This window comes from Artibeus jamaicensis, unplaced genomic scaffold (assembly GCF_021234435.1).
Source record: "Artibeus jamaicensis isolate MK-2021 breed Jamaican fruit bat unplaced genomic scaffold, CSHL_Jam_final contig_519, whole genome shotgun sequence".
NCBI classification, from domain to species: domain Eukaryota; kingdom Metazoa; phylum Chordata; class Mammalia; order Chiroptera; family Phyllostomidae; genus Artibeus; species Artibeus jamaicensis.
In genome coordinates, this window is record NW_026521871.1 from 52,922,465 (window position 1) to 52,978,341 (window position 55,877).

A 55,877-nucleotide genomic window follows, 5' to 3' on the forward strand; every position below is an offset into this window, starting at 1 on the left:
CCAGGCTTTGCAGTGGGTGCCAGCCACCCCTACAACAGCGGTGGGCCCTGTCCACACCCCCAGAGCCCTTCTCACGGCGGGAAGGCTCCAGAGGGAGGTGAATTCGGAGCCCCCTCCAGCCTGCCCCCGGCCTGGGAGCTGTGCTCTCCACTGTCCCCTAGAAAAGGAGGGGAGTAGTGGTGTCCCTGCTGGGAAGTGCTCATCCCCACTGAGAAGGCAGTGCCCAGAAGGACCTGTAATGTTCTGCCCCAGAATGTTCTGCCAACGTCCCGCCCCCTCCCACACTGGCAGCCAGCCCTTATGACCTGGGGCCCTATCACATTGCTGCCAATCAAAATTAGCTGCGGTTGAAGCAGGGACATCAAAGGAGCCCAGGGGAGGAACAAGGAAACAAAGGAAAAACAGAGTCCAATGTCTTCAGCCAGTGCTGATTAATGAAGTAGTACTACCGCATATCATACCCCCACCCCAACCCACCTCCAGTCAGGCAGGGCAAGAACCTGCCACTTTGGGGCAGAGAGGCCAGCTCTCCCACCCCCTGGGCTCTGCAGAGGGAGCTCTGGACTGGGAAGAGTCAGCATGCCCTGAGGCTGGCTTCCTCCTGGCCCCGCCTCCTGCTCTCCTGAGCCCCTGCCAGCTCCAGAGGAGTGAGCCTTCTTCCTTCTCTTTTGTTGATTAGATTCTGGGTCAGGTCCAACTTCAGCCCAGGGTGCAGCTGGAGTTTCAGGGACCGGGGAAGCTGGTCTCAGAAGGCTTGGGGTGCAGCCTGGCTCAGCCGGAGGCAGGTGCCTGGAAGGGGGGATAAGCCCTGCTGGCTGGGCTCCAGCCTTGCTATTCTGGGTTCTGGCTGTGCTCTGGGCCCAGACCAGCCAGGAGGGTGACAAGATGCTGTTCCCTGGGAGGGGGAGCAGAGCTCCCTGCTGGGGAACAGGAGTGAACAGGAATGATGAGTGAGGAGGTTCTGGGACAAGGAAGCAAATGGCGGTACAGGTCACCCACCCACAGGTCCCAAGACAGCTGCTGGCAAAGGAGGACCATCTACTTGCTTAATGTCCACCCTGGGGATGCTGGGTCACAGGCCGAGGCTGGTGGAGGTCGGGGTTCTGAGGACTTGACTCCCAGAGAGAGTAGGGGCCCCTTGGAGGAAAGAGTCTGCCGGAGGCCCTGTCACGTAGAAGGCTCTCAGCCCTTCGCAGAACCCTCTCGAGCTGACTAGTCCCTCTGCTTCCCACAGGTATTGGCCGTCACACAAACAGCGGCCACCATTTGTTAGACATAGAAACCAAATCGTCGGCAGCACACCCATCATCACTGGGACCAAGGCCTCCCGATGGGGTCCAGGTATGCGCTGAGGCCACAGCATAAGGAGCTTTCCCTTTGTGCCAATGTGTGAGGGGGGCTCCTGTCCATGTCCTGGGCTCACATCACCCAGGAGGCAGTAGGAGGGGGGCAGCGGATGGCATCAGACCTGGAGGACTCTAGAAATACAGACCAGGGCTGCCACCCTCCATGCAAAGGACTCAGGAAGGAACTCAGAAGAAAAAACCTCCTGGGGAACATCCCTCTGAGTCTTTGTGGGCCTGCCACAGCCCCGGAAGAGGCCCAGAAAGGCGAGGGGAGAAGGAAGGAGTGGACACAGGCACTCCAGAGGCCATTGTCCTTTGCTGAGCCCTCCCCCCCAGCAGTAGGCTGGTGCCATACCTGGACTCTGTCAACCTGGGTAACCCTGTGTGACCTACCTTGGAGATCTACAGAGGCTCTGCCCCACCCGACTTACAGGCCCACCCAAGCTGCTTTTCTGTAAGAATGGCTCATTTGGGCTTCTAAAGCCTATTGAACAAGGAACAGAGGGCTTCAGTGACCCCTAGTGGCAGCCACATTAGAATCACAGCTTGGCTTCGCCTGGGAATTTCCAAGCCCAGCACAAGTAGCAGCCATCTCAGATTGCTTTATAGCTCAGGCAGCGTGGCCTGGGAAAAACACAGGTGGGGGCTGACCTTGGTGTGCACACCCAGTGGACAGCTACAGACCACGGCAGAGCCCCACCACCCTGCCCCTGCACAGCTGATCCTCCATGGAGGGCGGAGATTGGTGGTGAGTGATCACAGTTAGTCCTTGCAGCTGACTGGCCTGGGTAAATCCTCCCATTGACCTTCCAACAGCAACCAAGGCTCAACTACAAGAGGAGGGTGTACTCAGCCCACACAAATGGTGCATCCCAAGTACCCAGCTTGGGTGACAGGGAAGCTGTGCCTGGACCCTACAGGGACACCTACTACGTTAGGCCACATGACCAAGATACGGAGTCAGAGCAGCTCTACCTAATGCATAGAAGCAAACACAGGGAGGCAGCCAAAACAAGGGAACAAAGAAACACGGCTCAAATGAAAGAACAGATCCAAACTCCAGAAAAAGAGCTAAACAAAATGGAGGTAAGCAATCCATCAGATGCAGAGTTCAAATCACTGGTTAGAAGGATGCTTGGTGAACTCAGTGAGGACCTCGGCAGCATAAAAAATACCCAGTCAGAAACGAAGGGTACCCTAATTGAAATAAAGAACAATTGACAGGGAAACAACAGTAGAGTGGATGAAGCTGAGAATCAAATCCATGATTTGGAACATAAGCAAGCAAAAAACAACCATGCAGAGCAACGAAAAGAAAAAAAAATTTTTTTATTTTAATGAGGATAGTATAAACAGCCTCTGGGACAGCTTTAAGGGGTCCAACATTTGCCTCATAGGGATGCCAGAAGGAGAAGAGAAAGAGCAAGAAATTGGAAATCTGTTTGGAAAAATAATGAAAGAAAACTTCTCTAATTTGGTGAAGCAAATAGACATGCAAGTCCAGGAAGCACAGAGAGTCCCAGTTATGATGGATGCAAAGAGGCCCACTCCATGACACGTCAGTATTAAAAGGCCAAAGGTTAAAGATAGAGAATCTTAAAAAAAGAGAGAGGTCACTTCTGCCAAGATGGAGGCGTAGGTGGAAACACCTTCCATCTGCGCACAACCAAATCTAAAAACAAAGTTTTAACAACAATAAACGCAACCAAACCACACAGAAAATCTACAATATGGAGTCCGAAAACGAAATGCTCAGCTAAACCGGTAAGAGGGGTGAAGCCAGCAGCGGAGCGGGTTGGCCAAAAAGATCCCCCACCGGGTGGTGCGCAAGCTGCTGAAGGCGCGGATCCCAGGTGCCGGCTAGCTACAGGCAGACACAGGGAAGAGGCGCAGCTGGCTGTCTGTAGTCGGTCGAGCATTTGCGTGCAGATAAACCAGTGAAGAGGCGAGCATTGAGACCGCCACAAGGCTCAGGGCGGCGGGCTCGCACATTTCCGAGGCCGGGGCAAGTGGTAGGTTGAACTGGGCGAGCCGAGAGGAGAGGACCGCCATTGCTTCCTCTCTGACCCCGCCCCCACATACAGCCTCACGAACCAGAGACCTGGGTGGCCCTGCCCTGGTAAACAAGTAAGGCTCCGCTCCTCATACTTAACAGGCGCGAACAGACAAAAAAATGGCTCAAGAACAACTCAGGGCCCCAGAGCCGATAAATCTAAGTGATAAAGAAATAGCCAAACTTTCAGATGCACAGTTCAAAACACTGGTGATCAGAATCCTCACAGAACTGGTTGATTTTAGTCACAAATTAGAGAAACATATGAAAGATAACTAATTGAAATGAATGGAAATGCATGGGAAACCAACAGTAATGGAAAGGAGACTGGGACTCAAATCAAGGGAGTGGACCAGAAGGAAGGAAAAAATGACCAAACAGAAAAGAATGAAGAAACAAGAATTCAAAAAAATGAGGAGAGGCTGAGGAACCTCCAGGACATCTTTAAACGTTCCAACATTCGAATTATAGGGGTACCAGAAGGGGAAGAGGAACAGTCACGAGTGGAAAACTTATTTGAACAAATAATAAAAGAGAACTTCCCCATTCTGGCAAAGGCAATAGACTTCCAGGAAATCCAGGAAGCTCAGAGAGTCCCAAAGAAGTTGGACCCAAGAAGGAACACACCAAGGCACATCATCATTACATTAGCCAAGATTAAAATGAAGGAGAGAATCCTAGAAGCAGCAAGAGATAAGTGGACAGTCACCTACAAAGGAGTTCCCATCAGACTGTCAGTGGATTTCTCAAAAGAGACCTTACAGGCAAGAAGGGGCTGGAAAGAGGTATTCCAAGTCATGAAAACCAAAGACCTACAACCAAGATTGCTCTATCCAGCAAAGTTTTCATTTAGAATGGAAGGACAGATAAAGTGCTTCTCAGAGAAGACCAAATTCAAGGAGTTCATCATCACCAAGCCCTTATTATATGAAATGTTAAAGGGACTTACCTAGGAAAAAGAAGATAAAAAAGATGAACAGTGAAAGGACAGCACACTCACAGTTATCAACAACCACACCTAAAACAAAAGCAAATTAAGAGGACAGCTAGATCAGGAGTGAACCATAGAAATGAAGATCACGTGGAGGATTAGCAACAGGGGAATGGGAGAAGGAGAAGGGGGGAGAAGGTACAGAAAATAAGTAGCATAGACAGCAGATAGAAAATAGATAGGGGGGAGGGTAAGAATAGTAGGGGAAATACAGAATCTAAAGAACTTGAGACACATGTTCATGAACTAAAGGGGGGATGGTGGGGAAGGGGTGTACAGGGTGGAGGGGAACAGAGGGGGGAAATAGAACAAATGTAATGGCATAATCAATAAAAAAATGTTTAAAAAAAAAAAGAAGTCAGTTACCAGAAAGTTGCCACATGGAAAATGGGAGGGGGAGAATAGGTGGAGAGGTGAGGGAATTGAGAAGTACCCATAGGTAGTTACAGAATAGCCATGGGGATGTAAAGTACAGTACGGGAAATGGAGAAGCCAAAGAACTTGTACTCATGACCCATGGACATGAACAGTAGTGGGGGGATTGCCTGAGGGAGTGGGGAGCACTGGGTGGGGGGGCAAAGGGGGGAAAATCAGGATAACTGTAATTGCATAATCAAAATATAATTTAAAAAATAAAATGGGGGTAATAATCTCTCAGGGTTGTAGTGAGGATTAGATCATTTATGTAAAAAAAGTTGGGGCACAGATAATTCACAGTGTCTGACCTGAAGAATTGTTGGTTCCAGTCTTCCTTTCTGCTCTGCCTGCCATCCCCCAAAAGCTGCACATGGGTGCACACAGCTGCACACAGCTGCTGTGACGAAGCCCCTCGATACATGATAGATGATTGAGTGAAGGAACGGTGGGAGAAAGGAGGCAGGAAGGCGGAGAGGCCCTGGGACAGAGGGGGCATAAGGAGGCAGGGTGGGAGGGCGTAGGAGGGAGGAACGCTGGTCAGTGAGGTTCCTCAGAGCCCCCCGGGGGGTTCCAAGGGACCCAGGACTCCAGGTGCAGGGCTCTCCCCCAACGTCCCTGCACCCTTCCTCGCCCCACCCCACCCCACCGCCTCTGTCAAAGGACTGCAGACTTCACCGAACTTGCCAAGGGGTCGTGGAGGTCTCCAGGGAGAGCCAGGGCCACCTCACCCACAGGGCAGGAAAGTGCTTGGAGTTCCCAGATGCCTCTGCGACTGCCGGGACGCACGTGTCTCCTCCGTAGTGGCCTCACTACACCCCAGAAGGGACTGGGCTTGAGTGAATGGGTGCTGGGAAGTTTTGTGGAAATGATCAATAACCATGTTGTTCTCTGTCTCTCTCGCAAATCAATCAGACCCTTTTCTAAAAGGCAGAGAGCCGTAGGCCAGGAAGGCTGGATACCCCTGGGAAGAGCAAGTAAGCAGAAGTTCTATTTCCAATGCCCTCCATGGGGTCAAGGGTTGGGGGCTGAGGCAGCCAGGGTTCAGGCCTGGTGGGCACATTGAGGCCTCTACTCCTGAAGGCTTTAACCCCTGAAAATAAAAATCTGAGGGGTCTCTCCCGCTCAGCCAGGCCCTGGAGGTGGGGGGTGGGGGAAGTGCACAGCAGCAGGCCCCCGCTCTCCTTCCCTGAGACTCAGACACAGCCCAAGGAGCTGCTGGCACCTGTTCACCCAGCTGACTTTTGACGGCTGGGCTCAGCCAAGGAAATACCAGAGAACACAGGTCCCTTCCTTCCTGGAACTGACTTCAGGGGCAGTGAGAGGCAAGCAGACAGATCACATGAACATCCTCGGCCACTCAGAAACATGACTACAACTGTTGAAAAGTAAACTGAGGCCTATTACAATTTTTAAGAGTTTATTTGAGCAAAAATAGATTGCAATTGGGCAACACCAAGCTGGAAGTGGTGCGGAGTGCTCCCCCTACAGGAGGCGGGGGGCGAGGGGACAGACACAGACAAGTGTGGAAGCGAAGAAGGATGTTCTTGACTGGCTGTAGCTTACAGCCTAGTTAGCTGTTGTGATCGGTGGTCCTTAGCAATTTGATTCCCTGGATTGGAGGCATTTACAGGCTTAGGTTGAGGTTTGCTTATGTAGGCCACGAAAACATTACAGCCGCCTCCGTCTAGGGGCCTCCCTTTCTCACTCACTCAACACAGCCTCCTCCGGCAGCCGTGTCCAGAGCTTTTACGATCACCGCGCCTCCTTCCGCACCCGCCACAGCCCGGAGGGGGGGTGGATCCTTGGCTCACAGCTGGCAGCGGGGCACGACCCCTGTCCCACTCACACTCTGGGTGTTTGTCCCTAGAACATCTTCTTGAGCTCTCCTTGCGGGGGGTGGGGAGCACTTTGGGACGAAGCCAGTGGCCCCTCACCCAGGCAGGGACCCTGTAGCCACATCTGGGCACAGGGACTGCCCCAGCTTCTGTCTCTGACGGGAGGAAGATTGGGCTTGGGAGTCACCACGGGCAGCTCAGCGTGTGTGAAATACCACCCTACAGAGACCGGACCCAAGAGAGAGGAGAGAGGAAGTAAGAAGCAGGGACACAGGACACGGGACTCAGGGGAGGGCCCCCAGCGACTGCCCTGCTTTGCGTGTCTCCTCCCAGCTGATGACCACAGCCGCCCAGTGGGTGAGGATTTCAAATGTGAGGACTGGAAAGAGCGACCGCGGCTGTCACCACCACGCACGGGCCTCGGGGGTAAGAAGTGTGTCCCGGGCTGAGGGTGAGGGGAGGCAGCAGCAGAGCCAGACTGAGGTCCATTCCCCTGACATGGGGTCTGGAGGGCTCCTGGGGTGACATTTTGGTGAATAAAGGCATGCCTTCCATGTCGTTCCCGTGAAACGCCCTGCTGCTCTCTGAACGTGGAGCCAGACTCGGCCGAACTTTGTCCTTCGGGCAACGGCTTGGTCCACAGGCCCCATCCAGGTACATGAAGGGGAGGAGGTGAGAGCCCGTGCTCTACAGGGGGAGCCCTCATGCACTGCTAGAGATCCGCCAGAGCCCGGGGGGACCCTGATGCCCCCTGATGCCCCCAGCTCACCATGCCAGCAGCCACAGGTCAGGACATAAAGGTGTGGCAGAAATTGTTTCAGGAATTAATTCAGGAGGTGAAGCCGAGGCACCAGTGGACGCTGACGCTCGACAAAGGCCTCGTTCCCAACACCCTGCAGCCAGGGTGGACACAGTACCAGCAGTGGGCCTTTGCCAGGTGAGTGGGGGATGGATGGTACATGTTCCAGAAAATTCTCCTTGATTTCTTGCTGTGTACACTGCTTATTTTTCTTATTCCATTCCTGCTTACTTGCAAACTGAAGAGTACAGGAGGGAAGGTGCCCATCACCCAAGAAGTTTTAGCATCGTTAGAGATTGTTTTCTTATTGCAGGAACCCCAAAACAATAGCAGGACTGGGCACTGGTATGGACGAATGCCTTAGACACAGAGAAATCAGCTGCGAGGGGTGAGGGCAAAGAGCAGAGAGGCCCAGGAGACCTGGAAGAGGAGGGCTTGGTGCATATGCGCCCTGCGTCTGGAGACCTGGGCCCACCTCGGGGCCCATGAGGCGCGGCCTCTTGCACTGAGGAGACCCGAGAGGGAGGAGGGGGGGAGGCAGACAGGAGGAGCTGAGCCACTCGCAAACATCTTGATCCTCTCTGCTCTGAGCTAACGGAATTGTTAAAAAAATAGGACCCTTAGAAGATATCCCAAGTCTCAGCCTCTCTTTCCCAGGTGGTAAGTCAGAATGGGGGTCACCCACCTACACCGAGGATGGGGGCACAGGACTGAGACGGGGCTTGTTGCCTGCCCACCGTCCCCTTCCTGGAAGTGGGTCTGAAAAGAGGAAACAGCTCTTCTCTCCTCATAACCCGTGGTTTTCCCGGGCCAGCTGCTGGCATCAGAAGCAGCTGAGCAAAGTCTCGGTTCTCGTTTTGTTTGTTCTGTTCTGTTTTTTGAAAACTTTGAACTCTGAGCTTACACACCAGCACAGCAGCACAGACCAGAGGGGGGAAGGGGGCTGCAGCCCAGAAGAACAGGGCCCAGGTCCCTTTGCCCCAGCAAGGTCCTCTGGCCCACAGGGGTCAGAGCTGCTGGGCGTCTTCCCTTCATTTCATCCTCGCATTCATCCCAGGAGGTGAGACTAGAATCAAGATACAGAAGGGAGCCACGACCAGCACGGCTCAGTGGGTTGGGCGTCATCCCCAAAACCAAAAGGTCGATGGTTTGATTCCCAGTCAGGGCACATGCCTGGGTTATGGGCCAGGTCCCCAGTTGGGAGTGTGCCAGAGGCAACCGATCAATGTTTCCCTGTCTTTCTTCCACCCTTCCCCTCTCTCTAAAAGTAAATAAATATTTTTTAAAGTACAGAAGGTAAACCTTGACCGAGTCTTACCCAGCCCCCTCTGATTCACTCTCCCAGGCTCCAGGGGCCCCTGCATCGAGCCAGCCCAAGGTTAGGCTTGGCCGCTGTGACCAATAAGCCCTGCGGTACCAGTGCTTTAACCTGACACATGACCCCAGGTTCACCGAGGTGCAGGACGGGAGAGCCGGGAGGCCTTTCAAGGGTTTCAGTGCCAGATCTGGGAGCGGCATCTAACACTTTGGCCCACATCCCATCAGCCACATGCTCACGTTGCCCCAATCCCACGGCCAGGGGACTGGGAACAGGGAGGGAGGGCGAGGATAACACGGGGAGCACTAAAGCCCCCGCCACACAGCAGCCCCCCGCTGTCCCATGATTCCTGTCCTCTTTCCTCCCTCCATCTGTCCTCACAGGTATTTGTCCAGCTGCCTTCACTCAGAAAGTTGCCCTTCTCCCTGTTGTGATGAAGGGTCATTCTTTTGTACCTATCTGAGGCCAGGGCATGAGGAATATGCAGTGTTTCAGGCCACTTTGACCAACAAATTGGGTTGGAGGGGGCAAAAGAGAGCGAGCTGGACACGGTGCCCGCCCGGTAGTACTGGCGGTTTGGGGCAGAGAGCAAAGCAACGCCCAACCCTAGGACACTGGAGCTTTGAGGGTCCGTCCCTGCCCCCGGAGGCCTGTGAGTTACTGTCTTAGTCTTTTTGAAGCAGCTATGAAAATGTAAAAATAAATTAATAAGTAAAAATTTAAAAACATGGGCCTGGCAGCTTATAAACAACAGAAGTGTCTTTCTTGCTCGGAGTTCTGGAGGCCGGGAGGCCAACATCAGGGCACCGGCTGGTCAGGGGAGGGCCATCTTCTGGGTTGCATGCCGACTTCTCGTTGTGTCCTCACATGGCAGAAAGATCTGGGGAGTTCGCTGGAGTCTCGTTTATAAGGGCGCTGATGCCATTCGTGGGGGCTCCACCCTAATGACCTCATCACCTCCCAAAGGCCCCACCCACCTCCTCACACCGTCCCCTTGGGTGTTAGGATTCCAACTTGTGACTTCAAGGGGAAACATGCATTCAGCCTGTAGCACTTACCACCACCCATGATGGTCCGTGTGCAGATCCCATGCAGGCTTCCTGGGGGCTGACTGCGCAGCTCCTGGTGCACTTGCAGCTTCTGACGCACTTCAGGCTGCATTTGAAGAAGCCTGGCTTTGGAGCCAGGACATGGGGTTCTTGTCCCGCTGAGTCTCTGGGCCTGACAAGTTCCAGTATGTGCCTCACGTCTAAATTGATCCCATTGGACTTCGGAGGTGCCCAAGATCCCTTTCAGCCCTGACAGCTTGTGACCTGCTATCTTCACAACAGACACCTGTGTGTCACGGAGCACGTTGGTGGCACAGTGGAGAGAGTAACATGTGACTCGGTAGTTCCTTCCCCCTCTTATCCACGACCCTAGTCCAGCCACATCTCTGTGATTTGGGGGCCCTCTTCTTTCCTCTGGTACCGCCCACAGTTTAGCCACACTGAGCCAAGCTGAGGGTCTTGTTTTCTGTCTCCACAGGTTCAAGTGCTCCTTGTGCTTTCGCAGCTGGGCCTCTGCCCAGGTGTGTGTGCTTTCCCACATGCACTGGAGCAAGATAGAATCCAGGGGCCAGGTGAAGATGAGGATCTTCACCCAGAGATGTAAGAAGTGCTCTCAGCCTCCATTTGAGGTTCCTGAGTTCACTGAAGAGAACATGTCGAGGATCCTGAACAACCTGGTGCTCCGAATTCTCAAGAACTGTTACAGAGAAGGATCCAAGTCAGTGGAGATCCCTACAATCAAGGACACCACTCTGCAAGGGCCGCACGACATGAACAACTGTGAGGCGTGTCTGCAGGGCTCATGTGCTCAGAGCAGGTTAGGTCTGGCCAAACAGTCCCCCGTGTCCCCGTCACTTCCCTCAATAAGCTCACCTAGTGGCGGGATACCCGCCTACCAGCCTTCTCCCGCAAGGAGCAGCTCCACAGGGGACGGAGCAACCAGGGGCTCCAGGGTGAAGAGAGGAACAGGGTCTCCCAGCCCCTGGTTTCCTGAGCCCCCACTGGCCAGGACCCCCAGAGCGAACACCACCTACAGAACAGAGAGTGTAATCCACGTGCCCTCAATTCAGAATTCATATCCCCACGTGGTCCGGAATCGCACGCCCTGGTATGCAAGTTCTGGTTGCAAGATTTCAAGTGTTTGCTGCTGTAATTCAATCTTTTGTTGCTGTTTAATCATTCTAATCTTAGCTGTGGTCCTGTGGTGGTCATTTTCTTAAAAACCACTATACGAACTTCAAAGACGTTGTGCCAAGTTTAAAAAGTCAGACGCACAAGGACACATATTGTATGACCCCATCGATGCGAAATGTTTGCAACAGGTAAATCCGGAGACGGGAAGTAGACCGGTGGCTACCAGCGGCTGGAGGAGCGGGAGGCAGAAGCCACTGCTTCATGTGCCCGGGGTTTTTTTTTTTTGGGGGGGGGCAATGGCAAAAATGTCTGGGAACGAGAAAGAGTGGGCAGCTGTACAACATGTGAAGGCACGAAATGCCACTGCACTGTCCACTCTAAAATGATTAATTTAATGTGAATTTTAAGGGTTAATTTAATGTGAATTTCGCCTCTTTAAAAAAAGTGCTGAAATGTCATTCATTCTCTGGAGGACGGAGAACTGGGTTTCTACGTTCACAGAAGCATTAGGAAATCTCACAGGAAACCTGGGGACCTTCTCACCGGCCCTCGGCCGTGGGGCCTTTCCGGGCAGGACCTCGGGCTGGGTTCTGAGCAGTTCCCTCCACAGCGGGGTGCGCGCAGCTGGGGCTGACGCAGGACCAGTCGTGCGTTGGTGGAGAAAGCCTTAAAACCCCATCTAACTCTCCCTTATACTTTGCTGTTTCTTGCCGCATATTTTATAATGTATGCGGATACATTAGTCGGACAGTATTATACCGTATAAAGAAACAAACCCACACACATTTGGAGTGTGTGCTCGGTCGTCACTGACAGGCCGCACAATTAAAAGCCCGGGGACCCCAGGTCTGCAGGGCCGAGGGCAGGCCTCTGTGCCTGGATTCTCGCCAGGTTTCCGGAGCCAAGTGGCTTTTGTAAAAGATTTCTGTTTGGATTCATGGGGATAATTTTCGGACTCATTCTCACATCTTTTTTACCTGGAAATATGACACCTTCAGTTTAGGTCACTAAAATTAAAGCAATGGTCGTTCACTGCAAATACTTCTTTTCTCTCCCCCCCCCCCCACCCCTTCAACTCCAGTAACTCCCACACACACAGTGTGGCCATACCCAGCCCCTGACTGCACCATGGCCGTGCCCTCTGGAACCATCTCTAGAACTTTTCATTTCTCACAACTGAAAGCTGGTACCCACTAGCCAACTCCCCTAATCCCTCCCCCCAGGACCTGCTGACCACCATTCTTCCTTGTCTCTAGACCTCCGACTACTTCAGATGCCTCATACACTTGAATTACTACACAGCACTAATCTCCCTGTGTCTGGCCAACTTCACCTAGCCTGATGTTCTCAAGGCTCATCCATGCTGTAGCAGGCATCAGAATTCCCTTCCTTTTTTAAGGGTGAATAATATTCCATCGTATGGATGTACCGCATGTTGCTTATCTGTTCATCCACCAGTTGATACTTGGGCTGCTTCCCCATCTCAGCTCGTGAGCGGTGCGGCTGTGAACACAGTGTAGGGACATGTCTTTGCGACCCTGCCTCCAACCTTGGGACACGCAGGGTGGAGCACGAGCAGGTTCACTGTTGTCCATGTGGAAAATAACACAATAACAAGTAAATAACCATACAAGATTAAACTCCGTGTTTCGCGTACTCACAACTGTCGACTCACTTTTGCCCAGCCTGTGCACTCAGCAGTGACAGTGCCGAATCCCATGGCAGCTGCATGTTTAGTTTTTTGAGGAACCACCACACTGTTTCCCACACCGGACGCAGCATTTTGCAATCCCACCGACAGGGCACAAGGGTTCCAATTCTCCACATCCTTGCCACACACTTATTTGCTGTTACTTTTTAATATATATAACAGCAATACCAGTGAGTGTGAGGTGATATCTCACGATCTTAAACTTGCATTTTTTTAAAATGTAATTTTTAAGGTGCAAGGTTACCCTCCAAAGCAAATACCAGAAATAGCACCTGTACATCTCAGCAGAGAGATAATTATTGGGAACCCGACAGGCCTGTGCAGGCAGTGTCTTCAGACCTGCTATGTGTCCTCAAACACTCGAGCACCGTCCACACACCCGCTCACTGCAGGCACTTCGACTGCAGTAGTGGGACTGGAGACACAAGCACGTGCCTGAGAAACCAGCACGTATGGAATTACATGTGTCCCAGCAGCCCGCAAACCACCGGACTCGGAGTGACCTGTGAGGCGGGAAGATGTGCTGGGTCGTTAATACATGCATCGCGCAAAATGTTCAGATCTCTATGTTTTCATTAAGATGCATATTCTACTTTAGAATCTGTATTTTTATTGATATGAATAAATTAAATAGTATCTCTACAAGCATTGTATTCAATGATGTATTCGTTTGGGGTGCTATGTAGTGTGAAATAATTATATATATATATATATATATATATATATATATATATATATATATCAATGTATATATATATCAATTATATATATCAATATAATATATATATATATATAAATGCAATATTTTCAATTCATTTTTTACAAGATTTTATTCATTTATTTTTAGAGAGCGAAAGGAAGAGAGGGAGAGAAACATCAGTGCGTGGTCGCCTCTTGCACGCCCCCTGCTGGGGAGCCTGGCCCGAAACTGAGGCACATGCCCTGACTGGGAATCGCACCAGTGAACCTTTGGTTCACAGGCCAGCACTCAATCCACTGAGCCACACCAGCCAGGGCTTATTTATTTATATGAACACCAAGACAAGATTTTTGCACAAAAGACTGGTTTTACTGAAGTGAAATTTACATAAGTTCTGGACAGTCAATTGGTACGAAAGCCCCCATTTCCCTCCCCCGGTTCAGACATATTTCCATTTGACTACAGATAGCATAAACTTGCCATGAAATAAAACACCAAAATCATTCAAGAGGTATAACTAATAAATTTGAATTACATTGTTAAGCAGTGAAAAAGAAAAATACAATTGTTAGAGGGTCAATTACAGTGGTTTCTCATTTTCCTATTCTTCTCATCTTAAACCTACTTTCCGAGTTTGTCTTTAAGACGAAGCAACCCCCGACAGTGGTTTCAGATTTCTCTGCCTGTTCTGCAGATGCTGAGGATAAAATATTTGGAATTACGATTAGGCCCCTCAAGACAAGACACTGGCGTGTCAGGAGTAACCCATGTTAAATGCATGCCTCAGGGACAGACGGATTCTTCAGATAAGAGAAAATAAAAGTCACCCTTCATTTTTAGCCCAGATTAACTTCCAAAGAACCACCTGGCTAGACCCAAGCTGTCCAATAGGGTAGCCCCCTCTGGCTATTTAAATTTAAATTAAATTAAATATTTAGCTTCGTTGGCACCAGTCGCTGTTCAAGTGCTCAAGGCGCGCCTGGCCTGGCGGTCCCGCCGTGGGACACACATTCACAGGTGTTGCCATCCCCACAGAAAGTTTCGTTGGACAGTACTGGGCAGACCACGGAGGAGTCGATTCGTGTGTAAACTGCTTGTTCAAGCTTATCTTCCACACCCAGTCCTGCTTAGTTGAGCCCAGACAGTGGTACAATGGTGGACAGGGTACGATCTCTCCAAACCACGTGACGTGATATGAGGGTCCAAAGTCCCATAAGGAACCCCATCTTTAACCATGCAAAACAGTCTGCCGAGCGCACTCTGGGCCACAGCATCTCGGCCGTGGGCAGCCTCTCCTTTGGCACCCTTGAGGAAGGCTTGCCAGGGACCCCTCACCAACTCGGATTAGTCCTGCCCGCCACACCGCATGGCCACCTTAGCAGGGGGTCCCTGAGAACACTGCCTCTGCTCCCCGCTCTCAGGTGGGTCCCAGGACCCCGAGGTGCCCACTCAGGGCAAGATGACCATCCTGCAGGCCACGCAAGGCTTTCGTGACCAGCCCGAACCCCCCACAAGGGCTGCTAGCACATCACCCGACCGTCCTGTGCCCGATGCAAAGGCAGACACCCTGCCCTTCTTCCTGCCTTCAAGGCCCAGTTCTACCCAAAGTCTCTCCTGAGAGCCCACACTTGCAAGACTTAATTTAAAACATATGGAAATAGCAGTTTGTATACACCTCAGGACAATTATTCTCAGTAAAAGAAATAATGCATTAAAACTCCTTTAAAAAAAACAGCCCTGGCTGGTGTGGCTCAATGGATTGAGCGCTGGCTGCGAGCCAGGGAGTTGCTGGTTCGATTCCCAGTCAGGACACATGCTTGGGTTGCAGGCCAGGTCCCCAATGGGGGCCACATGAGAGGCAACCACACTGATGTTTCCCTCTCTTTCTCCCTCCTTTCCCCTATCTCTAAAAATAAATAAATAAAATCTTTTAAAAAAACTCCTTAAAAAAAACAACAAATAAACTCTCATCTGACTAGTCCAATAGAAACACTCTTCACAAGCCCTTTATTCCTTGATTCCTAAAAACTGTGCAATCAACTCCAGAATTTGGTCTAAGTTATCATCTTAAAAAAATAATACATGTCCTAAAATATTAAATGTGCATCACTTGGAACCAAGTATACGCAAATGAACCTTTAAATATCAACATATAAACCCACCGATCAATTCCCCAGTCCACAGAGAGACGTATTCATCCATCTGAACTTGGAAAATCATTTTTCCAAACACTTGTGACCGCCGTTTCTGGCCCTCCTGCCTAAGTACAAGCCATTACCCCTCTGCGACCTGACCCACAACACAAAGAGGTACAGCCCCACGGACAGGGAGGTGCGCAGGCGTCCGAGGGCGGTGTCAGAGCTGAAGGCTGAAAGACACTTTGGTGGTATAGCTGGGAACCGATTCTGTAATGAAAGGAAAACATATACTCAACCGCTCTCCTTTCATCATGCACGATCTGAAGAATGAAGACGGATTTGCACCTTTTTCCTGTTTACACATCCTTGTGACGGGAGGCACTTGGGAAACAGCCGTCCGGAGGAACACTTCTGCCCGTTCCTGTGGCCGCCTTGCCCCCCTGCAGTACCAGCGCCCGGTGGAAAACCCCAACTAAAGGGGTCGACTGCCGAACCTGCCGCCTCGTGTCTGTGCTCTCGTGGTGTTGACATAGGTGCACCCTCATTTATATGAGATGAGTTTCTCGGACATGGAATTTAAATGCATTTTGAAATGGAATTTTATTGTCCCATTAACTAGGATACTCTTTTGTCAATGTCATTTAGTTTAAAACTCATGTATAATTAGTAATGCGACCCTTCCATTGTAAGTATGTGTTTCTCTGTCAAATAGTTGACAGCATAGCAAGCATTCGAGCGCATGAGGCAAATGGAAAATCTTAAGGAAAAGGATCTCTCTTTCTTGGTAAATGGAAAAATAACTTACAAAGTAAACTGCCCCTCCCCAGTAAACTTTTTGTCAATTTGCCTTATAGCAATACATGTGTTGCCTGAGTTCATGGCATTCTGTATGTTCATCTGAAATATTTTAAATATGAGTAACCTACCTCTTTCTCTAAGATCTTCAATATAGGCTTTCATAAATTCTTTATCGAAGTGTTGACGATCTTGTTCACTTTCCACCATTTCGTCACCATCTTGACACTGGGTCTTATCAATAGGATTGTCCATAAGGTTTACAAATCTATTCGAGAAAAGATGGACAATGTCACACTTTTTAACTGCAAAAATCCCTCCCATTGGAAGTTGACCTTTGTGGTCCTAAATCCTAAATTCCTACTTATTCTTGAAAGTCACAGTTGACCACATACGGTCAGCATCACCAGTGGAGTTCCACTGCGGGACAGTCCATCGAGATGATAAAATAGGTCTGAAGGCAGACGCTGTTCAGAGGCCTGACGGGAGAAAGGAGAGCTACTCGGCCCCAGACAGAGGGCAATGGGCGGAGGCCGAGAGGCGGGCAATGACGCTTTCTCTCAGTCAGGTCTGGAAAACAGGATGTCTCACTATGCTAGATATAACTCCCAATTAGTGACACCAGTGCTGAAACGGGGTGGCTTAATGAAGAAGGACTCAGGTAAAACCCACACAAAAGAGGAGGAGCAGTAGGAGGAGGAGGAGGAGGAGGAAAGGGGGAAGAGGAAGAAGGAGAAAAGTAGCTAAAGGAGAAAAACTAAAATGGCATTTGGTTTTCCGTCTTCACAATTTTAAAAGATGTTACGAAGTAAAGATGACGTAATTAATTCAATTCAAAATAGGAAATTCCTCAAATAGCCTTCAGTTGCAATGGTAGTAGGTCCCTGTTGTCTTGGGTATTAGCCTCACTCTAACTGGTTTTAGAAGGTTATATATATATACATACATACATACATACATATATATATAAAATACCTTCCATATGCATATATATGGCATATCCACACACATCTGTCAGATTTTTAGCATATATACTTCCCAGTTCATTTTTTCTTTTTAATTTTATTTAATGTCTAAATATGGAGAAAGCAACAAGTTTTCATTCTCATGCAGAAAGAGCGCTTCGACTTTCCTTTGCAATCTCTTCCACTGAATTGTCATTGTCCTTCCCGGCCCCCCCAAAAGAAGTCTGCCTACATCTGCCCATCCTTCAATTTTTTATTAAAGGAATCTCTGTACACACGTATGTCTTTTCATCCGAACTGTGCAAGGGCACTTTTTATGTAAAGCGTCCGTCTCTCTCCCCGCCCGTGGTGACTCACAGTCACTATTTCAGCTCATTCCACAGCAGTATCTTTCACCGCAGGACAGAAAGTTTCGTGTCGTTCAGTCAAGTGGAGGTGCCCCCTCCCTCCTCTTCAGTCCCCCAGCCTCCCACCTCCCAATTTTCGTCATCTATACCTTCACTTTTGCAAAATTTTATTATGATAGTTTTCGGACATTCAGAAAAGTTGAAAATTCTATCGCTCTTGTTTTTCAAGATTATCACTACTGTTTTTAGCTTTTTTACCTGTCACATAGACTTTCAAATTCCATTTTCAAGTTCCATAAAAGAAATCACAGTAAAGTAATGATTAGAATCATATTCTACTTGAGCATAATTTGGGGAAGAAATCACATCTTTAGAGTCTTTTTGTCCGGAAAGACAGTATGTCTCTCCAAATATTCAAGATCTCTCTGATATTCTTTGGGGACACTTCCTAGTTCCCTTCACATAAGAGACCTTTTTCCTCCTAGGGTTTTGCCTAGATATTTTATATTTTGGGATCATTGCTATGAATGCCATCATTCTTCCACTCTTTTTCTACAGATTGTTTCTAAGAGATCAGTAAGCTAGTGACTTTTTTAAGACTTATGTCTAGTCTTTTTATTGAACTGTTTATTAATGCAAAGGGCTTTCCTCTGGTTCTCTGAGACCTCCAAGCCCCGCAGTTACGGTGTTGGAATTGACTTCAGTTACCTGCGCACAGGTTACAGTTTTACCCCACCAGAAGTTTCCCCTCCTGCCCTTGAAGTAAGTAAGCTCTGCCTGCTGCCAGTTGCCCCCTGAATGTGGGAGGAGCCCTAGGGGTGGCTCCTGCTACCCCTCCCACCAGTGGGCCACTATCACTCAGACGGCATTCCCAGCCACGGACAGTGGGAGTCCCATTCCAGTGGAAGCAGTTGGGTGAGGTGGAGGGGGGGGAGATGTCTCACACCCGTTACACTTGTGCTTATGCAAGAACAAATTTAGTCTTTCTCTTTGCAATAGCTAACCTCTTTATTTCCATTTGCTATGCATCTTACTGCAGGACCGGAAGTAAAAAAGATTCATGCTGATATGAGCATTTGCCACTAAGGGAACTGGGAATCTAGGGGAAATACCTTCTACACCAAAGGGAAATATCTCCTTGGGTGGTGGCTGGAACAAGCAGATGGGTCTCCGGACACAGCGGGGAAGGGGCTCTCACTGGAGCAGCCTGGTGGGAAGGTTCCTGGGGAGGCTTCGAGTGACTGGGAATGGGCTACGGTGGTCTCAGGGTGGAAGTGATAGGGAATCTCCAAAGCTCCAAATTCTGGCAGGACGCTCTAGTGGGGAGCCAAGGGGAAGTGCCATGGAATCAGCTTCAGGGGAGCGACAGGCCCAAGGGGCCCAGGCATCTACCCCGCTGTGCCCTCAACCAGCACACAGCATCGTCTAGAAATCCTCTGAGCTCCCCCTCCCCATGTTACGTCCCAAAACTTCAAAGTCCTGTAACAGGGCATCGGAACTCCCAGAGTCTCAGGGTACCACGACAGCGTCTGAGCCACCTCCTGAGACAGGTGCCCAGGCTCCCCTCCTCGCTGCTTTCCCCGTGTCCGAACGTGTCTCTGCGGGGATCGGGGCTCTACTCACTTTAAAGGGGTGGAGGCGTCGCAGAGGGCGGTGGGCAGCTCCACCAGACGGTCCCCGCTGACGACCAACAGGGTGAGCTTCTTCAGATTAAGCAGGGCGTAGGGCAGATAGGTCAGCTTGTTCTTGTACAGGAGAAACGTCTGCAGTTCTTCCAGCCTACGGAGCCGGGAAAGGGATGAGCGCAAGGACTTAGCTTCTCAGCGAAGAAAACCAGAGTGAATCACAAATAAACCCCAGCAGGAAACCCCACTTAGTTTACTTTTCATATGTGACCCTTATGAGAAAGATCTAACTTTTAAAATTAAATAAATGAAGTTGTGTCAGCTGATACCACGTTCTGTTTTTTAGTTTTTTACTCAATTGCCAATCGAGGACACAGATCCTGCGGCAGCAATAGCAGAGCGCGCACGCGCAGTAGACCGTTTCGGAGCGTGCAGACACTCCGAACAAAGTGTCTGTGTCCTCCGCACTCTACACCTGAAACCAACACCAAACGATGCAGAATGCAAACTGTCGTCGAAAAGCTTTTTTAAAACATCGGTCTCTCCCACCCCAGCTTGTGTGGCTCAGTTGGCTGCAACCCGAAAGTCTCTGGTTTGATTCCCAGAAGGGCACGTGCCTGAGTGGCAGGTTAGGTCCCCAGTCATGGTGTGTACAGAAGGCAGCCAATCAATGTTTCTCTCTCACATCGGTGTTTCTCTCCCTCTCTCTATCCCTCCCTCCCCCCTCTCTCTAAAACCAAAAATAAAAATTTAAAAAAATAAATATATCCCTCTAAGTGCCTGTCTCATTCCAAGGGTGAACAGGGCATGGGAAAGAAGTCGTACTAGAGTTGCAGTGAAAATAAACTTCAGCCACTGTTTCCTGTTGTATATCTGGACAGCACAGTTATTCCTCTCTCATCCTATTTGCTAACTTTAAAGTAGGAAGAAACCTGCAGAGAAAAAAGGAGATGAGCCAGCTCTGCTCCAAAGGCCTTTTACTCTGTTCAGCTCAGAGACCCCCCCACCCCCACTCCAGTTTTTTCCTTCATTCATTTGCAAAATCTTGAGCGATCCCATAAATATGTCACAAAGCTCCCCTGTGTTTCAAATGAAAACAATTTCCCTCGAGTCTCGCAAACCGAGAAAGCATGGGTACACACATCAGATGTACCAGAAGTAGGGAACAGAGATAGGAGATGGCCTGGAGGATGAGGCCGCTGGCGGCGTCCGCGTCCTGACAGTCCACTTACTTATGCTGCTTTGTGAAGAAGGTCGTGGACTCCAGGAGGCCGGAGATTTTGTTTCCTTGACCACTTTAAACCCGGCTGGCTCATCAGACCTGCCATACAGGGGCCCGATAATATTGGCAGGATGAATGAATGAGTGAATGAATGAATCTTATGTGATTCAGTGTAGTAATTATATTTAAATATGGAGGCTACAAGGACATAATTTGAAACCCTTACTCAGCATACCAATTTCATTTGAAAAATTAGGTATAGTAAATCCACAGATAAAATTAAAAATTATTCTCACTGATATCCTAAACATAGGGTAATATGTTTCTATCCCACATGTAATCATTTTACTTTTCTACTTCTATGGAGTGAAGAAAAGTTAATGATGCCATTCTGCCAGGGACCAAAGGAAATTAAAGTTCACCAAGGCAATGAAGATTTATTCAAATGAACATTAACAGTGGGCAAAACTAGGTTTACAGTGGCCCTGGCTGGCGTAGCTCAGTGGATTGAGCACGGGCCTGTGAACCAAAGGATCGTGGTTCAATTCCCAGTCAGGGCACATGCCTGGGTTGCGAGCCAGTTCCCAGCAGGCGATGCACGAGAGGCAACCATACATTGATGATTCTCTCCCTCTGTCCTTCCCTTCCCCTCTAAAGATAAATACATAAAATCTTTTTAAAAAAGCCTAGGTTTACAGTTGTCCATATGGAATATAATACAATAATTAATAAATGCTAATACAAAAATAAACTGTGTTTTGTGTACTCACAGCTGTAAACCTACTTTTGCTCACCCCTATATATACATGAGGTCTGTCCAGAAAGTATCCAGCCATGTACTATGAAAAAATAGACACATTTATTGAAGAAACAAGATACAAGAAACATGGTCCACAGGACAATGACACCTCAGTCCCCTTCAACACAGGCACCTTGGGACCTCACAAAGTTCTCCCTGTTGCCATCAGCTGCCTAGATGTATTTTCCTGAATCTCACCAATGGTCTGAAATCTCTTCCCTTTCACAGGTGCTTTTAGTTTGGGGAAAAGCCAGAAGTTGCAGGGCACCAAATCTGGGCTGCAGGGGGACTGAATCACCTGAATGACTTGATGGTTTGCCAAAAAACTCTGCACAAGACACAATGTATGAGCAGACATGTTGTCGTGATGAAGCCGCCAATCACCAGTTCACTATAGCTGCAGCCTTCAGAATCATCCGAATAGTTTCCACAGAGGAATGTTTAAGCTTAATGCAAAATTTAATGCAGACTCATTGCTCTACTTGCTCACTCATTTTGAATGTGATGGCCACACAGTACACATGCTCACTCAACAGTGTCTACTGCCCCCACTGACCAGTACAGTGAAGTCGTCATTGTTCACACATGCTCATTCCAGTCCACTCTCCTTGGCTGCCAGGTTACATCGATGTTGAGCAAACCATTCTGGTTATATTAACAATAGCTGGGCTTTTTCTGGCCAGACCTCATCATATACAAGTACATGTATGATGCAGACTAGAAACTGTCTTATTACATAAAGAACCAAACTCATTTCCTGGAAACAAAGGACTCTGGAAAATTCACCGATTTCAAAGAACATTCATATGTCATAAAAGTTGAAAATGTTGCCCTGGCTGGTGTGGCTCAGTGGATTGAGTGCCAGCCTGCAAACCAAAGGGTCACTGTTTCGATTCCCAGTCAGGGCACATGCCTTGGTTGCAGTCCAGGTCCCCAGTTGGGGATGAACAAGAGGCCACCACACAGGGATGTTTCTCTCCCTCTCTCCAACCCTTCCCCTCCCTCCTAAAATAAATAAAATCTTTTAAAAAAAAGTTTAAAATGTTAACAGTGTGTAAGATGTTAGTAACTATTCATATACCTCACCTTCAAAGCGCAAGTAGCTACCTGTCTATGTCTTGCGGCAGGTCGTTCAGGTTATTGTTGCTGATATCCAACCACCGCAGGTTAGACATCCTCAGGACACAGATGGGGACACTGGAAAACTTGTTTGCCGAGATATCTACAAATGTCACTTGCTTCAAATTACTTAACTAGAAAGGAACAACAAAATATTCTAATTGCTTTTGTAAGAGAAAGCATTATGTTCCACTGATAATTTTTCACTTGCTATCCCTTCTCAAAGACATTTTTATGAACATATGCAAAAGAGATCAAACCACATGCATTCTGGAGCACCATGCAACATGCCAGGTGTGCTAAGGTGAACAGCTCACAGTGGCTGCCTGTGAGAAGCTGGTGATGTCATAAACGAGCAACACAATTCTACAGAGTGAATGGGCAAGACAGAATTCTTAGGGGATGCTGGAAATATCCTAAAACTGAATTGGTGAAACGTACATTTATAATGGGTGAGTTTTACGGCATGTAAATTATGTCTCCATAAAGGAGAGGGGAATGGAGAAGGAAGAGAGAGACCAGCCCAGGAGGCTGTGGTCCCAGTGTAAACAGACAACATGGGCTCGGACTAGGGTGCTGGCGGAAAGGCGCTGAGCAGGGTCGGATACGGAACATGTTCTGGAGGGCCTGCCCAACAGGACTGACCGACGAGCGGATATGGGCCACGGGAGCAAGAGGGGTCAGAGATGGCTTGGCTTCTTCCAGCCTGAACACCTGAGAGAAGGTCAAGACATTTCATAAACTGGGGAGAACACGGGGCGCACAGTGTGCAGGGAATTGGGACCCTCGGTGGTGTCCCCTCACCTGGACCACTATTTTTACCTTGGACGAGCTGGACACCGACAGCAGAAGCAGCCACTTCCTCCCACACGGAAGTTTTCAGGAAAGGGGATTAACAGCCCCCCCCCCCCAGGACCACCCTCAGTGGTCCGGCCCTGTCCCACCCTCACCGGGGGAACGCTTCACTAGAGGGCCTCGAGATCCTTCCCTCCTCCCCTCAGCACAAGAAGCTTGTTGACCTTGACTTGGCCATTAAAACTGTTCATGATAATCTCTATTTTATCAGAAAATGACTTAAAATCATTTCTCCAATGAATTTAGACCAAAAGAAACTAATATTTTTAAATTAATAAACACCTTAAATCCTGTCTGGAGGACTACTTTAGTTACCTACAAGTTATGTTGAATACATACATTTTTTTAATTTTCACCCCTTTATTTATTTCCATGTTATGTTGAATACATACATTTTTTAAGATTTTTACCCCTTTATTTATTTTACCAATGCAGATAAATAAATTGGGGTCTGCATTACAGCCAACAGGCATCATATATCCCATTGGTACTAAATAAAAATATCTTGCATGAAAACAGGCCTTTTTTGCCTGGCTTCCCATGGGTGGCATTTCTGGACATAAATTCAGGTTCTAGCCTAGTGTAAAGACATTTTAAAGACTTACAATAACTGAAAGAGGGTGATTGAAATGTCACGAAAATGTGATATAATCAGGATGGACTTTATCTTTATAAGCTTCTTCCTCATGTTATAGGGCATTCCATGTTATAAATCAAATACAAGAAAATCACAGTGCAAATATGTTTACTCTCTTACTTCAAAGGGGAGCTCAGTTAACTCTAGATTTCCAGAACAATCCAGTTTCTCTAGATTTTCACAGTCTCCCAGTTCTGGAGGAATGCTCTCCAGATGGTTGAAGCTCACATTGAGTTCTCTCAGATTCTTCAAACAGCCTGTCACCAGAAGGAAAAAAACAACAACATCACAGGGTAGGTCCTTTAAGGTCTTCTAAGAACAGAAAACAAAAAAAAAAAAAGTAAAACTTTTGTATAAATGATGGGCTAGGCATCAGACAGAATTTGGTTTTGGTTTGATGCTGGGGGAAGCGGTGGCCCCTCAAGCACTCCCACCTCGAACCCACTGTGAGCCTGAGAACCAGGTACTGCAGGTACCGCAGGCAAAGCGGCAAGGCAGAGAAGGGGCTACGATAAAACAAAGACCGCTCCTCTTCTGGGGAGGACTGGGAGCACGTGACCACACTAACGATCTCCAAAACCACGTGAGGGTAACAAGAACAAGTCTGCAGTCCAGAAGAGGGCCCCCTGACCTCAGACTTCTAGCCTCCAGAGCTGGTTCAATTCCTTTCATTTTACAGCAGGCAGTAAGCAAGTCCACTCTTCATCAGTGGGCAGCACCTAATCCCAGCCTGGGTGTGAAGGTGGTCAGGGCCTCGTCATCTTGGCACAAGAGGCAGAGGCCGGGCAAGCCGCCCTCTGTCTCACACCACCCCTGGCGAGTTTCCAAATGAGGGGGGCAGCCACTGGTTCTAGGGCACGTGTTGCAGGATGGAGCTCTGCACAGCCCCCCGACCCTCACCCCACACCCCCAGAAAAAGAGAAGCAGTAATGACCACTTGAGGTCTTCAACAACAAAATGACTGAGAAGAATAAAGTGTTGATCAAAATGACATAATAAGCTAGTCTAAACTTATCAATGGACTAGTTTATGGGAATGATGTGTTGTGTTTTATGGTTATGATAAATGTCTCATGGCAGGTTTGTATTTCTACAACTGAAAGAAATAAAAAGCTCCTAAACATGGTGTTGCTCACTCGAGAGACCTCCAGTATCTGAGCATTTGGCAAATGTCTGTCTGTGCCATTACCCAGGTGAGAGCGTGGCACCACCACCCAGAGGGGGCCACTGGGGACAAGAAGCTCTGGGAACACAGGCAACGGCCCTGGGCCACAACTTCCCCAGGGCAGGAGACTGCAGGGCTCCGTTCTCACAGCACCACCACCCGTCCACCAGCTGCCTGCTGCCAGAGGCCCGAGGCTCTGCTAAGAGACATACCGATTTCAGCCGGAAGATGGGAGATTTGGTTTTTTTGCAGATCCAGAACTCTCATCGCTTGGAACAGCTCGATGTAGGCAGGAATGATTTGAATCAGGGTATTGTTTATGTGCCATTCTTTCAGGTGCGTCTGCTCCCTCAGCGAATCTGGGAGCTCCTGGAACAGAGGAAGGACAGCGATCGGCCCTAGGTCCTCAGCGCAGCGGCACTGAGTGGTGGTGTGCGCAAAGCCAAGGAATGCCTGCACTTACTTTAAAAGCCAGAAGTGAGAGAACATGTGTGGGAGCATTAGATGTAACCGCCAGCCGGCTCTCTGGCCATTTCAGAAAGAAAGCAGAGAGACTGCAGTTGTCCTTAATCTCACAATAAGAGATTAGCCCAAGCTCAAAGCTGCCCTGAATTCATGAGATTATTCGAAGCAGATGCCTGGTGAACACTGATAATCCAGCTCACACCCACGCCAGCCACCACATGTCTTATTTATTTATAATACACCAATACCACACCTTAAAAAAATAAAATCTGTCCTTACATTCGATTGTTAAATTCAGGTGACACTTCTCTTCCTTTGTAGTTGTTTTTAAAAATGCTTGATAAACATCTAATACTTGCTGGGCCAAAGTTCTACATATTTGTACAAGTCTACAGGAAGGGGAAAAGCGCCAGAAAGACAGGATTCCAGGCTCCGTAGTTGTCCAGGTAGGCCACCTCCCTGGGCCTTCGCCTCTGAAGTGACAGAGAGGAACACGCCAGGGGCTCCAAAGCACCACCCACCCCGCTGGTGTCCTGGGTAAAACTGGACGGTGCTGAGATGCACTTACAGACCTGAGGGTGGCATTTGTCCAGGTGAAGACACCCGGTTCACTGAGTCTTACCCCTGCAGACAGGTGAGCTCAGCATGAGGGGATGGAACAAAGACGAGGACAGCACACATGTCCCCAGACTACACGGCACCATCAACACACTGGCAGGTGCGCAGGGGAGGTAGGGCAAGGCCAGAGGGGCGGAGGTGGCAGGAAGCCCACGTGACCCCTTTGCTTGGCGCTCAGTACTTGTAACGTGCTTTGTGATCATGGCTATTTGATCCGCAGTTAAGCTTTTAACTTACACAATTATTTTCACACTAAATATGGTTTCCCGTTCATCCCATAAGATAGGTAGAGTGAGCACTATTCAGGCTCACTCAAAGAGGAGAACCGAAACCCACACACATTTAAATGAGTCCCTAAGGGTAACGACCAGCTACGTAGTTTCAGGAACTAGTGTAAAAGGAAAATGTAGGCACCTTGTTAAAAACTGTTAAGAATTTTCAAGCCCCAACTGGTGTGGCTCAGTTGTTTGGGTGTCACCCCACAAAGTGAGAGGTCACTAGTTCGTCTCCGGTCAGGGCACGTGCCTGGGTTGCTGGTTCAGTCCCCTGTAGGGCACGTAGAAGAGGCAACCAATTGGTTTCTCTCTCCCTCCCTTCCCCACTCTCTAAAAATAAATAAATACAGTCTTGAAGAAAAAAACAAAAAACTGGATTTTTAAGACAGTGACAGCAGAGCATTCAACCCAGCACAGCTCCCAGCCCTGGACAAACCACCCGGGCTCCTTCTGATCTGAACCCCACCCCCTGCGGCTGAGCCAAAGCCCAGAGCCCACTCACTGGGGCACCATCCCCAGGGTCATCAGGGATGAAGGACAGGTCCCAGAGAACACTGTCCCTGCGAAAGGAACAACAGGCCAAATTCACTCGCCCAGGCGTGGCTCGCCCACACCAAGTGCGGCTCCAACCAGGAGACAGCAGGTCATGGGTCATGGGCGTGTGCCTCTCTAAGCAAAGCAGCAGGTGGCGGGGAATGAAAGCAAGAAGCACCTGTAAGCACCTGTAAACCCCCGAGGAAAGAAAGAAAGGAGACCTGTTTGTCCTGGCCCCAGAATCTCGGAGGAAAATCGGCTCAGGGTAAGCAAAGTCACCACCCACTGCAGAATGTTAGAGGGTGAAAGGCTCCATTGGTTTGAAAATTTCTAAAGGCAAGAGTCATTTTAAGGGAGGAGGGAACAAGCAGCAGCTCTGAGCATTTTAAAGGCTATGCCGTCCTGGGCAGAGCCTGGGGTCCGGGCCACTCCCAGCGTGGAAGGGATCCAAGTAGAACCCCCGCTGCTCTCTGCAGGAGGACACTGTCTTTGTGGAAGAGGACACATGAGAACCTGGTTCAAAGCAGATCCTCCCAGGCTAGAGCGCTCCGCTGGCCAAGGCCAAGGCCAAGGCCAAGGCCTGGAGCTCCCAGTGGACATCAGTGCAGCGCCGCACTGAGCCTCTGCTGGCTGGGAACACCCCGACTCACCTTCCAGTGCTCCCCCGAGAGTTCAAACACAAATGGGCTTTTCCTTTTGTCTCCCGCCTTGGAAGGGGAACTCCGGCTCAGGAGAGAGTTCCTTTCGATCTTTTCCAGAAGCCTCACGCCGGTGTCTACGAAGCCATTCCTGCAGTACTCAGCCTGGGGGATGCCTTTCCTCCGGCACTCGGCCACGAAGTTCCACTCCTCCTTTATCCTAAAACACCCCGCAGAGGCCGCAGTCAGCCTCCAGGGCCACGGCCGCACCTGCCCGGAGCAGGCTACCGGGGCGCACGCGCAGGCGCAGTCCTCCCCGCCACTCCCGGCACCCCGCACCCGCTTCTCAGTTTCTCCTGACCCCCCTTTCCTCGTTCCCTCCACTGCGGTGGGGAATATAGAGGAAACGTAAAATCTCAGAGTTGTGAATTACTAGCAACTTTGACTTTTAAAAGTTAGAGTTGAGTTAGCTGGAATTCCTGGCTAACATTTCTGCCAAAATTACCTACGCAGTTGATTAATTAGGATTTCCTTGGATAGCACATGTGGTGCCAACCCAAGTTTTTAAATATGAAAAGCCGCAGGAATGTGCTGATCTTTCAAGAGCACTTGGATAGAAACAAACAGGCAGTCCCAGTTTATAAAATACCTGCCACGAGAATGTCGCCCGTCAGCCACCTTGGGAAACCTTGCTCCTGCGGGTGGGCCTGTGGTCCTTCATAACTGGAGCCGGCTCAGGACTCTTCAGCGCCCCAGCCCCGCTCCCTGCCCCCCACTGCCCATCAGCACCTTCTTAGTCATTGTCTGACCTATAACTTTCCAGTTTATTCCCCCAACTGGATCATAAACTCCATGGTGCTGCGACCCACAGCCTGCTGCCCTCTGGGTGCCCCACAATGGCTAGAATAGTGTTCTGCCTGCAGCGGGCCGTTCCCCACTTAGGAATTTGGTGTCTGCTCCCCGGCTTTGTCAGGCTAATAGTCTGAGGTACAAAAACAGAATGTGTTGTCCTGGCTGGTGTGGCTCAGTAGACTGAGTGCCGGCCTGCGAACCAGGGGGTCGCTGGTTCAGTTCCCAGTCAGGGCACATGCCTGGGTTGTGGGCAGGTCCCCCCTAGGAGGTGCGCAGGAGGCAGCCATACACAGACGCTTCTCTCCTTCCCTTCCCTCTGTCTAAAAGTAAATAAATAAAACATTTTTGAAAAAATAAAATGTGTCATAGTTTTCCTTCAAAGCCATCAGACAGACACTGTCCCCAAACAGGCAGCCCCCTTTGATGACAGGAACTTGGTGTGTTTCACTATCAGGAAAGCACCCGGACCCTACTCAGGGGCTCAGTGGCCGTCAGGATGGAGGACTTCTAGAAGGGGCAATTCTAGAAACAGACTGCAGGTACAGGTCCCATCCCTGCATGGCCAGGCGCAGTACAGGTGCTAAGTGGCAAGAGAAAAGAGGTTCCAGCCGTCTGTGATGACGGCGTTATGCAGGGGAAAGGGCATGGGCAAGTTACTTAGGTCCTCACAACCTTGTATTGTCTTCAGACTTGGGATAATGACAACCACCTGGAATGGCCTCGATGCCTACTTACAGTAGCCACTTAGTCATCGAGTGTGAGCAGATTAGGTATTTGCTCGATCCATGCAGCTCATAAAAGTGGAGGACCAGGAATTGACAGTCCCACCTGACACATTTTGTTTTAACCTAAAGCACAGAAATGCATCCCACTTTGCCAGCTTGACACAGGGCCATGGACTTCCCTCCCAAACAGGTGTGCCCATCAGCGCCCCATTCTGCCTTTCCTGGATTAACCACACCCACCATGCCTCACCCGAGAGCCCCAGTTTGGGTCTCTTCATAGGCGATAAACATTACAAACAGGCAAACCCACCTGGGTGTGCGGCTTTCCCAGCTTGTCCTATTTTCATCCATCTTGTACGGTGTTAATTCAATTGTGTGGCTCATATTTACCACAAATGTAGCTTTTCCAAAAATGCTCAATTTAATTTTCATTAACAGAACAACTCACCTTTATGAATTTGCATAACAGTAGTGAGCTTACAAATTAAATGGCATCAACAAAGGAATCTTATCCTGGGTGAGGGCTGACGTGCGTGACAGGGAGCAGCCACCAGGCTCACGGCTCACCCGGTGCAGAGTGTCAGACTTAACGATTGTGTCATCACTGTCCTCCCTGTGCTGGTGCCTGGGCTGTATGTGGGTCCTTAGGGCTACGGGTGGTAGTTGGTAGGAATCGAGTGTCCCTTCGGGGCAACAGCGTGAAGGTGCTGATGTCCGATAAGCAGGTGTCACCGACAGTGAGAAAGCCCAGGAGAAAGGCACCCCCCTCCACCATGCAACGGTGTCCTGCCCGGGCCCCATTCACTAAAGCAGCTACCAGCACGTACAGAAAACTTACTTTTCCAAAGCACTTTTCTCAAGTCTTTCTTCCTCCTTTTTCTGCAGAGCTCTGTGCTTCTTGACACGTGTCTCCCACAAGGCTCTGACGACAGAAATGTCGAATACGACCACTTTATGTCCCATTCTGGGAGCATGAAGTTACCTGTTTAAAAATATAATAGATGTCAGCTTCACCCACACACACAGAAGAAAATAGTTTTACCGTGAACTGTAAAGTGAGAGGTGAATGAACCAATGATCTCAAGTTACAATGAAATAAATGCCTTGTTAGTTCAGGGTGGCAGGTTGCCCACGTTCTTCGGGCCCGAGAGTACTCTGCATGAAAGCCAAAGGGCAACAACACCCACCCTGGGGTCATCTCCTCTAGGATGACACGCTGGTCTCAACTGAATCGTGGGTTCCAAACTCCCCTTGGCAGTCCTCAAGCTCCATGGTCCCATGTCCTACTGAATTTAGTAGCACCTAATCTTCCCAGTAGGTTCCGACATACTGAAGGGCAAGTTTGATGAGTTCATCAGAAAACACACACACACACACACACACACACACACATACACACACACACACCCCTGGCTGGCTCAGGCTACACACTGGCCACCAGCAAGTAACACAAGCAAACACTCCACAGAGCCCAGCTGAGTACTTTCCCACCTGGGTCTGGCCACACAGCCTGGGGACATGTCCTGTGAGGTTCCTCTGCAACATGACCCTCACAAGCTGCTGGCCTCTGTTTATGCATTTTCCAAGTGCAAGGAAAGCCGGACTCAGGCACGTCTTAGCTATCACATCTTAGTGAGACATAGCACAGTGCCTGGCACATAGTAGGTGCTCCATAAATGTCTGTTGAATGACCATGTGAGTGAGCGAATGAATGAGTAGTGAATAAAAGATTTGCGTCCAGAACGCTTCATTCTCTGGCCACCCAGTGAGCTTTCTCTCCTCTTTTTTGTTTCAAAAATCATCTTTACTGCTTAAGTGATTATTTGTACACTGCAAAAAAATTTTTTTCAGGACATAAAAGTGCATTTCACATTTCACAATTTATTCCACTAAGTTATAGTTATCTCCCTTATCAAAGTAAAATAACTTTCTAAGGATTGTTTTAAACTTCCCCGATCTACAGCATTGAAATCCAGCTAAATCCATTTCCTGACTCGTACAAACACAGAGTGTTGGTTGACAAATAGCAGGGCCGTTGAATATTCTCTGCTCCAACTCCAGGCACTTCTAAATAGCAGTCAGTGGGGGTGCAAACCCAAAGGTTTAATCTTCTGACTCAAGTGTGTCCTCTCCATTAAAGCCAATGTGGTGGGGAAACGGACTTACGTTTGTGCAGCCGAGCATTGGCACTCCGTCACGTCAGTGTACAGAGCTGAAATGCGACCCTAAGATTCCCCTCTTTCCTTTAATTTCTGACATCTGGGACTGTCTTTTGTCCCCCTTAAAACCTTTTTACCTGAAGGAGAGTTCTAAAAAGGATCAAGTGATGCAAGTTTCTGCGTGGACATCGTGTGTTCGATTCTCTTGTGCAAATAAATACCCTACACAGGAGTGAAATTGGAAGGTCATATGATAATTCTAAGTCTCGCCTTTTCGGAAACTGCCAGACTGTTTCCCAAAGCGGTTGCATCATTTTACATTTCCGCCAACAGTGTGTGAAGTTTCCAGTCCTCCACATTTTCTCAGCACGTGTTATTTTTTTATTATTATTACTATAGCCATCCCTGCAGGTGTGAAGTGGTACCTCATTGTGGCTTTGATTTGCATTTCCCTGACGACTAATGATGCCAGAGCATCTTCTCCTGTGCTTTTGGGCCATCTATGTATCTTCTTGGGAGAAGTGTCTATTCAGATCCTTTGTTATTTTTAATTGGGCCACTTGTCTTTTTCTTATTGACTAGAATAGTGCTGTATATATTCTAAATACAGGTCCTTTACCAGATATATGATTTGTAAAAATTTTGTGACTTAATTGTCTTTTCACTTACTTGATTCCACCCTTTTACTTTTAACCTAAATAAATGGTTATATTTGATGTGGGGTTTTGCAGACAGCACCTTGCTGGATCACTCATTTAACCCAGTCTAACACGGTCTTTTAATCGGTGTGTTTAGACAATTTACACTTAATAATTACTGATAGGTTTACAAATAAAACTACCATTTAGGTCTCAATTAATTATTTGCTTTCTCTTTGATCCATGTTTTGTTTTCCTCTTTTCCTTTCCTGCCTTGTTTCTGTTTTCGGAATTTTTTTAGTATTCCGTTTGATTTTTTCTGTTGTGCTCTTCCCTGTATTTTCTGGTGTAGTATTTTCTTCGTCATGGTTGCCCTAGGGAATGTAAGATACCTGCTAAGCTCCTCATAGTCCACTCAGAAACAATACTTTACCGCTGCCAGTGACAGGTGGAAGCCTTCCTGCTATTCAGGGCCCCTAGGCCCCCACCTCCGTGTGCCAGCTGCGCTACGTACCTGTTCTATCTGTGGGTGTTACAGGACCGGCTTCCCATCATCAAACTTACTTTACACGAGTCGTGGGGAGGAAGCCAGCCCCACCGCTCCCCACGGACCACACCCACTGCTCATCCTTCGTCCCCATTGTCCCAGGTTCCCCTCGGCTTTCATTTCCTTCTGCATAAAACGACTTCTCTTACCGATTCTTTCAGAAGTCTGCTGGGAACTCTGTTTTCCTTCATCTGAGGACATCTTTGTATGAAGAGGATGTCTCCATTCCTGAAGAACATTTTCGCGCAATACTGAATCCTGAGTTGACGATTCTTTTCTTCGAGCACTTGAAGAATAAGGTACCTGTTTCTTTCAGGCCCCATGGTTTTCAGCGAGAAATCTGCTTTTCCTTAAGTCGTAACTCTCCCGTGGGCAGTGCATCGTTTTTCTCTCCATACTTGCAAGATTTTTTTCTTTGAGTTTTCCTTAGTTTAATTATGATGAATCTGGGCATGGATTTCTTTGCACATGGATTTCTTTGCACATGGATTTTTGGGCACATGTCAGGTATATCCTGACAGAGATTTGCCTAGTTCCTCCAATCAGTAGATTTGACCTTTTTGCCAAAATTGAGGATGTTCAACCATTACTTCTTCAACTATTTTTTCTGCGCTGTACTCTTCCACCCCTCTTTCTGGGACGCTGATAACACAAACATTGGGTCTTTTGGTGTTTTTCCATAGATTCTTGAGGCCCTATTTACTTTTAGTAAATCTCTGTTCCTCTTTCTTTTTCAGATTGGTAATACACAGCAATCTATCTTCAACTTTCATATTCTTTCCAATGTTATCTCCATTATGTTTTGTAAGCCTATCCAGGGAATATTTTATTTCAATTATTGTTTATTTCATTTGGTTCTTTTTTTAAAAGATTTTATTTATTTATCTTTAGAGGGGGAGGGAAGGAGGGAGAGAAATATCAATGTATGGTTGCCTCTCGTGCGTCCCCTGCTGGGAACTGGCCTGCAACCCAGGCATGTGCCCTGGACCGGGAATCAAACCGTGATCTTTTGGTTTGCAGCCCTGTGCTCAATCCACTGAGCCACACCAGCCAGGGCTCATTTGGTTCTTTATATCTCCTATTTCTTTGCTGATACTTTCTGTCTTTCTATTCCTTCTCCAGAGCAGGTGGAGAGCACCCAAGGAAAGGGTTCAGACCTCACTGAAGAAGTTGTGGTTCTCTCCACCAGACAGCAGAGGAATCCTGGTTTGGTCAGGCGGCTTTGGCTTTGCTGGGAGAGTAATAGGCCACCATGCCCCACCCCCCCAACCCCAGAGTGCAGGTGGGAGCCCAACTGACCAGCAACTGCATTGTGGGAAGGCAGGGGGAGCCCGGGGACAGGCAGAGCAGGAGGCTTTCACAACGCGAGCCACACAGGGCCTGGCAGATGATTGGCAGCTTGGTCTGTGACCCACCAGACCACAGGGAGCTGTGTGCAGGCCCTGTGGATGCAGACCAAGCCCAGGTACGAGACTGGACAAGAGGACTTCCAGGCATGTGAGCTACACGGGGCTCTGTTTCCTGGGTTGAAAGGGCTGCAGAAAGGTCACTGCCAGCCAAGGCAGCCAGGTTGCAAAGGGACCACGTCTGGGCCTGTGTCTGAGATGGACTCCCATAGGTGGCCCACACTGCTGAGGCCCAGCCCCCACTCCAAGGAGGCAGGAAGCCTCTTCCTACCACGCTGTCCTCTACTCAGAAATTTTAAAGGACAAATGCTTGAAGGATTCCATTGTATCTCACGGAGCACATGCACTGAAGACGCATTCAGAGCCAGGAGGCAGCACCTTGGTAACCGCTGCAGCAGGTAACCGCTTCAGTCGGGTTCAGCCCTCCCACCCCAGCCTGCCTCCTGTGGGGTGTGATCGCCCCCGTCAGAGGAGTCTTCACTGGGCCGTGCTATTCAGCTGGTCCACTGGCTGAATACATGATCTCCCTGGTCCTTCCCAATGCCTGGGGCTCCCTTTTCCAGTCCTCCAGCCTGAGACCTGGGGCTTCAGTTACCCTGCTTTGCTACACACTTTCTATAAATGTACCCTCATCCTAGCCGAGCAGTGGGAGGGCTGTGGGAGGAGGAAAGCAGAGAGAGTGTTCTCCACCCTCTGAGGACACACAGCTCCCCTAGTCGGAAAGGAAGGGTCCCCTCCCTCAAAGCTTTGGGTGCCTGAGATCTTCCATTCCCACCTTCTCCCACCCCCACAAAGCCCCCCAGAATCTTAGTGGGGCTGAGGCAGGAGAGGATGGAGAAGCAAAAATGAAAAAAAAAAAACAGAAAAAAAGCAATAAGGATTTATCCCTCTCTTAGCATTTGCCATCCTGGAGCCAAACTAGAGGTCTACGTATCCCGCTCCGGGTCCCAGGCTGCCACGGGTACTACGATGATTTGAATCCTGGAGTCCTCCCCCATCCTCCTGCAACCGTCCCCTTTCAGAGTCCTCCTCCTGCCGCCCCGCATACTCTATCCAGGCTTTACACCTGCAGTGCACGGGAGAGGCAGGGCGGAGTGCGCATCTCCTCTTACCCAGAGCCAGACACTGCAGCCTTTCATTTTCCTCTTACCACTCCCCTTGCGCTGCTGTCTTCAGCTCAGAAATGTCTAAGCTGCAAAGGTCTTAATAAGGCACTGACATAAAAGCCAGCCAAACACTGGCCTGAAAATAAGAGACTGAAGCCCACAGCCAGTAATGGAGAAAAAAGTTTTAAAGAGAAAGAATCGGGCAGCCAAGTTTCTTAGAGGCCATCTCGGCACATAGTCCAAGTCTACGCATAAAAGCCAACCACAAGGGCCGGCGCGGTGAACGGAGGCGTCTCAGCGGTGCAGACAGCTTAGCCAGCCGAGAGTAATTAAAGCCGGAAGAACTGCTCGCCGACCGTTCTGTGCCACTCTGGCTCAGCCAGCCACAGCTCAGATCCCGTTGCTGAGTTTCTTTCATTTCCTTAGGCCAATAAACCCCTAAGCAGTAACTAGATCTGTACATTAACTGCCCCCACATTTTAAAAGATCATTGCTCATTACTTTGGAGAATGGTAATTCAAGTTTCCATCTTAGAGGGATAGTCTCTCCTTGACGTCTTTCAGCTCTATTTCTGTAAATCATGATCGGTCTCAGTATTTTGGTGGGAAAGAGCATCTCCTGTCTTCTAGCCATGTTTACCACCTTCCCTGTGTTCTGCAAAGTGGAGAAGGAGGTCCTATTCTTCCATTAATGGGGTTTTGAATGTGCCGGGATTTAAATCAGGGTCTTGCCTGTAAGGTGCTCTGGTTATAAATGTATATAATGAAAACTGGAGACTTGTCCTGGCTGGTGTGGCTCAGTGGATTGAGCACAGGCCTGCAAACCAAAGGGTCACCAGTTCAATTCCTAGTCAGGGCTCATGCCTGGTTGAAGGACAGATCCCAGTAGGAGGCGCATGAGAGGCAACCACACATTGATATTTCCCTCTCGTTCTCCTTCTCTTCCTCTCTCTCCAAAAATAAATAAGTAAAATCTTTTGAAAAAAGAAAACTGGAGACTCTAAGAACAGCAAGTGATGACCATGTTTTCCAGGAACCTGCGTGTAATGTCCTGAGACCCTGGGAAGCTAGGAAATACCAGCTCCTAAAGGCCAGGTCCAGCCCAGCCCCTGAGGTCTCATACAGGATGGGACTGAGTCCAGGCCTCCCTAGACAACTAAACGCCTTTGACCTTCACCGAGGAGACAGCAGCCCCATGAGAATGGAACAGTGGCTTTACGACAGCAGCCCTTGAGTCACTCCAGGACAAGCAGAAGATCCCTGATCCAGAAACAAAGCCACACTGGGGACCAGACAAGAGGGAGATGTCAGGGACAGACACAGGTGCCAGTCACTTAGCAGCTTAGGGGAGAGAAACGGACACATTTACAAAGCTAATCTCTTCTTTGTGGCATAAACTCCAGGCAACACAACCTGTCAGGCAAACACGTACATGCAATTTTCTAAGCATGAACTTTCTCCAGCACTACAGACATATGAGCAGGACATACTCTACCACAGCAGGACAGAGAGAAGGTAACCTACAGGATCCAGGCTGGAGACCCGAGACACAGAGCTACCTCTTTGTAGAGGACGCGTGACAACCAAGTGGATTCCCCCGACCACCACAAGGGTACGCAGCTTTCATCTGGGCCCCCTGAGTCTGACACCAACATCCGTGGTTCCTGGGAGACAACAGAGTCCAGTTCCCTGCTGGAGACTCGGAGATTCTGCTGTAGCAGAATCACGAGCACACGTCTTCCTAGGTCTGGCTGCACTGTCCACAGCCACTGAGCATGTGCAGAGAAGAAAACACCAGGACTGTGAGAGGAGAGGAAAGCAATGATGTCACTGTGACAGAGGGGACCGTGGGGACCATGAGGTGAAGATCCTGCCTCTCCAGTGCTTCATGGTACAGGCCCCAAGTGAGCATGTCAGCACTCAGAAACTCTCAAAAGTTAGATTCATAGTGGAAAAGTAAATTCCTCCTGGAAACACCTTCTGCTTCACTGCAGGGGTCAGCAAACTTTTCAATAAAGGGCAAGGTAGTACACGTGTTGCAAGCCAACAGGTGAAATGGAAGATATTACCTGGGTGCTTACTGAGCAAAACAGAACTCGCAGGGCCTGTCCCTCCCCATTGGCCTGGGGCGGGCCTGCCGGAGCTGTGGGCACACATCCATGCTTCTGCCCGGTTGTTACCTGCTGGAGACATTCTCAGGACAACAGCGGCTGGCCCACTGAGAAAGGCCCAGCAGGGGTGAGCAGAGGGGCAGGGGAGAGGGGGCCTGCGGCAGACGGTTTCACTCTGCCCCAGTGACACCCAGATGCCTGCACGTCCCCTCCTCCGATCATCTCGAGCTGGGCAGCTGGCTGGAGGCTAGGTAACTTGCTAAGTAACCAACTGCCTGGTGGCCTGGCAGGTGTCAAGAGCAGAGTCTCCAACATGCAGTGGCAGCCAGTGAGGACCTTGGGCAGGTCAAGATGCAGCTGGCCATGCAGACAGGCAATGAGAGTTGAGGAGGACTGGGACAAAGGGGGACACTGTGACTTAGTCTCCATGGCTCACAATACCGGCCAGGTCCCGCAGCACCCATGTGCCAGACAGAAGCACGTGCCAGGCCCATGGGTGACGGCTTACTGATCCCAGCTCCAGTGAACAATAAAATATAAAATATTTTGCTTTGGTGGAAGTGACGGCTTTCAACTATACCCACTAATTCCTTGACATTCTTCCCTTCATAAAGGTAGAGCTTAATTCCTCTCTGCTTAAGCAAGGGCTGGACTTAGTGACTCACTTCTTCTTTTTTTTAATTTGAGAGAGAGAGAGAAACACTGATTTGTTGTTCCATTTATTCATGCATGTGTTGGTTGATTCTAGTATGTGCCCTGACCAGGGATGGAACCCACAACCTTGTTGTATCGGGACAACTCTGTAAGCAACTGAGCCGACCAGGGCAGTGACTCAGTTCTAATGAACAGAATGTGGTAGAAATGATGGTGTATGACTCTGAGACTGGATCCTACAAGGCTTCTCTCTCTCTCCCACCACCTCGTTGGGAGAGGTCAGCCACCATGTCATAAGGATGCTCAAGCAGCCCTACGCAGAAGCAACTGAGGCCTCCCGCCGACAGCCATGTGAGCAGAAGCTGTCTCAAAAGCGGACCCTCCGGCCCCAGTGGAGATGACTTCGGATGACTGTAGTCCTGGCCAACACTGTGACAGCAACTTCATGAAAGACCCTGAGCCAGAACCACCCAGCTAAGCCACTCCAGATGGCCCTCAGAAACTGCGAGATAATACATGTCATTGTTTAGACCTGTTAGGTGCTGGGTGACTTTGTTTTACAGCAGCGCTAAATAACCAGTATGGTGGGCAGGAAGATAAGAGGCACTTACAAACATCAGCCTGACGCTGTAGTGACATCTGGTGACTACGTCTCCAGCTGCTTCCTTTGACACATCCGCTAGGAATTGCCTCACGCATATCTCAGGGAAACACAACTCCTTCTCAACTCACCCATTTAGAACAATCCACCCCTGGTTGCCTTAATTCCCATCTCAAGAATGACGCCATGTTTATCTGGAATTCCACTCCTTTACGCTGCTTCCTGTGTCCTCGCTCTGTCGGCCCCGTATGCAGACGTGCGTGTACACACACATGACGCACACACCCCGATGCGCACAGCACACACTCTCATGCACACACCCAATTCATCACCTGAGTCTTAGTGAGCATGCGATTCTCACCACCAATTTGTGTCACACCTGGCCTCAGTGGTACAAAACTCACAGCTGGCCTCCTGACTTTCCACTCTCCCATGTCCAATCCATTTGCCACACAATAGTGACAGTCATTTCCCAAGAACCAGATCACACTGCTTGCCACCTGGCTCAAGTCCTCCAAAGACCTCCCTCTGGAATGAGAGGGAGACCCCAGCTCCTCCCAGGGCTCAATAAGAACTCCCTACTCACCCCGACCACCCTCTATCCTCAGTGCTTGTCCCCCCAGCTTCTTTTCCCTCAGGCCGCTCACACGCTCCCTCTGCCTAGAGGCCGTTCCCCATTCATGTTCGCAGCTGCAGGTCCTCTCCTCAGCCCCGCCTTCCTGCCCCTTCACCAGAGGTAGACCCACCTGTTATTTCCTCTCTCGGACTCTAGCTTATTTACTGCACAGCACACAATACAAGTTGGATTATTCAGTCCTTTGATTATACTTCATGTGCTCACAGACCGAGCTGAGAAGAGCCACACTCTAGGACAGGGGCAGCCACCTGAGAGGCCCCAGGCTTGGGCTCAGAGCCGGGCCTCCCCGTCGGTCCCCCAGCCCCCAACACTGGTCACCCAGGAGCACCGGCTGGAAGACTACAGATGCCAGGCTCCTGCTTCTGAACCTCCACGCAGGAACCCAGTGCTCTGAGCCAGTTTACGAGGTGTGTGTATTTTTGTCCTTTGATTCTCAGGAACCCTAAACACCAGACATTTAACCACACTCACTAAATGCAGAAAGGTAAATGTCCTTGTGCCCGAGTTCTCGACCTGGAGGGGAGAGGCATGCTGACAGGGGTTCACTGCAACGCAGCAGTGTGAGGGTTCAACGCCAGAGGCTGCCCCAGCCGCTGTGGGAGCCACAGGAGGGATGGCCTCAAGTGTGGGTGTGGGGGGTCAGGGGCCGGCCCTGCAGGCACCGTGAGGAAAGGAGATAATTTCCCACGCTCCCTCCCCACCCCAGGTGCGCCGGGATCACTTTCAGACCCATCCCCGCCCCGGGGCCGGAAGGCATGCCTGGAAAAAATGTCCCCTGGCAGCAGAACACATGTTTTCACCGAGAAGTCATATGCCGGGGTACCAGACGGGGGCGGGGGGAGGGGACGTCCTGGTCACCTTGTCCTCTCTTGACAACTGATAAACTGGACTGGGAGGGAGGGGTGCAGATGAAGCCAACATCTGAGAGAATCTGTGGCGGGAGGGAGGATCTAGGGCGTGTGGGAGGAGGCCCGACAAAGGCCACAGTCCAGCGCCAGGCCCTCCTTGGTGCTCCCCCTTCCAGGTCTATAGAGGGTCGGCGGCAGAGGGGAAAGGGGGAGGGGCGAAGCCAGTGTCAGAGGGTCATCTAAACTAGCCATGGGGAGAGAGGCCTGGCCCCCCTCCTCCCCACCTGCCCCTCGGAGTCATCAGGGCCCCCCTTTCCCGTGGGCAGACTGGCCCCGGGCCTTCTGCAGCCTCTTCCAGACCTATCTGCCTTGCTGGACCCAAGGGAATGACGGTGATTGGTGGGTATTTCTGGTGACACCAAGGTACAGCAGAGACTATACGGCACACAAGGGGCTTTAGTGACGCACAAATTCCATTCTGTCCTCACAGGAGGCTACGGTCTGGCCCCCAGAGTGAGTTTTCTGATAGAAACAGTAAGGTAAACAAAACTATGGAGGTGAGGTCAGTATGGTCGCAATATTTCAACCAAATTCTGAGTTAAATTACATGTTATGTCACATGATAAAGTACCCCTGGGGGGACACCCAGCCTCTCTGCACCTCGGCATTCTCACCCAGACACGGGTGTGACAGCAACTCTGAGCTCATAGCACTGCTGCGGAGATGACATGTGACAGATGACATGTGTCAAGTGCCTAAGACAGTACCCGGCCCCTAGCAAAGCTCAAAAATGTCAGTTATGATTTTCTAAAAAAATAAATCAAGGCAGACATTGTCACCAATTACATATAAGGCAAAAACGAGAGGGACACAAGCACTGGGGGCATTCCCACCCCCCACCCCCCAGGGGTCTGGTTAGCAGAGGTGGTTTGGGGGCACGCCCCAGCCCCGAGCTATGGGACAGGCTTGGGTCCGGCAGGGGAGCCGCCAGCACGGCCCAGCTGCCTGCAAAGGCGGGCAGCTCTCCTCCGGGTGCTGAGAACCGTTTCACCCTCACCCCGCAGCCAAGGCAGTCTCCAGAGGAAAGACGTCTGGGACAGACATCAGTCATCCCTTTCAGGGCACTGAAGAAGTCACAAACAAAGTTGATTTATCTTCCCTGGACTGCACTTGGGACCACGAAGTTCTGAGCTTGGCCTTGGGCACCCGGGCAGTGTACTGGGAGTGCCCACTACCCAAGGAGCAGGAGTGTGGTGACCCTGCCCCAGCAGCAGCCCAGTCTCCTGCTCCCCGCCTCACTCAATTCCAGTCCTTGCCCTCAAACGCGGATTACTGTGTAATCCTCCACCCTGTGTGTCCTGCTGGGGTTGTTCACCCCTGTCCTACCATGGGAAAAACATAAACGAGGAGCGCACTGCCCCATCCTCCGGGCAGGTGCCACACGACGCCACCCTCCCAGTCCCCGCCATCGCCCCGGGTTTCGGGAGCAGCTGCTCCCTCACGCCCCCGCACCCCCCAAGCACGACCGCCACCTACCCGCGACCGCGCCGCAGCCCGAGCCCCTGCCGCTGCGCCACACCGGAGCCGGAAGCGCTCCAAAACGCAGAGCCTTCGCCAGCGCGCTAACGGCTATATTTGTAAACTGCAAACCTGATCTGCAGGACATGTGCTGATAAACTGTCTATCTATTCTCTGTGACTCAGCGGCAGGAGACAAAACAGCCTTCGGAGGGGAGGGCTTGGCCCCGGGCAAACGCCCGCCGGCCAGTGAGCGCCGGTAACCCGGGATTACCTGCACCTCCCGGCAGGTGGCAGGCCGTTTGACAGTGGAAACGCTGACGTGCGTCGCCTAAAACCGGCCAGAAAAGGGAAAGGGGCCGAGCCTCAGCACTCTAAGTTGGGAGCCGCACAAAAAGCAGGGTAAGAAAGCCAAGGTCGCAGGGAATGTAAAATGTTTTTTCAACGTTTGAAGCAACAGATGTGAAGGCTTGATTTTATTCTTACGGGTTTTTTCTTTTTTTCCTTTTTAATTTCCTAAGACATGTGAGTTTAGGTTCTCTTTCGAACTGTGACTCCCTGGGAGAATATGATTTGTTAATATCCAACATTGTTACAATTTGACAGTTGGTTAATCACTAAGAATTGAGCACCCTGCCCCCAGTCCATGCAAACCCCCCCACCGTGGCAGCACCCCTCCTACTCCTTGGCCCTAAACGGAAACCACCTCTGTCTCATACATGCATCGTAGCTCTCCCTACAGAATGGCTCAGTTTTGAAAGGACTAATTCCTACGTAGGACATTTTCTAGTTGATGACATTTACAATTGGTGGCATTTATAATTGCTGACACTTACAGTTGAATTATCATTTTACATTGGATACCAAATTGATAGGGCACCAAGAAAGCCTTTCTGACTATTAAGTCAGATCTCTCAAGTGTTGGATGTGCATTTTACTAGTTAGGACAGAATGTTTATAATTTTTCCCTTTTGATAAAAAATGTAAGTTACCTACTTCGCAATTAGTGTTTGGTGTGGGTTTTGTTTTGGTTTGGTTTGGTTTTTTTGTGGTATTATGAACCATAGAATATAAATGGGAAAAGCAGTGTCAGTTCAGGTACTATTTAAATACTCTTTCAATTTTTAAAAGATTTTATTTATTTATTAATTAATACATTCTAGAGAGAGAGCAACATCCACGTGTGGTTGCCTCTCATGTGGCCCCTACCAGGGACCTGGCCTGCAACCCAGGCACGTGTCCTAGACTGGAAATTGAACCAGCGACCCTTTGATTCATAGGCCAACACTCAATCCAGGGAGCCACAGCAGCCAGGGCCTATTTCAACTTATGAGAGCTAAATATTCAAAAGCATACTCACATTTAAGCAGAAAAAAAAAATTTTCCCTGTAAACGCATCAAAAAGCAATGCGATGCTTTGGTGGTGTACGGATGGGAGAAGTGGGTCACTATACGGCCCGGGCTCCTTCGACCGTAACGTGGACCCAGGTGGGACCGAGAAATCCAGCAAAGAAAAATGCTTTCAGTACATCTGAGTTTCAGATAAACAACAAGTCGTGTTTACAAAAGTATGTCTCAAATAGTGTGTGTCATACACACACAAAATATTTGTTGTTTATCTGAAATTTAAGTATAACTTAGGTGCCCTATATTTTATCTGGAAAGCCTCTGCCCAGACCACCAGGGAGCAACTGCTCAACGTGTACGGGGTTTCATAGGGGCAATTGAAACATTGCAGGACTGGGTAGGGGGGTAGCTGCCCAACACTGTGAATGCAGTGATCGCCCCTGAATTGGCCACTTTACAACGGTTGATTTATGCTGTGTGACTTTCACTTCACTTAATACATAAGCAGATAATAAGTAGAATATGTAATATAGGATATCATATATAACAAATGTAATATTTATTCATAATATGATTCTTTATGTTGATGATCCAAAGGAACCTACAAATAAACTACAAGCGTTGGTAAGTTTTGACTTCCGCCAAGATGGAGAAATAGGTGGAGATGCCGTGCTTTCTCACACAACCAAGTTTAAAGACAACAAAATATTAACAACAGAAAACACAGCAAGAACACAGAAAATTGAACTTTTCGAAAGTCTGATAACAACAAATACTTCAGCCTGACCGGTAAGAGGGACTAAGCCCACAGCTGGTGGAGCGGGGTTGTACAGAAAAACTTGGTCAGACGGACTCAGGCGCGCAGATCCCAGGCGTGGGGTTGCAACAGGCAGACCCAGAGAGGGAGTAGGGCGGCGGGTTGACTGTGGTCCGCATTCGTGCACAGCTAGACCAGCAAGGGAGTGGGCGGTGGGGCGGTGGGGCAGTGGGGCAGTGGGGCAGTGAGTCGAGACTGAGGAGGCCCCAGCGGCGAGAGGCAGCAGAGGGGGCTGCCATTTCCCCACTCTGACCCCGGCCCCACATACAGAGTCACAACCCAGCGACCTGGGTGGCCCCGCCCTGGTGAACACCTAAGGCTCCACTCCTCATACTTATCAGGTGAGAACAGACCAAAAATGGCTCAAGAAGATCTCAAAGCCCCAGAGCCCATAACTCTAAGTGACGAAAAAATAGCAAAACTTTCAGATGCACAGTTCAAAACACTGGTGATCAGGATGCTCACAGAACTGGTTGATTTTAGTCACAAATTGAGGAACATATGAAGGCGAAACTAATTGAAATGAAGGGAAAGGCACAGGAAACCAATAGTGATGAAAAGGAAACTGGGACTCAAATCAAGGGAGAGAACCAGAAGGAAGAAAAAAATGGCCAAACAGGAAAATATGAAGAAACAAGAATTCAAAAAAATGAGGAGAGACTTAGGAACCTCCAGGACATTTTTAAACGCTCCAACATCCGAATTATAGGGGTACCAGAAGGGGGAAAGGAAGAGCCACAAGTGGAAAACTTATTTGAACAAATAATAAAGGAGAATTTCCCCAATCTGGCAAAGGCAATAGACTTCCAGGAAATCCAGGAAGCTCAGAGAGTCCCAAAGAAGTTGGACCCAAGAAGAAACACACCAAGGCACATCATAATTACATTAGCCAAGATTAAAATGAAGGAGAGAATCCTAGAAGCAGCAAGAGATAAGGGGACAGTCACCTACAAAGGAGTTCCCATCAGACTGTCAGTGGATTTCTCAAAAGAGACCTTACAGGCAAGAAGGGGCTGGGAAGAAGTATTCCAAGTCATGAAATCCAAAGACCTACAACCAAGATTGCTCTATCCAGCAAAACTTTCATTTAGAACGGAAGGACAGATAAAGTGCTTCTCAGATAAGATCAAATTCAAGGAGTCCATCATCACCAAGCCCTTATTGTATGAAATGTTAAAGGGACTTATCTAAGAAAAAAAAGATAAAAAAGATGAACAGTGAAAGGACAGCAAACCCACAAGTTATTAACAACCACACCTAAAACAAAAGCAAACTAAAAGGACAGCTAGATCAGGAGCGGAAACATAGAAATGAAGATCATGTGGAGGGTTAGCAACAGGGGAGTGGGAGGAGAAGGGGGGAGAAGATACAGAAAATAAGTAGCATAGACAGTAGGTAGAAAATAGGGGGGAGGGCAAGAATAGCATGGGAAATACAGAATCTAACGAACTAGAGACACATGGTCATAAACTAAAGGGGGGAATGGTGGGTGGGGGGGTGCAGGGTGAAGGGGAATGAAGGGGGGAATAGAATAACTGTAATGTCATAATCAGTAAAATAAAAAAAAGAGTTGGTAAGTTTTATGAGCTGAACTGGACCACGTCAGAATTTATATGTTGAGGTCTTCACCTCCAGTTCCTCAGAAATAACCGTTGGAGACAGGGCCTTTAAATAGATAATTCAGATAAAGTGAGGCCTTATGGGTAGACCCTAATCCAATATGACTGGTGTGCTTATGAGAAGAGCTTAGGCCCTGGCTGTCGTGGCTCAGTGGATTGAATGGCGGCCTGCGAACCAAAAGGTCGCCAGTTCGATTCCCAGTCAGGGCACATGCCTGGGTTGTGGGTCCAGGTCCCCAGTGGGGGCCATGTGAGAGGCAACAACATATTGATGTTTCTCTCTATCTCTTCTCCCCCTTCCCCTCTCTCTAAAAGTAAGTAAGTAAAATCTTTAAAAATAAGAAGAAAAAGACGAAGACGTGCACACAGAGCAGAGACTGTGACAGAAGGCTGAGAGGGAGGCCGTCTGCAAGCCAAGGAGCCAGGCCGCAGACGAAACCGAACCGGCTGGGACTCCCAGCCTTCGGAGCTCTGAGCAAAGAAATCCTGCTGTTTGAGCCCCTCGGTGTGTGGCATTCGTCGTGGTGGCCTGAGCGGACTGACGGAATAAGTCTCATCAGGTCGACTGGACACAGGGATGCAGATACTGGAAATATCTGATATAAATCAGATATTTAAATCTGATATGTAAATATATGCACCCACAAAAATGGGAGCAAAAGACGCCATTTCCCTCGACATTAAAAAAACAATGTTTAGATATAATCTAACAAAAAATGCACAAACCTCTATAGAGAAAACTATATAAATTACTGAAAGAACTTAAACGATACCTGAAGAAATCTTCATGGACTGGAAGGCTCAACGTGACACAGATGTTAACTCCAGCTCCCCTCTGAAGAGTCAGAGCAGTTCGAAACTTACTTAAAAATTAGATGGAAATGTAAAGGCCAAGTCTAGTCAGGATGGCCTTGGGTACGAAGCCCAGAGGGAGAGCACCTGCTATGCCAGGTACCCAGGACCATGACAAAGTCACAGTAACGAAGACAGACTGGCATTGAACAGGTGGGCCAACCACACAGAACAGGGCATAGGAAAACCAGCTCACAAACACACAGTCGGCAGATTCCGGATGAAAACCGTGGGGCGGAGCAGTAACGGGAGAAAGATTTCTCCAACAAACAGTGCTGAATGAACAGGGCACGGAGCCGACGTCGTAATGCCTACAGAAGGTGACAGGTGGGTACGAGACTTATCTCAATAACTTTGTTAGGTATATGAATGTTGGATCACTATGTTGTGCACCCGGAGCTACTATTGTGCATCAACTATAGTTAAAAATAAATTTAAATGAATAAGCAGTGCTGAGTCTGCATATGGAGTCAACGCGATGGAATACTATACAGCAGTGAACATGAGCAAACTTCGGCAAACATCACAGACAACTCTCACCAACACACAGTTGAGCAAAAAGAAGTAGAAGTACATGCACAGGTATTCGAGCAAAAAGAAGTAGAAGTACATGCACAGGTATACAAAGTTTCAAAGCCATGGGAAACCCAACCTATGGGACTAGAAAGCAGAAAAGTAGCTAGTTTGGGGAAAGGGCGAGGGGGTGCTGATTGTAAAGAGGCAGGAGGTGCTTTCCTAGAGTTCTCGTGTTAGTCTTCTTGACCTGAGTAGGGGTTACATGGTGTTCACGTGGGGATCACTGACTAACTTGTAACCCTTATTATCTGTACACTTTTATGAATGTTTAATATACTTCGATAAAAAGTTTTTTTAAGTATTTGTACTCATTTGATAGCGCTGTGCAACGAATTCCCACAAACTCAGTGGCTTAACACAACATCATTTATTATGTCGCAGCTCCCATAGGTCAGAATCTGGCAGAGCTCAGCTGAGTTTCCAGGGTGGGGCACCCCTCAAAGTGCCTGGGATGGTCTGCACACAGGAACTCTCCTCCCTAGAGCACTTGAATTCATTTCTGCTAAGGGCTGGGTTTCTGACTCCCACCTCCCTCCGCTTGTATGTAATCCATTTCAAAAACGCTAAGAGCTGTGAAGAACGCCTGGATGTAAACAAATACCAAACCCACTTAGGAAGCACTTGAAATGAGATTCTGCAGATGTTATGAGCCCTAGCGAGACCCCAGCTTGCCTTCCCAAGTCTCCCACCTGGGAGTCTGTCTGCCCCTCCGACTGTCTGCTGGGGCCGTTGGCCTTGGGATCAGGAAGTGACTGCCTGATTTCACATTTTTTGATAACACTAAAATGACACTTGGCATAGACTTCTGGGTTTGTCTTATCTGGGGGGTGGGGGGCAGGAGGAGGGAGTAAGAGCCGTCTGGGAGAGCCCTCCCCCCTCACTGCGCTCAGCACAGAGTAGTATAGTAAATACTTGTTGAATTTGGTTGGAAGGAGAAAAATTTTGGTGAGAAAGAATGGTTGAGAAAGAAAGAGTTCTCAACCATAACCATGTCTAAAAGCCTACGTCAGACCTTCCCTACCCTAACACGATTTCCAGGGAGGGCATCGAGATGATCTCATACAGCAAACTCTCTTGAACAAGCTGCCCCCGAATCCAGCATTGCTTGGAATTCTTGGGATTTGTTTCTCTTTTTGTTGTATTTCCTGCCTCAGGGTAGGAAAGTGAGTTGTTCTCCTGGGGTGCTTCTCAAAGTCCCGCCCTTGCCTCGCCCACACCCCCTTTTAGAAACTAGGGCCAAGACTTCACACTCCCATCAGATGGAGTGAGATTAAGCCAGAGAAAGCCTGCACGGGCAGACCCTGCACTAGAGGGTGGGTGGGAAGCCGAGATTTCCGGGAGACCGGGTTTCTGGACCACGGCATCTGGGGGATAAAGGACAGGGGGTGGGCTGGGTGAAGGACAACAAAACAAGCAGTTTACACTCCAGTGTTGACAGTGAGGTAAATTCTGACGATGGGGTGGGGGGAGGGGAGGGAGGGCACTACCCAGCGCCCCTCAACCAGAAACCAGGGAAGCCCAGAGCAAATGGCCTCCGGGCTCTCCAAAAACAAGTTCCCCTTAAGAACGACCTTCCAAGTCATAGAAAAAGAAATACTGTTGACCCTTGAACAACGTGGGGTTTTGGGCACTGACCCCCAAGCACAGTTGAAAATCCACATATAACTTGTGACTCCCCCAAAACTTAACTATTAACAGCCAACTATTGACTGGAAGCCTTACCCAAAACTGTCCACTAACATGTATTTTGTATGTGATATCTATTATATACTCTGCTCTCACAATGAAATAAGCTAAAGGAAATATTACTAAGCAAGTCATGAGAGAAAATGTTAGTCTTGACTGAGAAAAGCCCACATGTCAGGGGACCCGCACAATTCGAATCCATGATGCTCAAGGTCAACAGTACAAGCATCCCATGAACTAGAAGAAACAACGCAAATCCAAACAACAAGATGCTATTTTTCACATACAGAATCAGCAAAAATCAAGAGGCTCCATACGGCCAGCTGGTAAGGATATGGAGGGCATGTGGGGGAGGGGAGAAGGGGAGGAAAGGGGACTGGTGCAGCCTTCTTGGAAAACTAATTAGGAAAGGTTCACATTTTAACCAAGCAATTCGGGGGCTAGAAATTTACCAGCTGGTTACACTCTCCAGCATTCCCCAGGATGCCCCTCCACAGAGCTCCCTGCAGAATGCAGAAACACGCCAAGTGTCCATTCATGGATTAAATAATTTATAATGTGTCTCTAGAGGAATTCGTATGATATACCACCCCCAACTCACACGCAAAGGGAGTCCTCTGATAAGCCCTTCTCTTCCTATCTAGTTTAAATCGCTGGATTGAGTCTGTCTTCCCCAGAAATCGCAAATTTGTGTGAGCAAGAAGCTATCCTTCCAAACCCCACACAGAGATCTGTGGCAAATGCAGACAGACCAGGTTTCCAGACGCCGTTTAAGTTCCTCGGTGAGAACAGAAAGCCATTAACTTGTTAATGAACGGGCGCGGTTTCATCCTGAGCTGTTGGGCGAGGAGCTAGGTGGGATTAGAAGCTGTGCCCACCTCCCCTGGAGGGACTCCCCGGCCCAGCCTGCCTGAATGTTCCGGGAACTGGGACAGGTAAGACGCGACGCACCCCTAGGGGTTCTGTGATAAAAATAGCCTTTTACCTTAAAACCTGGTTATCGTGCCGCAGAAATGGCTGTCTTTTCGGCTGACTCTCTAATTGGGGTTTAACACAGCTCGTTCTCCACCAAGAGCTAATCTCAGCGCCTGCTGCATCTTCCTTGAGTTTCGGACACACGCTGGAAGTCTGTCTTTGGTTATGATTGTTTTGTGTTGGACTGTTCTTGGTTGGTTGGATGGTGTTAGGTCAAATGCTTATTTGTGTGACTTTGAACACACAGGTCTGTCTCTCTTGCCCCAGGTTTTAACGCACAGGCACCTCAGAGGGTGACAGGGAAATGTCCCAAGGCCCAGCGCATCGTTTTTTCATTTCCAGCCTTCAGTGCCCTCCCTAAGGGAGGAGGGGGGCTGCCCAGGGCTGGACAACCCCCATTTCACAAAAGTCTCCTAACCCCGAGCCTGCTGCTCTCTGGGACTCGGACAGGGAGCACTCGCTGGCTGGAGGCTGGTGGCCTCTGTCAGTTCTAGCAGTGACCGGGCACAGGCATCCATGGCCGTTCTAGAGTCGCTGCTCAATTCCCCCACTCAGAGGCAGAAGCAAGTTTTTGCTTACAGTCACTGATTATGGTCCTTTTTTCTCCCCTGAGACATGATGGGGTCACTTCTCCTGTCTGTGTCCGGAGCCCCGCCCTCGACCGCAACACAGTAGACGCATTAAATGCCTGGCGGTCCCCAGCCCAATCGAAGATACGCAGCCACTCAAATACCACAGCCCCCCATTCCCCACCCCCCACCCCACCCCCCCACCCCCGCCATCCTGAAACCCCCGACCGGGTTCTCTCTAGGCTGCGTACACCTGACTCCCCGCTCTCTGCACCTGGGAGGAACACAGGTCTCCGGTGAGTTCCCTCCCCCATAGGAAGGGACTTGGTGTGCAGGGAGGCTGACAGCCTTCGGGTGTGGGCTGAGCTCACCCATCGCCAGACTCAGGGTCCCATTCCTTCCTCTGAAAATGGGGAGGCTCCTCCCAGGGGTCCTAGTTCAAGTTCTAAAACTTCCACAACAGCCCCTTTGCATAAGGAGGCACCAATGCTGCCAGTGTGGCCACAGACCTGCCCCCCTCCGTGGGGAAGACCTTTAAACCCCCAAGTGCAGTGAGTGATGCGTTCCTAAAGTGAGACTAGCGATGCCCGCGCTACCTGCGCTTGGGTTCTGAGGGCCGTGAGTGCTGCCCCAAGTCCTTCCTTTGTTTTCCTGAAGCCTCCTCGCAGCTGCCCGGCTGGGTGGGCAGCCGCCTACGCACCGCCCTCCCCCACATCCGGCTTCCAGAGCTGGGGCCAAGCTGCAGGGTCCCCTAGGAATGTCTGCAGCCCCCGGGAGCCGGAAGGCCACACGGGGAGTTCAAGGACAGCGGGGATTCAACGGCCAGCGGCTGCGGCCTTGGGAATGCACCCACCCATCGGTCTGATATGGCCCTCCCCGCCCCCAATAAAAATAATTTGACATTTAAACTCCTAAAATGCAGCCGTGGTGGCAAAGAGCGGCCTTTCTCAGCTCCGGTGGACCCAGCACGGTGACACAGGCAGACACTGGCGCGAAAGAGCGGGCTTGCTTCTGCCGCGCAGGGCGGTGGACAGGGGCCGGGGACAAGGGAATTACAGAAAAGCTGCCCATTTGCGTGACTTGCAGTGTTTGGTAGACGCCAGGCTTTGACTTTAAAAATGAGAATTAAATTACCTTTAAGAACTACCCATGCCTTCAGACGTATTTAGTAACAAATTAAATCCTTGGGGTGCACCTCGCCAGCTGGGTTGTGGCCGCCAAATAAACGCCTTGAGGACAACCGCGGGCACCTCTGAACCTGGGGTTAATGCTGGTGTTGCGGGACGCGCATAAAATCTCGGCGAAACCCAGTGCCGAGCCGAACCGGCGTCCCATGCCGTGTTTCTAGAACTTTCTCCTGGGGCAGGCTTGGCACCCTGACTGCGGACCCCAAGGCCGCCCCCTTGCGCCTTCCCCTGCTCCCTTCCAGCTTCCCCTGGCAACTCCAGGAACTTACAGGCAGTCACGTGAGGTCAGGAGCCCCGCCGGGGCCCTCCCTGACCCTGAACTTCGATCAGCATTGCTAGCTGCCCCGCCTTCGCCCCGCCCCCCACGCGCTGAACTCCCCACCGGCCCACCTGAGTGGGCCCAGGCCAGAGCACAGCGCTCGACACACACACACACCTTTCTCGGAACCTCAAAGATGAAAGCAAAGTTCAGGATTTAAAACTTGGCAATCAGATATCAAACGCAGAGTCCCCTAGGCGGTGCTTAGAATTCCCTGATTAAAGCCATTACTTCCCACCACTCCTCCAGCCTGGAATCGCCACTGGCTGGTGTCATTGAATTGCCTCTTTTTTCCCCAAAAATAAGTCTGATATTTTTAACCCGCAACTAACGATAGTTATTAGGCCTGGTTAACCCCAGTTTTACAAGACCCCGCCTTTTCCACTGTCTCTTTGGTGGCTTTACGGCCTCTCACCTCGGCCCCAGGGAGAGGTTAAGCACTGTCAGAGGTGTGGGCCCTGCCTCATGCGGTCCTGCATCCCCATGTCCCCCTACCCGGGTGGCCCCAGACGTCCTGGCTCCTGCTTCTCCTAAGACCTGAGAAATACATTTCTCACCTGAGATATTTTTCTTTTTAAATTTCCATTTGCATATCGGGACAGCAATGAATTAAAGCCCTGGTGACATTTCTCCCCCTGAACTGTTAGGAGCGGTGGGCTGCATGAAGATGGAGCGCTTCTCGTCCAGGTAGGACCCCGACTTTCCTGGGGGCTTTTGGCTGCCAGGGCTGGCCAGCGTGAGGTCGTTTGATTTCATCTGCTCACACAGAGAAAGACCTGCCCCCGACCTGCTGTTTTTCCTGAAAGACCTGGGGTGTTACACCCCTTTGCCCTTGGCTTTTAAGATTTTCGGTCAGGTCAGTGGCTCTGTCACGAGTGTTTTCGACTCCCGTGTAAGAAAAGGCCAGCTATTACAACGAAATTAAAAGTCTGTTTCTGAGAACATTAAAGGCATAGACGGAGTCAGCATTTGCAAAACCATTGAGAATAAGGGGGAATTTTTTGAACTTAAAAAATCTTTCAACTGACTGGTTTAAATGAAATAGTAAAATGTGACCTGTTACACAGAACCTTATGCCCCATTTTAAAGTTCACATATGAAAACAACATACAGGAGAAAAATATACATGAAGTAGATGATAATAGATTTATACTGACTTAAATTAAGTTGCACATGAGAACAGAGCCAAAGAATTAATAATACATATTGAAAAGAGTTGGATAGTAGGTGGGTTTTATTCTCCTCATTTTTCTTTTCGTTGTTACATGAATTAAAAGAAGGAACCGAAGAAAAGAAAGGCCATACTTGAGAATTACTCTAGAATTTCTCCTTAGTGCTCTGTGGCCTTGACCTGGTGATGGGAAGACCCAGGGTCTTAACTCAAAAGGTCCTATTTTGCTTTGCTTTGCTTTGCTAACAATGTCTGATCTCGTCCTAGGATGATTCTGATCATGGTCATTTCCAAAGCATTTGAACCGGAATTAGTTGCTGGTAAGAGACGTTTGGTTCTTTGGATCACTGGTCATTTTTATGTACCCCGAAACGCAGACTCATGAGTCGATTTTGTTGTTCAGGGTTGGGCCACCATGAACGCACACGTCCGTCACAAGGAGACCCGGCCTTGCAGCAACCGGAGGAGCCAGCTCTCCGTCATCGGCCTTTCCACTTCGTGCCGCCCCTGAGAATCCAGGACAGTAAGCCCTACCTGCCTTAGGTCTCCCCTGTGGGTGATGTCACTCTCCCGGCCCTCCCCATGTCTTCTGTCTTCTCGTCTCTGTCACCTGAGAGAGCGGGAGGAGACGCACTTCTGAGTTTGGGCAGATGGCCGGGCAGGTGTTCCTTCTGGGGGCAAAGCAGGTGGATGCCTCACACCCCTGGAGTTTCCTTCACCCGCTTCCAGGTCACGCTGGGGACTCGGGGAGCCACTACTGGTCTTTGCATGGAAGAGGTTTCCCTGCTCAAAGGCACAGGTGGCAAAAGGGACACTGAAAACCAGAGCCTCGCTCTGCGAGTGAGGTTAACACTGTTTAGACACCTGCCAACACTTCCAGGAGACGACGTCCTTGACACCATGCTGGCCTTTGCTGACGGAAGCCCAGATTCTCAATCCCTCCCTCCCCACCCTCTTGTATTTCAGGTGAGGAGCTCAACAAGACCTGCTGCCTGAATGGGGGGACCTGTATGCTGGGGTCCTTTTGTGCCTGCCCCCCCTCCTTCTATGGACGGAACTGTGAGCATGACCGGCGCAGAGAGTAAGCCAGTAGGAAAGGGTGGGGTGGAGAGGAGGGGAAAGAGAAGTGGGGACTCTAAATACAGATGTATCGCCTCCCCCGCTTGTGCTCAGGAACTGTGGGTCTGTGCCCCATGACACCTGGCTGCCCCGGAAGTGTTCCCTGTGTAAATGCTGGCATGGCCAGCTGCGCTGCTTCCGTCAGACGTTCCTACCGGGCTGTGGTAAGTGGCCATTGTCCTTTCTGGTTGTTAGTAAGTGGCCTGTGGGCACTTAGCTGATGGGGTCTTTAGTCTGACCTCAGGCGTGCTAGAGACTGGCAGCCAAAGTTCTGTTCATAAACGCGTCAAGGGCTCCAGATGGCAGTCACCTTGGCATCCTTGATTGTTGTGGCCCCAAAACGCCACTAGCCCTTTGGATGGAGAGTTATTCCAAGTCTCTCTGACATTTTATAGTATGTGACTGTCTATTGAGGAAAACAAACAAGAAAAAGACTTGGCCTCTTGAAACATCAAGAGATGCTTTCTGGTGTTCGTTCACTTCAGGCAGGGGAACCCCAGAAATCTCCAGGAGGAAAGCTCAGTTAGTACCCACCTCAGCAGCAGGGTGGGGGGCACCCAACTCCAATTAACGCCCTTAAATTCTACCAGAGTCTTGGCCCCACCCTCATTCCTTAGGGACTTTATGGTTTTTAGAAGGTCCCTGCACAGACTACTCCCCTCCCCCCTGGTGATTGGTCTCAGACCCCTTTCACCTGGCTGACTTTTACTGATATGAAGAAAACAAGAAGGACAGAGACCTAAAGGGGGACCAGAGGAGAGGGCTCTGTCCCCGCTATGACCTGAGCCAGATTTCCAGGTCCACCCAAGTTCAGAGGCCTCTCCCAGTTCTGACCCTGTAGAAGCTAGGAAGGGAAACTGCCCCGCTCTGGAAAGTAGGTGAAAGCAGTTGCTTCTCTTGAGTACAAGATGGGACCCCCGACCCCGGGGGAACTGTGTCTGCGTCCGTCCCATTTGCATCCTAAGTCAGGCCGGGACAGGCATTTGGTGAGTGTGAGCTGGATGCCTGGATGGGTGGGGACTGTATTTTCCTCCTGCACCTTGGGACCCAAAACATGCTGTGCCCTTCACCTCAGAGGCCACCTGAGCTCGGCTGCACCCCTGCGATTGATTGAAGGTGTCACTGGCTGGGGTAGGTGACCAGGTGTGAGAGCACACATCCAGGGAAGAGCAAGTTCACAGTCAGCCTGTGGCAGCTCTCGGTGACAGATTTTTTCAGGAGTCTGAATTTATGTAGTCGGTACTGTTGATCCCATAAACGCCCTGTGCTCATGAAATGTTGGGGCCCTGCTGATTTTTGGCTCGTGTAGACACGCCACGTGTGTGGGCAGCAGGATCTACTGCCGGAGGGATTTCCTTTAATGACCAAGCGTCCCTACCTTCCAGATGGCCAAGTGACGGATGAACACCTCACGGCTTCCAGCGCTCCAGAACTGGCACCATCAGCATGCTCCACTCTCCTGCTGGCTGGCACCTGCCTTGCTATACGGAGTTAATATCCGTTGACATTTGCGTGTGACATCTGTCATGCGGATCTCATGACCTGTGAAGCTGTCTCTCCAAGGTCCTGAGAGATGATCATTTGTTGGTTGCCTCGAAGTAGTGATAGACTTCCATATGGTCCCTGACACTCCTCACCGTGCAAACGTGCCTCCGAGATACTGCAGGTTTGGTTCCAGACGCTGCCATGAAGCGAATGTCACAGTAAAGTGAGTCACACGACTTTTCCGGTTTCCCAGTGCATATAAAAGTTGTTTACACTGTACCGTAGTCTAGTCTGTCTACAACAACATACAGACCTTAAATATATTTTGTTTCTGAAAAACGCTAACCATCATGGGAGCCTTCTGTGAGAAGTAATCTTTCTGTGGGTGAAGGGCATTACCTTCAATTTGTTAAAAAAAAAAAAGCAATGTCTTTATTTTGTGAAGCACAAATAAAGCACAACGCAATCAGTGAGGTCCGCCTGAACCAGCTCTTCACCTCTGCCAGGCCCTCCCCAAAAACTACTTTAGGAAAAAAGCCCTCAGCCATTTCTACATGTGGCCCATTCCTATGTTTCTTAATACATGTAACTCTGCCAGGAGCTTCTTAATTATCTTCCTTTGAACAATTCTGTCCTCAGATTAGCTCAGCTAATGTAGAACAGAGGCTACTGCTTTCCATAGGTGGAGCTGATCACAAGGGATTAAAGAAGGTATCTAGAAGATCACGTGGAGGGTTAGCAACAGGGGAGTGGGAGAAGGAGAAGGTACAGAAAATAAGTAGCATAGACGGTAGGTAGAAAATAGA

General features: G+C 49.5%; 3 protein-coding genes across 3 annotated transcripts; 2 read left to right on the plus strand and 1 right to left on the minus strand.

Moving 5' to 3' along the window:
- Positions 1–6,974: 6,974 nt before the first annotated feature.
- RTP3 (receptor transporter protein 3) lies at positions 6,975–13,296 on the plus strand. The gene is made up of 4 exons (XM_037130028.2): positions 6,975–7,068; positions 7,243–7,296; positions 7,464–7,579; positions 10,287–13,296. Exons 1-4 carry the CDS (start codon positions 6,979–6,981, stop codon positions 11,026–11,028), a joined length of 1,002 nt encoding a protein of 333 aa, XP_036985923.2. The 5' UTR covers positions 6,975–6,978; the 3' UTR covers positions 11,029–13,296.
- A 569-nt stretch (positions 13,297–13,865) lies between these two features.
- On the minus strand, positions 13,866–41,609 carry LRRC2 (leucine rich repeat containing 2). The gene is made up of 9 exons (XM_037130032.2): positions 41,369–41,609; positions 29,965–30,108; positions 27,562–27,769; positions 25,232–25,388; positions 23,976–24,112; positions 22,352–22,497; positions 19,222–19,377; positions 16,418–16,554; positions 13,866–15,758 (listed from the first exon to the last, which is right to left on the minus strand). Exons 2-9 carry the CDS (start codon positions 30,087–30,089, stop codon positions 15,709–15,711), a joined length of 1,116 nt encoding a protein of 371 aa, XP_036985927.2. The 5' UTR covers positions 30,090–30,108; positions 41,369–41,609; the 3' UTR covers positions 13,866–15,708.
- A 4,682-nt stretch (positions 41,610–46,291) lies between these two features.
- TDGF1 (teratocarcinoma-derived growth factor 1) lies at positions 46,292–55,261 on the plus strand. The gene is made up of 7 exons (XM_037129157.2): positions 46,292–46,311; positions 51,912–51,983; positions 52,735–52,787; positions 52,871–52,990; positions 53,434–53,548; positions 53,641–53,750; positions 54,972–55,261. Exons 1-7 carry the CDS (start codon positions 46,292–46,294, stop codon positions 55,079–55,081), a joined length of 600 nt encoding a protein of 199 aa, XP_036985052.2. The 3' UTR covers positions 55,082–55,261.
- Positions 55,262–55,877: the final 616 nt, after the last annotated feature.

Bases quoted from the DNA above. Each gene is read 5' to 3' on its own strand.
- RTP3 (XM_037130028.2), top strand. From the start codon at position 6,979: ATGACCACAGCCGCCCAGTGGGTGAGGATTTCAAATGTGAGGACTGGA. The intron at 7,297-7,463 runs GTACATGAAGGG...AAATTGTTTCAG, and splicing joins GGTCCACAGGCCCCATCCAG to GAATTAATTCAGGAGGTGAA. The intron at 7,580-10,286 runs GTGAGTGGGGGA...CTGTCTCCACAG, and splicing joins CAGCAGTGGGCCTTTGCCAG to GTTCAAGTGCTCCTTGTGCT.
- LRRC2 (XM_037130032.2), bottom strand. From the start codon at position 30,089: ATGGGACATAAAGTGGTCGTATTCGACATTTCTGTCGTCAGAGCCTTG. The intron at 27,770-29,964 runs GTAAGTTTTCTG...GGGGTGTTTTAG, and splicing joins GAGAAAAGTGCTTTGGAAAA to GATAAAGGAGGAGTGGAACT. The intron at 15,759-16,417 runs GTAGGTTACTCA...CTTTCATTACAG, and splicing joins TGAAGATCTTAGAGAAAGAG to AATCGGTTCCCAGCTATACC.
- TDGF1 (XM_037129157.2), top strand. From the start codon at position 46,292: ATGCCTACAGAAGGTGACAG. The intron at 46,312-51,911 runs GTGGGTACGAGA...AATGAATTAAAG, and splicing joins ATGCCTACAGAAGGTGACAG to CCCTGGTGACATTTCTCCCC. The intron at 52,991-53,433 runs GTAAGCCCTACC...CTTGTATTTCAG, and splicing joins GCCCCTGAGAATCCAGGACA to GTGAGGAGCTCAACAAGACC.